The 66,853-nt window shown below is 38.2% G+C and overlaps 2 protein-coding genes across 3 annotated transcripts; both read left to right on the top strand.

Moving 5' to 3' along the window:
- Positions 1-6,526: 6,526 nt before the first annotated feature.
- Positions 6,527-57,589, top strand: LOC119695461 (leucyl and cystinyl aminopeptidase). Of its 2 annotated transcripts, XM_038124012.1 has the most exons (19): positions 6,566-6,792; positions 27,517-27,623; positions 29,694-30,534; positions 32,926-33,064; positions 35,758-35,889; positions 38,027-38,147; positions 38,815-38,969; positions 39,282-39,395; positions 42,910-43,041; positions 45,767-45,898; positions 47,037-47,197; positions 49,716-49,804; positions 50,507-50,687; positions 51,395-51,551; positions 52,927-53,111; positions 53,767-53,928; positions 54,759-54,899; positions 55,870-55,951; positions 56,931-57,589. In XM_038124012.1, exons 3-19 carry the CDS (start codon positions 29,717-29,719, stop codon positions 57,060-57,062), a joined length of 3,033 nt encoding a protein of 1,010 aa, XP_037979940.1. In that variant the 5' UTR covers positions 6,566-6,792; positions 27,517-27,623; positions 29,694-29,716; the 3' UTR covers positions 57,063-57,589. The 2 variants fall into 2 exon arrangements, with proteins under 2 accessions (XP_037979939.1, XP_037979940.1); XM_038124011.1 differs by lacking the exon at positions 27,517-27,623 and having other exon boundaries at positions 6,527-6,792.
- A 6,051-nt stretch (positions 57,590-63,640) lies between these two features.
- On the top strand, positions 63,641-65,939 carry LOC119695774 (acrosin-like). Its single transcript, XM_038124877.1, has 5 exons — positions 63,641-63,702; positions 63,982-64,194; positions 64,498-64,763; positions 65,044-65,180; positions 65,579-65,939. Exons 1-5 carry the CDS (start codon positions 63,641-63,643, stop codon positions 65,909-65,911), a joined length of 1,011 nt encoding a protein of 336 aa, XP_037980805.1. The 3' UTR covers positions 65,912-65,939.
- Positions 65,940-66,853: the final 914 nt, after the last annotated feature.

Here is a 66,853-nt window from a genome sequence, read left to right as displayed (position 1 = left end):
CAGGAAAGCTAAAGTACAAAATTACTTGGTTTTTTAGTTCAAGGGCTTGTCAATACTTGAAAAGTATTCCAGAAAAAATGTCATTATTCAGTACTACGTCTTATGCCCAGAAACAGTTCTGTACATTAATGGTGTTTTCATTTCTGGTAATTATTCCCCGCATTTGGAGCCAGAAGTGGGAGGATTATGAGTTTCTAATCCATATCAAGTTTTGCTAACTGATAGTGGTACCTGTCCAGTAAATGATGTTGGTTTTCAGCTATTTGGATTGTCTATCGGGCACTCTATATCATCTACTGGGTCAAAGTTAGCCTGACCAGATGGCCAGTTGATTTTAAATTAATGTTTTTGTACACCACCCAGAACTATCTTTCCCATCTCCCATCATCTGCAAATTTCACATACCTACTTGTGTATGTGAAGTCATATTTCTTACCCATGAGGATTCACGCCATTATTTTGTGACTCAGACTGCATTTACTTTCTATGCAGAAATCTTGTAAACATACTGCTACTCTAATAAGAAGAATCACACTAAATCAGTATTTCTTAATGTGGTTGTGGATAAAAATGTATGAACAGAGACTTTTCAAAGGACAGACGTAGACTATAATTTTAATATCAGCTACAATTCTGTAACTATTATCCCACAATAGCACGTAACTACCGTCAAGCAGCAGCACAAAAGCCCTATTAATTTCAACCTACTGCTTAGAATGGATAACAGAAATAAAAAGGAGCTAAAAGTATTAAGATTTAAGCATTAGCATTAGCATTTAGCATTAAAGCATTACCATTTAAGCATTATTCCCTAAAAGTGTTATCAAGTCATTTGCTACCTGCCTTTACCAAAGATTTGTTCTTAAAGGAATACTGCCAACATGGGGATAGACTTTCACTGAAATAAATACACCACTGAAAAATTCACCACAGGCAAACGGAAAGAACTCTAGTTTCTGAATATATACTTGAATTAGAACTCAAACACATTGGCCAGACTTCTCCTTTCTTGTTGTCTTGAGATGCTGTAAATTAGAGTACCGTGGCTTAATAGATGCCACTGGCTTGTGCACCTTGTTTAGTGTATGGTATGTTCTCTGTCTTTTAACATATACTATCTGACTGAAGGCTACATTTTTGTTGCAAGTAAAAGCTCTACAGTTTACTAAATAATTTAAGATTATGAGAGAGCATCACTACACTATTTTGCTACAGAAGTATTAGTCACGCTGTTTTTGCACAATTTCCTTTATCATTTTTTTAATGGGTGCAAGGGGTTTTGCCCTCATTGCCCTGCGTGCAAATAGAATCAAACTAGGGCTTCTGCTTTATGGAAGATCAAAAACACATCAACCAGCTTACCACCTTATGGTAGTATTCGCCGAACTCAGCGTATCAGGAGCAAAGTTACTTTGGATGGTTCATCAGTCACACATTTCTCATATTCAATACTTGCCTGTTTCACTAACTTTGTAGTACTGGACAAAGATTAACAAATACTTTAATAAAAATACATGAAATAAATAGTGCTAGTTTTTCACTGTATCTGATAAGTGGCTGATAATTTCAGATCATAGCTCTTCAGCAGCTCTCCAGTTTGAAAAGGAGAAAGTAATACTATTCATTTGCTTAATGGGGTACTTCGGATATGAGCCATGAGCACAGATGACTTCTTAAATTTCAGTGTTATTCTGGCTATAAAAAATGGGATACTTATGCTTGTATCTTATTTATTAATCATCCTGTTTATATCTTATTCATTAAGAACAGTAATTGAAGCTCTCAAAAATCAATAGCCAGTGTTGCTTTACTACTGTTGATGTCATTTAGTGTTGATTTCAAGAAGAAATAAGTCTTGTCAATACTAAGTGCTTTTAAAATGCTCAGAGTGGATTTATTCTGGGCAGATTTCCTGCTTTATGAAACTCCTGTCTTAGTAAATCAATTTACTACCATTTTTTTTCTCAGTATTTAAGAATGGTTATTTTCAATGCTATATAGCTTCAATTTATGGTGGATAAGAGGAAGTGACTGCTTCCTGAGCTGAGCTGAGAATGGAATCACTGGCAAGAGAGACAAATCTAGGGATGATCTATGGATCAGCTGAAGAACAGAACTCTAAGGGGCAGACTGGCATAGACAGTTTATTATTGGAAGCAAAGGAGAATTCTGAGCTGAGGTTGCTCAGCTGCGTATTTATGAGCCCTCCTGTTACTACTGTTATCCAGATACTTTGCAGATTCCGATAAAACCCAAAATTAAATTATCCACTATTTTGGTGAACTAGTTTTCTGCCAGATTAGGCAGCTGAAAAGTTGAAATCAGCCTGTAGAAGAATATAGCAAGCATTAGAGTTGGTGTAAGGTAAGCAGTGAAACATGAGGCAAGAACTGAGCAGGGGAAAAGGACACTGCCACTTTGGAAAGCAGCAAGCTTTAGATCTGCCTAAATCATCACACATAACTGTACCCTAATTTCTCCTGTGGAAAAAGCAACTTTTGAATCATGTCCCATAGCATTCCAGCCACAAAAACTGGCAAATTACTTCCGTGCTACCTGGTAGATATGTTTATAGTACATGATAGTTTCTAGCTAGTACATGCTTTTTTAAAGAAATGAAACACTAGATGTAGGTCTTTAGAACTGAGATATAAACATGTTAGCAATATTCCAAGAGAAAGATAAAAATACACTGGCTTAATTTTAGGACCTGAAAGTTCTTACAGTAGCTTATTTATTTTTATGACTTAATCAGCAAAGCAAGAAAAGCATTTATGGTGAAGTGACTATACTACAATAAAATGTTCCAGTGTTCTAACCCTGTTTATGACTATAAAATAGCTTGCGGGTTTTTATCGGTAATGTAACATTGAATGTACCCAAAGGCTCATTTGCCACAGGTGTTTACTTCTACATGACTGTTGAGAATGGGACTGCACCTTGGGCTGGGCACTATGTCAAATTGTTGTTCTAGGCCACAGAGAATAAAAAGCTTCCTGGATTCTAACAAAATACACAGTGGTCTTAATGTTTCTGAAAGAGACACGGTGAGAGGCAAGGTAACTGCGTGAATTTAACCACATTCTGTTAAAAATAGGAACGCGTGTCTAGGAAGTATTGCTGAAAGGTAGGTTGTAAGACAAAGCAGATAGCAATAACACTTTTGTGGCAGCAGCTGCTTCTTCTAGCAAGAATCTGCAGTGAGTTAAGATATGTGAAAACAACCATGCTCATCTAGCTCCACTGTTCACAAAATTATTTACTTTAATTATTTAACTGGTTACACCTGTAGAAATAGACACATTGATAAGGATATTTATTTTGCAAACATGGTGCTATGGATTGCTTGGGAGAGTACTGTGTGCAAAAAGTGGTTACAAGTGGCTGTAGTTCCTGCTGACAGGGGATGAGGGTGTCAGGTTTGTTCAGAATGGTGTGCACACCAAAGAAACAATTTTGGCTTTAAATACAAACCCCCCATTCAGGAAGAAGTTAACATATTAATCAGTATCATTAACCATTTCAGTCAATGAATAAAAAGAACCTCCCTGTTCTTTGTCTGTCAGCTCAAGCTGTAGGCACAAATATTTGTTGGGACAATTTTTTCATCTTATTCTGAGGTTGTCAGACAAATGATTCACCAGTTCCTCGCCTGAGTCTGGGCTACTTCTGACATGTTTTAGCAAGACTGAAGAACCCTCCTTGCCTTCCAGCCCCTGGAGGCCTGGCAACTTCTCAATTACAAAGCTTTACTCTGTGTAGCTGCTTCTTATGTGCAGATCCGGTTGAAAACTGTTGAAGACTTTCCACTGGGTCAAAAGAACCTATGTGTCTACTGACACTTGTACTGTTCATGAAATCTCTGTGCCTTTCACAAGAAAAATAAACTGCAAAAAGACAGCCTGAGTCGTATTTCCAGGTGTCTAAAAGCTGGAAGATCTAAAGCATTCTTTAGAGATGGCTTGTCTTCAAAGTTAAAATAAGTGCAAGGTTGCTGGCAAACATATTTTAACCCATAGAAAGGTCTCAATTAAGATATTGTTGAATGGAAGCTACCAAACTAAGGCACAATACAGGTTATTGCAGAGATGCTCTAAGGATATATGTAGGGCTTTGAGCAATCACAGAAATGCTTTATTCTGTGTATTAAAAAAAAAAAAAAAGAGAGAGAAATTGTGGTAATAGTTGACTTAAAATCTGAAAAAAGAAACAGTTTAAAGTTCTTCACATCTACAAATCACTCACAAGCTATAACTAAAAACTGTATATATTTTATAGTGGAAAGGACCCGTAACTTTTAGGCACTTTTAAGAAAATATTTTTGTAGAAATTCTAGCTTTTTACCAACACAAATAAAGATGGACTTTTAAATCCATTATTTTTTTTCCTAAATGATGTCTTACAAAACTACAGCAAAACCCTTATTCTTCTACTATAGTACAAACAGTGCTACTGTGAAATGAGCTCTATAGCTGACTTATTCTTTATGACTAATTCCCACTGTATTATCTTAACACTTGATGTTAATAGGAAAATCTGGATATGGAAATCTCTGCACATGTAATGGAGCATGATCTTATTTACCTTTTTAGCTTCCCAAAGATGTATTATACTAATTAAGGATTTTTGATTGTTAAAAATGAAGAATGGTGAAAGCATGTGATGAGGTGCTCAAAAAACACCATTCAGGCCTCTCTGCAGCCTCTGCATGACACTGTGTAGAATCCCAGCAAAGTTAGCTACATAGGTATTGTTTCTCTAATATATTTAAATATAGGCCAGACAGGGTTAGTGCTTTAAAAAAAAAGCCCGAGACCTGTCATCCTATTAAAATAAATGATTTTGTGATTTAATAATTTAAAGAAGTTTTTCTTTTAATGATGGGCTGTTGTGACATGTTAAGGGGTGTCTGAGAATATGTAAGTGGTTAATAAAACTCACTTAGCTCTGTGCTGACATTAAGGCCAGTGTTAAACTCTAAGGACTTAGTGTGAAACATGACTTTGACCTAGATTGTGCTACAAGGTTGTCACCACAACTAAGTCTGTGAAACATGATCGTATGTGAAAAAGGGCACTCACTTCTAGGTTTATGAAACACAGAGAAGAGGTACAGGGCTGCACAGTGCCTGGGCTCTTGTGGACCCCTGGCTCTTGTGGACCCCTGGACAACTAACATAATTTTTTTTTTTCTTTTTTAAAATAAATATGGGGCATTAAATTTGTGTTCTTTGAGAGAAATCAATTTCCATTTTCTCCTTTCCCAAAAATCAGTGTTTAAAATCTCCTGTGCTAAGAAAAAAACTTAACCAGTCAGATGATAGCAGGAGTGTAGCTGTAAGGGAGCAGGGGGCAGGCGAGTCAATAAGGAGGCTAGGTATTGACCACATATATATAATTTATGTAAGTTCCTTTTCTAGGTTAAGTATGGATGGCCTGGCCACTTTGATCAACATCAGGAAAATTTTGTCCCAAATTGATGGTATGTGACATATCACACCATGATTCCTTTGTCATCTCTACGTACAATCCCTCCCTAATGCCAAGAGGATCACAGTGGCTTTAGGTTCATGGTGTTCACCTTCAATCTCATGGCTCTTTGTTGATGTTCAGCCATAATCACAAGTTTTTGTCAATCATGTCCCAACTCCTCTGGGGGTACAGGGGCTGGCAGCAGGTGTTGCTGTCACCTATCAATATATCATGATAGGTATTAATACATATTACAATAAACACAGTAGTACAAGATGTTATGTAGATATTAAATATTACATAGATTAAGATGATACAATGCTGCGTGCTTTACCAGCAAACATGTACACAATGTCCACAGAAATAAAATGTGCCCTGAAAACCAAAGCACGAGCAGTCCTCTCTCCACAAACTCCGAAGGTTCACAGTTGCCACAAAGCCACTTCCCACGTGTGCCAAGTGGAAAACCCGTAAATGTAATAGTTGCAGCATTTTTTAGTTATTGAATTTGTTCTTGAAGATGTTTGTACTTCTCTACTTTTCCCACAGCAGCCACTTCTAATGATGTTGCAATACTTCCATATTTCATGGTGACATCCACCTTGGATGCTTGGCTCTCTTTCACAAATACCAGGTCCAGTTTGTAGAATTAATTGTTTTGATCTTTTGTGTTTGGTTCCTGGAACACTATCTAGTCTTCCTTTGTAGCATCATTTGATCACACAATCGCTTGTGCCTTTTGATTCCTCTATCTTGCACAGCAGAACACTACCGGATGATAAGGGAATTATTTGTTTAAATAAAAAAGTGAGGTTAAATTGCGACGGAAGGCGCACGGCAGGGAGATGCAGGCAAAGCCGGGCCAGCAGCACCGCCACGGCCTGCGCGACCGCTGCGCGGCGGGCCCGGTGCGGCCGCGGCCGGCTCACCCCACTCCGCCGAGCGGCCCACGGGACGCGGCGATCCGACACCCGCTCCCTCGGGGTCCGGAGCCCGCCCCGGCATTCCCGGCGTGAGGCGGACCCATGCGGGGAGGAGGCGGTGCCGCGGGGCCCAGCCAGGGGCGAGGAGGAAGCAAGCGCTGAGGCAGCGGCGGGTGGCGGTTGGCCGGAGCTGCCTCGCCTGAAAAAGCTGCCGCGCAGGGAGGGAGCCGCGGGCTGATACCGCTGCCGCCCCGGCGGGGCGGTGCTGGCAGGGGGCACGGTCTGAGCCCGTCCTGGGAGCATGCGGCGGCGGCGGGAGAAGGAGGAGTAGTAAAGAGCCTTGGCAGCGCCTCCGCCGAGAGCAGACTCCGGGAGGAAGATGGAGCCCTTTCCCAGCGGTGAGTACCCGGGAGGCCGTCGGAGCTTGGGACGGGGCCGCGGGGCCTCGCGGCCGGAGCCGCATCCAGCGGGAGCTGCTTGCTCAGAGGAAAACGAGAGGCTTCGTAGTGTTGCTGCCTTCGTGGTCCACGGCTTGAAAATTGTCTCAGGTTAATTAGGAATAGGTGTCTTGAACGACAGAGGTGAGAGGAGCTGCCCCGCTTTTTCGGCGCTGTTGCGCTTCTCACTGCCCAGCCGGGGTCTCACTGACGCTGGGAAACCGGGGCCACTTGTACACCAGGTGTACGCTCGCTGTGTGTGGCACCACCGAAGGAACCTTATAGGTGTCTCGAGTTCCAAAGCCATCATTAATCTGATGGGAAGTAGGAACCAGACCCGCTGTTAATGGCGTTTTCCTGATCGGGGCACTCTCACCCGAAGGTACCCCCCCCCCCCCCCCCGAGCGGAAGGAGAAATAAAATACAGAAGTATAAGCGGTGTACAAAATAGTGTTTCAGGGTGAAACCCAGAAAGCTTTCAGAACTGCCCCTGTATTGACAGAAGTGCCTGAAATTCCGACGTGGTTGCATATGCTCAGAAATAAGCATACGGAGCGTTTGCTGTCGTCGTGATACAGCAGTGTGTGTCCATCCTGTGCTTGCGCCTGAAATGAAGCCATGAAAAGTCCGTGTTGCTTCTGCCTGTACTAATAGTAACGCATTGTACCCGTCCAGGGCAGAGGAGGAAATGAAGCTCTCAGATTAAACTAAAACTGAAGTATGTTTGGTTAGATTCACAAGCATGGCCAAATATGGAATTAGACAGTGGGTAAAACAACAGCCTTCCTGCTGAAAACGCAGCACTTTTGTTACAGGTGGGATTTGGTCTGTTAAATGACAAGCGTGTTGGATAGCCATTGCTAAAGTACCAGGCAGAGTTTGCTGCATCATATTTTAAAAAAGCCCCATGCACTAAAAAATAAATTTTCTGTCTCATGGCAAGGGGGTTGGCAGTAAATGATCTTTAGGGTTCCTTCTAATCCATTCTATAGTTCTGTGAGCCATGTTATGAATCTATAAATATATCTTCATTGCCTTACATTTCCCTGTTTTCAAACACATGAAATAGCCCCTATCATGTGATGCTGGTGTTTAGAGTCTGAAAGAAACTGAAGGTCATGAGCTCTGGGCATATTTTGATGGCATAACTAGCAAGAGAGACCTTTTCCCTCTTTCTTTTTTTCCCTCTTTGTATTCTCATGCTAAAATTACAGTTTGTACAAGTGGTTGATGTTTTGGTTCTCTAGTTAATCCTGGCCTTAGTATAAGGTCTTTCAACTACAGCCTATTTTAGTCACAGGGTTGTATTCTGCATTCTTGTATGCATCATAAAAAGAGCTTGTCTTTAAGAGTGATGCAGTTTGGGGAAGAGTTTTATTTTAAAGTTGTCTTGTTAAGGCCATTCCTTTTGAAAGAGATGAAATGTTGTTTTAAAGGTCTGTTTGACATAACGGTATTGCTGCATGGTGCAACCAAATGTTTTAAAAATTCTGCTCTATGCAACTGGAAGAAAATGTGGGCTTTAGCATGTAGCTTAAGGTACTGAGAAGCAATATTCATGCAGTGACCTTTCTAATTTTGTTCCCTGAAATGAAAACCCTGCGGATAGTGGTAAGACTGGAAGAAAATGTGGAGCTGAAGTTGGTCAGTAAGTTTCTTCCTGAAAGCTGGCTCTGCTGGAATGGATACCACAGAGAATATGCAAATATTAGAGCAAAAATGTTGCTCCTTATTTCTGATGGTCATAGGGCATGTTTGGTGCTCAACAGCAGCTGCAAAAATCTGAAGTGAAGAGGGTGCTTACATTATTGGTTTTTTGAATAGAATTTTCATTTTCCTGCTTGGTAGTCTGGAACCTTTTGTGGGCATTAAATTTTTCAAATAAACTGGATTTTTGTTTTGTCTTATACAATACTTATGAATTCTGTTTGTGAGTCTGTGTTGACTTCCTGTGCAAAGTGCTGTTCAAATTGAGAAGAAAGCATGCCTATCACAGGAAGCTTACAATGTTATACTTGTAGATCTCTCAGTTCTTTTGGGTTTTTACCCTTGTGAAGCATGGGGGAGAGAGAACAGATTGGATCTTAATATTTTGCAAAAGCATTTTAGTTGGATTCAGAACTCTGATACCCATTGGGCAAACTAGCAATGAGACAATTTCTTGTTTTTCTTTATGGAAGTAGAGCTGTGTCTGAATGAGTATGTGTCTTAAAATAGAATTTAAGGCAGCAAATGTACTAAAGTGGATATAAATTCCAGCTTTCGTAGTTCAATATTTGATTAGATTTTTTTTTCATAAATAAAAGAAAACACACAGCCATAATGCATTTCAAAAGTCAAGGACCTTTATCCTTTCCTTGAAATCCTAGTGAGTGTGCTGAACTGTTTACTGTTTGAATAGCTTCTCCAGTGGAAATGCTCAGATAAACTAAATAAACTTAAGATTTTTTTTTTTTTTTGGTACTTCTTCCCTCATCCCTGCACTGTAAACTTAGTTTTGGACCTCTCTGAAGAGATCTAGGCTGTGTCTTCCTCCCTGCATAGGAATATAGGTGGAGATGATGTATGAGGTCTGTAGCTCTGGAAGAACAGTTAATTGCATATTTATTTTTAGTGCCTGGAAGAGCTGAGTTATTCATAGAATATCTCAAGTTGGAAGGGAACGATAAGGATCATTAAGTCCAACTCCCTGATCATCTCAGGATTACCCAAAACTAAACCATGTTACTAAGAGTGGCATCTAAACATTCCATGATCTCTGGCAGGCTTGATGCCACAACCTGTTCTAGTGACCAGCTACCCTCTCAGTGAAGAACATTTCCTGATGTCCCATCTACTCTTCTCCTTGAAAATTATGAATGCTATAAAGTAGTAAATGTTCTAGAAATGGTTACTGGTAGGATTTTTTTTTTGAGATGGAGTCCTCTATTTTGCATGACTGTCCTTAATTTGAGATTTTTCCCCAAGAATGACTAATCAAAGTTTAATTAAAAGTTCATGAAAGTTTTCCTTATTTGTTGCACAGAATTTTCCCCCCTAAGATGTATGGTCTCCCATTCCTTTGAATTCTGCTCTGAATCAATGAGCAGAATTTATTTATTTTGACTAGTCATTTGTTACCTAAACAGTTTCACTAAAATCTAAAGAAACAAAACAAGGGAAAGAAGTGAAATACAGATTAAAGGAAATATATAATGTAATTTTGGACATCTCTATCTTGGACATAAATATAAATTATTTTGCAAGTATTTTGCTTATTTTTTAGGTTGTATGTGTTTCTGAAAGGTCATTTCGTAATTTCCTGTTTAATACATTAAATATGTCACTTCTCTACTTGACACGGAAAAAAGAGGTAAAAGTGAGCTATTACAGAGGTTCTTATTTAAGACGGGTGACATGCATGAACTTGCAACTGCAGATGGGATAACTTGTGAAGATCTTAAGTGCAAATAACACTCACTTTCACTGACATTCCTGAATTATTTTTATCCTTTTCATACACAACAGATGCAATTTTTGATATTCATTACATGACTAAATTGATGAACAAAATAAAAAGACTCTCATGGGAAGAAGTGGGGTTTTTTTGGAAAGTAGAAATAAATCAAGTTAGGTAATGTTCTTTACAAAATGAAAATGTTATTTGCAAAGTCTAGTTATTTCAGGTAGTTCCTGTCAATTCTAAAATATTTTTGTTCTTCGTGTTAATTTTGTTCAGTACAGAAGTGTATTGGAGGTTGCAGGAGCATGTTCCTGTGTGCATAGCTTCAATTCTGTTGGGGACAGCAGGCACAGCCTTGACTGCCCATGTTTTACAATGTTGTGTCATGGAGCAGAAGGGTTCCTGTTTGTCTTAAAGTGTTACTCAGTCCTAAACAACAGATTGAGTAATTTTTTTTTTTGTACAATGGTAGATGGAAAACATCAAAGAGGTCTGTTCTTGATGTCTTTTTTTCTGCCCTGTGTTTTGCCTATCCCATCAGTTATTACTGGAAAAAAATACTGATTTAATCTGTTCCTGAGTATGAGTTTTACATTGTCCTAATGCATTGTGCTGGGTCGTAGTTTTCCACAAAGCCATGTTGTAGTATCTGTGCTTGTGTTCCTGTGTTAGCTCAGCTGAACAGGAACCTGTTTTTTCAATGTATTGGGTATGTGTTTGCTTTTACTGCTTCTCTGTGAACTCCCTGCCAAGCAATGGATGCTCAGAAAGGGAATTCAGTAACTCAAAGAATGTCTGAAGATGGGAGTATAGGTGCTCACTATTGATCATTTGTTGGTATTTTTCCACTTACCAGTTGGTCTTCCACTTGAAGAATGAAAACATGTAGTATCTGTGTGTTTACTTCATAAATAAAAAACAATGAAAACTTATGCTGACCTCAGTATCTACCTATAAAAGTATTCTAGGACTTTCTTGTTATCTTTTTTTGGGAAGATGATGTTAAGTTGAGCAACCACTTTTCACATTGTCGAGGCTATGTGAATGTGTGCTGCATAGAGCCCTGTAATGACTGCCATAGTACAAGCAAATGAAAGCAAGGATAAAACATCCTGTTTGTTTCACTAGTCAGAATAATTTTTTTCATATTAGATGGGCATTGGTGCAGCAATTACATAAAAAGAAGCTGAGTTTATCTATATTTAATGCATCCTCTGATTAAAGTAGTGATGAATTCAGAGAATTAAAATTTTTCATACTTTACTCCTTTAAGAAAGTTCAGTGAATTTCCAGTTCTCCTGCACAATATTTTTTTTCATTAAGTGCTAAAGCAAAGACTGTGTAGAAGAGCAAAAACATTGAGATTTCTTTATGATTGGGAGCAGTATTATTCCTTTGTCTGTCAGAGAAATATATGCATGGCAGCTGCTGCTTAGACTTCTGTCCAACAGTACCTTAAAATAAGATCATATTAACTTTTAAAATAAACCACGATCTTGTGTTATCTGTGTTTTAATTGCCAAAAGATGGATACTCCTGAAGGAAATTTGGAGTAAGGAGGGGAGGGAACATGTCTGGAAAACTCATCTGGTTGATCAAAGAGAGAGGAGTTTCAGGGTAATACGGTGTGTTGGGTTCTGCACAGTTCGTGTCCCCAGGGCACAGCTGGTCCGTTATTGCTTTATGAGTGTTGTCTCAAAATAGATGTTCAAGGAAGACCTCCGAGCCCAGTTCTTCTGGATTATTCAGGGTGTGCAGTAGACTGTTGAATCAGAGGTCTTCTTTACTACATCAGGTGGAGAGTGAAGAAGTGGAATCCTGATTCCACTGAAGCACAAGATACTTTCAGTCAGCTGTTTTGTTGGTGTGGAAATAAGGTGAATTTTGATTTTGGGATTTGTTTTTTATTCCAATCAAAACTCCCACCAAAATGTTTGGAGGAGTGTTTCAGTGTGCTTTACTAAGCATAACTGTGTGCAGAGAGCTTTCCTTTGGTTGTAATTGCTCTGACATTGAAGGAATATATTCTGTTAACTGGAGTTCTTGTGTAACAATACTTCTACCACAGTGCCATTGACTTTTATGGAGAATTGATTGTGTTCAAAACTAAGAATGTGCCTAATTCACCTACTGTTCTAGTAGAGCCTAATAGTGATTTTTATTTAAACCTTTCTTTTGTATAGAAACTGACAGTTTCTTCAGTAACAACGAGCTCGTAGCACATTAGTAGAACCACTTTTACTCTTTTTCATGCATGAAAAACAAAAGTTCTGGACTTCAGCAAGACTTGTGTTAGTGGGAGACCAAAATGCTTTGAAATGCTTTAGACGCCTCATACTTCTGACCTGTAAACCATTATCAGAGAACAACAAAGAGCAGGTTTTCAGAAAATGGGGCTGTGAATACAATATGTATAAACTGTCAGTTGCTGTGAAAACCTGTGCTTTTTATCATGGACTGAGATATTTATGAGGCTTTAGTGTCTCTTTTGGAACAAAGGAATAATCATAAGTGTGAATCAGTGAATGATTTAGTTTGCAAGGGACCTTCTGAAAAGTGTCTGGTGTCTGAGCTGCCCACACCCTCCTATGGTGATGGTTGTTCTGATGATAACTTCAAAGCTGATATATGATACCTAGATAGGGTTTTGGAGTAATCTAGATTTCAGTATGTCTTAAGCTATCAGGCAGACACACTGCCACTTCTTTCTTTATCAATATCCCTTTTTCTTGTTGTTTTGTGAGACTGAGAAAAATGTAAATAGGTGTAATTTTGCTCCGTTAAGATGATACAAAACTTACTGTGTCAGGAGTTGTAGTCAGTAACTTCTAGCCATTGGTGCATTCTTGCTTTCTGTGAACTGGACTACTATTGCCGAGGGTCTTCTGGGCAGTCAGGACTTGGTGAAGTGAAGGAGAGATCTTGACTCCATTTCAGAAGGCTGGTTTACTATATTATGATATATATTACATTAAAAAAGACCACTCTATAACTATACTACAAAGAACATAGAGAAAGATTCATCAGAAGGCAAGACAGGAATAGAAAGGAATGAATAACAAAGTTCTGTGACTCCCAGAGAGTCCGAGAGCTGCTGCCTCCTCGATTGGCCACCAAGTAGAAACATCCCACATCGACCAATCGAGAAAGCACCTGCTGCATTCCACAGCAGCAGATAACAAATTGTTTACACTTGAAGCTGAGGCCCCTCAGCTTCTCAGAAGAAGAAAATCCCAGCAAAGGTATTTTCATAAAATATCACAACCAGAGACTACCAGTTAGGGAGCAGCGAACATGTAATATGCTTGTGGCCTGCAGATGGTTTGGTATGGTTGGAGTTGTCAAGTGGATATTAAGTAACAGTAGTAATCCAGAAGGCATATTGGGTTGCCTCTGTAAAGAGTGTTCAAGCAAGATGATATGATTCTGTTAATTCATTGCTAAAAGCAAACAAGAGAACGAAAAGATTAGGGAAGCATCAGTTTGTATATAGTCATGTCAGGTCCTATACCTGTTAGATGTTTCAGCAAACTCTCAAAAATTTTTTTTTCTTCAGAATGACTGGTACCAGCAGAGAAATGTTTTGTATTCTCAGCAGTGATGAACGAGCTACTTATCAGACATGAAATTAATGGACAGGTGTTGTGAAGAGGACAGTCAGCAGTTCTGAATATGGGAGTTGAGTGGCTTGAGAAATCTGAGCCACACAACTTCCTGTATGTCTCTTAAGATTCAAGACCTTTTCATTAGACCCCTGTGGTTAAATGTTTTATGTGATTTTAATTGCAAAACATGCCTTTAGTAAGACTGGAAGCAGTAAACTAAAACAACCATATTCTATAATTAAAGCGAGAAGCTTCTTTCCTATCCAGTTTTTCGTTCAGCCAATGGCTGAGGATTGAACACTGCCTTAATAACCTTGTGGAAGGTTTTCCTTCTCAGTAGTATCCAAAGAGGAAAATGTAATTTGAAACTACTTCCTCTTTCTTCTACTTCCCCTGCATTTTCTCATAGGAAACCTGACTGATTTAAGCTTGAAAATGTATGTTCATGTGAACAGACATGATATATATCTGTTGGATATCAAAATCCAGGCTAACCTTGGTTTGATTAGCCTTAAGTTCTCCTCTTCTTTCCTCATAGCTCCAGATAAATAATTATGACAAAAATAAGTTACAAATTTTTGCCAGTTGTATTGGTGGAGTATTCAGTAAATGATCTACTCACTTTTTCCCCTTCTATGATATTTTCTTTTTGTTGATAACATACAAGTGAAGATTTGAAAAGAAGACTCCATAGTAGCCTGGCTATTTACATTTAAATGTAACTGGTAAATGATAAAATGTAATTGATCCATGTAGTTCTTCAATCTGAGGTCCTGACAAAGAAAATGCTGTGGTACGTTGCTGAAAAATCAGGAAGAGACTTTCAGAGAACCTTTTAGAAGCACCCAAGACTAATAAACACTGACTTCCTTGAAATTACACTCCTCACTTACGTTTCTTATGGCAACTTTAGATAAGAGAGGGTCTTAAAATACATAATCACACATTGTTTTAATTTCCATTATACAGTGAATTGGCAGGGTTTTGTTCCCGTCTATGTGCAGAAGCTTGTCATTGCAGTATTTATCTCACATTCATTTTTAAAACCCACATAAACAAGTAAACAGCAGAAGCAGACCTTGCAGTATAGCTTGAAGGGGTGAGTGACCTTGTAAGGCTTGGAACTTGAGTTCCCTTGTGTAGTTTGGAGTGGAGGGCAAAATTTGTCCTCCTTTGCAATACAGGAAAATCTGTTCATTTTCAAGTTAGGTGTTTTTTTTTTGTTGTTGTTGTGTTTTGTTGTTGGGTTTTTTTGGTTTTTTTTTTTTTTTTTTGAGAAAGAAGGGGTTTTTTGTGGTTTTTTTTTTTTTCCCAAACCCAGCATCTGTTTTGAAGACCTTTTGTCTTCCAGTACAAGTCATGATATATGCTTAACTATACAGATTCTTCTAAACCTCTTCCAGTTATTTCTAACTTGAAATCAAACCCTTGCAGAGTGGTATATTGGCTTCAGGTTGTGAGCAGATGTTAGGTACTGTTTGCCTTTTAAGAGTATTTCTTAAAAGAGTATTTGTTAAAGAGTGTTTATTAAAATCATACAGAGTCATCATATCTGTTCGCATGTAAATGTTGACACTACAAAAAACAACAGACCCTCTTTTGTTTTACCAGAGTCTGTGTGCCTTTTTTAAAATTTCTTTTTAAATTATTTTTTGTAGTTGCATTCAGCATATGGAAGTATATATAAGTGTATATGTGTCCAGGTTTGGTCTGTTAAAAATATACGATGCATATGTAATCTTGCTGCCTAGTGGGAATTAAGAACTTGCTCTTAGCCTACCTTTTACTTCTGTTCTATCTCTAAAAAGCAGGCAAGTCCCATGGATGATTCAGATTCTCATAGCAATGCTTCATATTGCCTAATACTTCTTAATTTGTTTTTTTTTCTTTTTCATTGGATAATTTCCTTTTTTAATATGAATTCAGTAATTTGAGAGAGAAAAAGGGTGGCATCTATCTTGTAGCAGCCTAAACTTTCTTTTCCCCCAGAAATATTGCTCTCCTGTAAAGGTTCTTAAAGTAAGGTTTAACACATTTAGAATAACTGCAGGCATGAAAGTTTTTGTTCTTAAATGCAGAGACTTCTGCTTTCCTGTAAGTGGCTATATATTAACCTTTTACACTGACTATACCAGTAAGTAAAATTTGTGCTTAAATGTTCTTGTTGTAGGTGAACCCTGATAGGCAGCTAATCCCCGTGTAGCCACATGCTTAATTCCATGCAGCAGGATGGGGGAAAGAATCACAAGGGTAAAAAAGGGGAAAGTCAGGAGATGAAGATATTTTGATAGGGAAAGCAAAAGCTGCCTACATACAAGCAAAAAGAAGCCCCAGCTCCAAAGTTGTAGGTGAAACCATGGTGAAATGAAGGCAAACGGCTTTCCAGTAGGACTTGTGATTTCTGTGACATTCCAGTGGCTTGCTTTGGCTTTGTTAGCTGGTTAAAGGTTATAACTGCTTTCTCACTGCAGATAGATGCAAGTTTGAAATTTGTGTACTGTCCTGCTTTAGTAAGAGCAAATAATTTTTCTGTGTAGAATTAAATTATTTTCTTGCTCAGAAGGAACTTATAATGTATGGAATGATTAGGGAGACATGGAGGAGAAGAGGAATGATTAGGGAGACATGGTAGAGAAGAAGGAAATCTTTAGTAAGAATCTTAGCATAACTAATGTGGTTTTGGACATGGGTTTTGTTTGCTGAACAAGCATGTTGGAGGAGATAAGATAAGCTTTTCTTCATTCCCTCCAAACACAGAATTTTTAATGGATGTGTTGGAGACAGCCCAGGGCATAACAGAGCAGGAAGTAATTTGCTTTATAGAAGGAAGAGCTAAATTGATATGACAAGGAATAATAATCATAAACAAACAAGTTCTTGAAGCACACTGAAAAGATTATAAAATTAAAAGGCAGCCTTATAAAAAAATCATTGCTTTCTTCAATTCAGTAATTTTTAATGTCTCATGTGATGTATCTACTGATACTTACCTACAAGAAGAAATAGTGTAATGCAATATTTAAGTGTTAATACAGTGACGTTAATCACTGCTTCTACAAGACACAGTTTTGCAGAAAGTTTTGAAAAATATGAAGATTTTTACTCTTTATTTATGTTTTACTTACACGCTGTCCCACTAACAAAGTACAGTATCTTTCAAAAATTAGATTTCATAAGTAGATCTTTAGAAGGTTTTTTTTTTGCCTGTAAACATGTGAACTCAAATTTGAGCATGTCTTGAATTTAAGGAGTTGTGCTTGTCTCCTATTAGATCCATACAATCTTCAGAGTTTTTATGTTGAGTTCTGGGTCCAGAAATGCCAAAGTAATTTGCTTTCATGAAGACTTTGAATAAATATAACCTTCTGCTTGATGTTCCTCCTCACACTTCCTTTCCTCTGTGGGAGGGACGATAGGACTAGAAACATCACTGCTTGCCTGATACGTGAAAGCTTGAGGTTTTAGTTAGGATTTTGGATAGGTTTTCTGATATACTCAGACATTTGCATGTGATCTCAACAGCCTGTGCCAGTACACTTACACACTTTCTGCAAGTGGATTTCTTTGTCCCAAAGAGCGAGCAGATGGCAACAGGGGTTATTTACTGACTATGCTGTAAAACAATTATCTGTGAGAAAAATTCAACAAAACTGATATAACTTCTGTGGGGTGATATTTTAGAAGAACAGAAAAGCAATTTTAAAAATTAATATTTGTTAGTTAAGTGTTTTTTCCACTTCAAAGTTTTTTTTTTAATTGCTTCCTCCAAAATTTTAAGGCATTTCTTTTCAAGCTATGACCAGACAAGAAATATACAGTGACAGAGCAGGGAGAGCTGGCAATTAGAAAAGTTATGTGAGTCTTGTATCATTGCATAGAAACTGAGGTAAGGAAGGCGGTGGTTAAGAGTTTGTGAGTGTCGCAAGGTTTCAGAATAAGGAACTACACTAATTCCTGTGTTAACTGCTCCTGGAAATATGCGTACAGTCCTACAGTGAATCAGTGAATGTAGTGCTCAGAGGAGAAGTAGGAAGGGCTTGCTCACATTTTAAATTATTTAATCTTCTGCTCAGTAGCAGCAGCTGGTTGTCCAAAACTATTATTATGAAAGGAGAAAATGAGCAAAGAGGAGGATGGAAAACAAAACAGTGTCTGCATTATCCTGATCACTGTTGTCTGAGAGAGGATGGTGGGATGTGCTGAGGGAATGATGTACCTTCTGTTAGAGGAAGTGGTGAGTTGGGTGGGGGAATAGGCCCAATAATGTTCAGAGGGATGTTCTGTCAGTTTTAACAGCCAGGAATATAGTATGGCATCAGAAAATAAATTGAGATGGTCTACAAATTGTACAATTTACTTAATTAGATCAGATTTATGGAATTTATACCTAACATTAGAAATCCCCATGCTAAGCAATTATTTTTTGAATCATAGGATCATTTAGTTTGAAAAAGACCTTTAGGATCATGGATTACAACCACTAACGTAATGCTGGCAAGTCATTCACTAAACCATGTTCCTTAGTGCCACATCCATGTGTCCTTACATACCTTCAAGGATGATGACTCTGTCACTTCCCTGGCTTGCCTGTTCCAAAGCTTGAAAACCCTTTTGGTGAAGAAATTTTTCCTGTTACCCAATCTAAACCACACTTGGTGAACTTGAGGCCATTCCCTCTTGTGCTGTCCTTTAGTACTTGAGAGAAGAGACCAACACCCACCTCACTAACCACTTTTCAGGTAGTTGGAGAGAAACTAAGTAACTTGGAAAATTCCTGTCCGGCTCAATTGTGGTTTGTGTTTTGGTGTGGTTTTTGTTTTTCTCCAGAGTGTGTAATTGCAATCTGGTGTAAAAATGGGAATTCTCTGTATTGTATGGGAACTAGTATACAGTTAAGTAACTTAACTCAGCATTTTGGCTCTAAATTTTTCCTTGTTATTTCAAGTCACTTAGATTTAGAGTAATTACTCATTGATAGAGTAAACAAAAAAGAAATATCCTAAACCAGATTTAATGAAATAAGAATTAAATTTCTGGATAGAAGACATTAAATCTCTATACTGACCTCTGTTCCTTCATCATGAGCATTCAGCAGTGGCTCTGTGAGTTGATGAGGTAATAACTTTGGTTAAAGTTCTGCTTTGTTTTTATCCATATGAAGAGAAACTGCTTACTGATCATCATTTTTTTTTCCCAGAAGTAACAGCAACTGATTGTTTAAGTTACACCTCTTTAGGTGTTTTGACCCCAAGCCCATACAGTAACTCAGACTCTCTGAGAACTGGTTATAGAAATGCAAATGGGAAAGTTGTCTCTGAATTGTGGCTTTTGTTTTTCAACAAGAAATTAATTTTAGACTCGTATTTGCCTGTTTCTTTTTTTTTTTTAATAACCTACTCTTTACCCATATTTGATGTATTTGAACTGCAGAAATCTTTATGAACACAGCCTGGGTATTTTCATGCAAGTTTTAAATTGAAAAGCTACAAAAGCAGAGCAGCTGAAAAGTGGAAATGCCAGTAGCAAATTTCTTTCTGAGTGTTTTTGTTGGTCTTAGCTGGAGTTTACATATAATTAAATTGGAAAAATGGCTCTATGGACCAGGAAGAAAAGAATCCACGCATGCAAGTCACTGCATGACTCTTTTGGGAGAAATTTGAGGACATGAAAATATCTGCGCCGCAGAGGAGAGCGCAGATGAGATGCTGTTTTCACTTGGACTGCTGAGATTCAAAGTAATTCCTCCCAGAAAAGATCATTGCTGAACTATCAAGTAACACCTTTATCTCTTTTTTAAACCTCTGTTTTATATAGAGGAGAGGGGCCTATGTCTTTAAGAGCTGGTATCATTAGACGGCTGTTGTTAAGCATAGCCTTTGATTTTATTTTTCTGTTGTCTGCATCAGCGATTTTAGAAATCAGACTGTGACACCTGTGTGAAGATAAGTTTGTGGTACTTATTCTACAACTTTAAGACCTGTTGAGCCACTAGAAACCTTTTGTGTTCAGTTAACTTCTAAGGGCTGTTTCTGACTTAACAGTTGTTACTGAAGGTATCTACTCTCACTGCAGCCTAACCTACAGGCCTACATACTAAACCTTTAGGCCAAGGGTTGCCTTGGAGCAACTTACTCTAAATGCAGCTAAAATAAGAGCAAATATCGTTAAAGGAATCACCTCAATCCTGAAATAGATTAGAGAGTCTGTAAACTAGGGAAAGCAATTTTAAATGTGTTAGATTTTCTTTTTTATAGAATGCTGCTTGCTCAGACTGTCCAGAAGACCTTATCAACAAGCAATGAAGGAAAAATTCAAAACTAAGTTCTTTCAAAAGTATATACCTCTCAGACAAAATCATATAGCGATTCTCCTAACTGTTTATAAGCACAGGTGTGATCAACTGTTACTACCATTTTCTGCTAAATGTATAAAATGTCTGCTTTTTTTTTTTTTTTTGCTTGATTTCAACACTTTTGTTCCTTTTTTTTAAATCGATCTACAGCAACCACTGTGTGCTGATTTTGACTATGCTAATGTACAAAATTCATCAAGGAAAAATAAGACACTAGACCACAGCAATTAACAGTTCATACAAAAAGCAAATTTATTCCTTAAAGAATGATTGCTAGGTAGTAGCAGGGAGCCTGCAGTATTGGGAATAATTGCATGCTGAGCATGGAATATTGCTAGCAAACAAACTACAGAAACTTTCCAAGACTGTCTGTAGCATTACTGATTCTACTGAGTGTTTATTTTTCAGTGCACCTTTTTTTTTTTAATGCAAGGGTTGTGAGATAGGGCTTCAGATATGGCTTCATAGTTTTTTGCTTTTAGGGGGAATGGAATTGCATGTAAAGTCTGTCTCATTGATCATCAGTTGTTTTGCATGTCTGTGACAACAACTGTATTGCATAGCTCCAGTGTGGGTCCAGTCAGTACTGTACTCCTACTGTTAAATTTTCTGATTGATGGGAGGCAGTTCTGCTTCAGAAGTAACTTTGGAAGTGGTCTCCTTTCAGATGTCAAAAGGTAATGCAGCTTCTATGTACTCCTACTCAGTGTTCATGTGGATTGAGAGGCTTCGACCCATACTTCTGGACTGGCCATGAACATAAAGATGACAATCACTTCTGCATATGAGTACATCTGTTTGTTTATCTGTTTGCTTAATTGTCTTTAATTGTCTTTAAAAATTTAGACTTCATATTTATACTCAATGGTGAGAAAGCCTGGCTTTCCTTTCCTAGCTGCTGATGCTTCAACAGTGAATTACAGTTTAAAAGTTAAATACCAGTATGGTTGCTTTTAGCCTGTTAAGTGTCTCTTGTATAATTGTTGTTCAGATTTTGAAGTGCTAGCCTGAGCAAGCAACCTGTCATAAGCCTTATTGCAGAGCTGAGGTTATTTCTGGTTTGACCAGTAGGTTTTGAAATTGCAGTAACAGAAAGCAGCTCTGAATCTGCATTCCAAATGTAACAGAAGGCTTTTGATAGCAGGAGGTTTTTTTGTCGTAAGCACTTATTTGTAGACTGAGCATTTACTGGCATATACTGCCAGAGATCAATCAATGCCAATTATTTGTATTCTTTGAGAATTTTGTGGTAAAAAATTAGGTGTCACCTAGTGATGGGATAATGTCATCTATGTGTTCAAATCCTGTGGCAAATATCTTATAATACAGCATATAGATAGGACATAATAAATATATATGGATTTGAATGGTGCCTAAATAAATAGGGAAGTGGGTCTCTGAAAAACAAAAAACTGTATTGCATCAGTAATCTGTTGAGATTTTTATTCTTAAAATATTTATCTTCCACAAAACTATTAATACAAAATACTGTTAGTTTTCTAAGTTGTCACCTCTGTTTCTTGATCTTTGTTTTTTTTCTCATTTCATTTCCTGTAGTAGTTAAGTAGGGTAGAATGTTGCTTCATTCTCTGCTGGTTTTTTGAAGCTCATTTCTGTCATATTAGGTTATGCAATTTATAAACAGCATTAGCTAGTTTCCAGCATTATTTCATCTTTAGGTTTAGAAGGATGACGTTTATATCTAAGAAAGTGTTAACAAGTAATGTTTTAAGTGTGCATTTTCAAAGTCTACCAATTCAGATGTTTAGCTGTCAATTAATCTTCTTATTTGCTGGCCATTTCACTCCTCATCTGTTAAAAAAAAATCTGGTCGACAATTGTGTTTTATCTATACCCCTGGCTGTTCTTATTTCAGTTTACTTAAACTCTAATGCTGATCTGCAGTAATAAAAACCCTTAACTAGTGATTTTTGGTCTCCATTGAGGAAGTGATTGCACTTTCTGAAATACTTCTCACCTTTTGGATTTCCAGTGTAGTATTTGGAACCGAATTTTCTTCAAAATGCCTTTGTTTGCCAGTTTCAGTGTCTGTGACAATGAATTTTTGGCCCTCCTCTTTGGGCTGCCCATCTCTCTTCTCTCAGACAACTTAGAAACAATAACCAGGACAATAGTTTTGGGTAAGAATAGGATATTAGATTTGGAGCAAGTCTCAAGCAACGAGTCCAGCATGAGGTGCACAAATAACAGTGCATGTTCCCTTATGCCTTCTATAAAAACATTAATATTTGGCAGTTTGAAACTGGGGTGATTGATCTGTGGCTTCCTGTAAAGTAGAATTGGTGAACTGCCATCAGTAAGAGCAGAGCCCAAGTATATTGTTTTAATTTTTACAATTCTGTTAAAATAATGTATTACTAAGTAACTCAGCATAAATAAATAGATCTACGTTATATGTGGAAGTTTGGCCTATGCCGAATTTAATTTTAAAATCCCCCAGACTTAAAAGAGGTGACTGAATACCATATGCTATGTTGCTTTTCCATGGTAGCACTTCTGAAATTTTAGATAGGACAGTTCAGAGAGATTTGATGTATTAAACGTTTCTCTGTCTCTACCCTCCTCCTGTTTGAGGTTGAAGAAGCAGATTTGCATGAGACAGTTCAGGAAGAGAAGTGTAAACCTTTAATAGTGTTTCAAAATCCTTAGTGCCCCAGATGTCCTTAAACACATTTTAGATGACTCTTCAGTGTGAAAAATCAGTTTTGTTTCTACAGTCAAGTCTAGTCTTCAGGAAAGAAAGAAGCATTGAGATTTTTTTTTTATATATAGTGACAGCCTTAGTGGTTTGTGCATTTAAAATATTGAGTTATTTTAAATTTAAATAGAAACTAGTAATAGAAACGCATAATGTTTCTGAAAGCTTGTTGAATATTTGTTCAAGTGTTCTCCTATAGCTTGTTTTGTTCCTTCTTGCATGCAAACTGTACAGTGCAAGTACATCTGGTTTTAATTGAGCCTCATATTTCATCTTGTTCTGGTCACTAGCTTGACATAACTACACACATAAGATATGTGTGAGAAATTTCATTAAGTAGGTATATTTTATGTTTCCTCTCTCATAAATATAGATGAGTACTGTGCTATGAATAATGTCTTAATCTTTTCCCTAAAATAACAGATTCTGTAAGAGGTACACCTATTATTTGCAAATTTTCTAGAGCCATGTCTGCACAAATCATGTTTCCTCTTAAAGACAGTGCAGTTATAGCAGAAAACTTCAATACATTTGTCATGGCTAATAGGTTCTTTTTAATTTGTGCTGTTTCTAGTTGGTTTTTTTTTTCAGATACAATGAGAAATTATTATTTCACTAAGCAAAATATAAAATTTAAGTTACAGTGGAAATGTTTTGTTGATATCTGTTTTTCAACCTTTGTTTTTTCTTCTTTTTCTGGGAAATATATATACTAAATTTACTGCTTTTGATATGAGAGAGGGCAGTGATTCTATATGTGTCATTATTTCTGCAGAATTCCTTCATTGGCTTTCCCAGGTGCCATACTACTAGTACTGACAAGGACTAAACAACTTAAAGAGTCGTAGCATTTGTACGGTTTTGTATCCATGGCTATGTATGAGTGACCTGCTTCAGTTGTAGCTACCACATTCCTTTCTGCTCGTCCCAAAGTAAGGGAGAGAAGGTCTGGTTCCATGTACTCTAACCAATCTTACTATTTTTACTTCTGAATTAAGCATACATAGAAGCATGCATTTCTCTGCTTGGAGCATGCTTACATGCCATAACACAAAGTATTTGCAAGTGCTCATAGGTGCTTCAGATAGTTCCTCAGAGTCCTGGAAACAGGGAATTTTATGCTATTTGCTAAACCTTAACAGTGTAGAACTAATTCTCCAATTCTTAAGTTTTAGTGAAGCCTTTGTTCTTTCAGTTTTAGACTGTGTGACACAGTATTTGTGCCCAATAGCATCTTCTCCTCAGTTTACCATCCTGGTGGCAGGCTCATTCATGTATTAGGAATAACATACTCTGATCTTAGTACCTGTGCTGAAACTTTGCAAGTGTTTCACCGCTACTTCTAGCTGAGGTGGCATTTAGACAGCTACATGAAGATAAAAACTATCTTTAAAGGGAAAAAATCCATCTTGGAGTTGCTTTTTGCCCTGCCGGATAGCCTTAGCCAAAGCAACCAGGCTTTTAACGGGAGCAAATTTATGTGGTTTGTTTATGGAATTTGCTGTTTTGTCAGCAGCTGCTTCTGCCAAAAAAAAGGGCTAATGCTTTTAAATTTGGACATAAAAGTTATGTATGCAAAACAGTATTATAGCTCTTAATAGCTAATGGCATTGTTAAACATCTTTTCCTGAAATCATTGGGCAAAATTATTCTTTGACATACTATCAGTGAGTTGCTTGATAGCAAAACAAGTACTTGGCCCACAGTTTTTTGGTGTTCTTTCCTGACCCACAAGGCATGAATGTCTTGTTTTGGGCAGGCTTAACTCTGTACCTTCTCTCCTATTATTTATATGCAGCTGAAGTAGTTTACATTCAGTGGGAATCAGTTTTTATTCCAGTTGGTTGCCACACTTTATGCCCCTTGATGAGTTTGGTCTGGCCTTGGGTTTTGCTACTTCTGCTGGTACATGCTGCCCAATAGTTATTTTGCTCCTAGGTTATTCCAGAATTGCAGAAAGGTTCTTACTTATTTTCGGTGGAAGTTTGACTGCTACAATGTGTCAGGTGTTACTGTTACTCCTCCTACATTTTTTTCAGGTAAAATATTTTATGATATCTTCTCACTATTTAAAGATCATACTGTGGTGAATTTCAGTCTCAGAAAGCAGTAACAGTCTGTCTGAATTGAATAGGATTGAATAGGATTTTTAGGTATTTTTTTAGTTTTAGCCTCTTAATCAGAATTGAGAAATTGAAAAATAAAATGCCTTTGAGCATTTTCTGCATATCTTTTAAAAAGCAATGAACTCAATTAATAGTTCAATCAATGAACTAATTAATAAATAATTAGATCCATATTAGACTTTTGACTATTGAGATTTCTGCTCTGAGGTAGAATACCCAGACATAGTAGACATAGACAAGAGACTACTGATTTTGTTTTGCAAGGGAAAAGTACATGCTTCTAGAACTAAAAAGAGGTACAAATAGCATTTCAGGAAGATACTGTCTCTGAAATATAAAGGAATAATTTCTTTCTGTGTTCTACAGCATATTTATAATAGAATCCAAAAACCAAACATAATGAGATATTTTGTTGTTGCACACACTAAAATTCAAAACATTGTGTTGTCTATTAAACTTCAGGAAAAAGCTTAGGTTCTCCTCCTTAATGAAATTGGACCTCTTGAGACAAAAGAAATACTGTGAGCAAATGCTACACTACAGTTTTACTTCAACATCTGATTGTTCTGTAGGATCATGTTTCATACTGAACATGAGTATTCTGCTGAAGTTGCTTCATCAGTTTAAAGACTAATTTGTGAGAGGTATGGAAGTGAAGAGTGTATGTTTTGTGGGAACAAGCTGTGCGCTTGCCTTTGTGTCCTTAAGTCACGCCGCTCTATACCGCCTAGGTCACATTATCAAAGCCCATGGGATTACATTGTCAAAGTCTGCAGTGCATACACTGAGGTCTTTGTACTGTTGTCATGGCGTAAACAGCATTTGAAGTTCACATCTAAGCATTTTGTCCTCTTCACAGAAAATAATAGACCCAGCTTGTTACCATCCCTGAATATTGTAGTGAGGAGGTATCTTGCAATAGATTTTTGGGAATCTGTGCTGTAGGAGGCAGCTCTAAACAAACTTTCAGAACCATCAATTTTGAGAAAAAGTCTGCCTTCCTTCATTTTTTCAGATAAGGAAGATTAGTTTTCTGGGTTTGTCAGTCATGTAGTAGTTAACCTCACATCTTTTCTCAGAATTGTTTCTAACTGTGAGTATTCATATTATTTACCATTAAATGTGATACTAGATCATGTATTGAGGAAGGTGTTTAAAATCTCTTGCTTTCAGAATAAAAATTTGTAGAAGAATTGTGTAAAATCATTTTTGTTTGGGTATATTTAAGTTTTTAGCTAATGTAGCTAAAAGCTTAAGCTTTCACCTTTAGGCTCTTAGCATTTCATTACAGCTATTTTGAGAGCTGCAAGACTCACTTCCAAGACTTTTTTCTTTTACCTCCTTGTTTACTCTCACACTAGATTTGTGTTTAGCAAAGATTTAGATTCAGGTTGCTATGCTTGATGACAGATGGCTTTTGTAACACATTTTAGCAGCTCAGATGAGTACTTCCATTTTTGTTGACTGGTGTGACCACAAATGCCTCTAGTGCACCTGCAGCCTCTGGCATGACAGTGGTAGTTCACTGGAACCATGCAAGTTCTTTCCAAGTGAATTTTCCCACTCATGAATTTATAATTTATCTTGTGTTATATTTGTAATATGAATTAATCTGCTTTGTATGTGTTTTAAAATGGGAATGTTTGCTGATTGGCCGTATATGGTATGAGAGATGACAGTGAAATGTGATGCTTGCAATCATGCTCCTCAAGCTGCTCCTTATTCCCTGTGGCATGTTTCAGTTTAAGAATATTGCGTTTTTCCCCTTCATATGGCTGTTTAGCTCATATTGTAACAGTTCATGGGTTAAAATTGAAATGTCATAAAAGTTCAGTTCACTCACGCTATCATGTTATCAATGCCAGTGAACCAACAGGAAGGAAACAGTTCAGAGGTTATCTGCATGTTAAAGTTTTAAACAAATTTTTTATGGTTCATCTCCTAAAAATGTGTTCTGTGAATAAAGAAAATTATTAAAAGACTTATGTCAGCATAAATAGCTCTAGTAACCTTTTGATACTTGATCTGTGTTCTCTCCAGTGGAGAGTGGTAGTCTGGTGATGCTTTTGATATGCAGGAAAGTCTTGATCTTAGAGGTTTTGATTGCTTCCAATTTGTGCAAATATTTCTGTAGAAATTGCCTATAACTGTTATTTTCCTAGAAATTAATGTCTCTAGGTATTAAAACTGTGTGTTGTCTTGAAGCTAACTTCTAGTTTAACTTTTCTGTTTTAGTTTCAGTTTGAGATTTTTTAGTATAATTCTTTTTGACTGAAAAAGTTGTTAGTATGTGCATGCAACTTTGAAAATACTGTCTTTAGAAGTAACTTATTAGAGAATATGTTCCTCAAAAAGCAAACTGTTCTCTAAACCTCAGAGCTGATGAAACCTACTTTCTGCTAGATTTATGCACTTTATCTTTCTCCTCCTTCCCTCTGCAGTGCCTCCCCTGTCTTCTACCTCTTTTGCTGGCCATGCAGCTGCACATGCCATGGCTGGGGTTGGAGCTGTGTACTGATTGACTGCTACCTTTTGGAGTGGTTAAGATGTGAGTCTTAATACCTGCCTTTTTTACATAGCAGATACAGATTTGGGTGTCTTCTACCAGCTGCTGATTGACAGGGGGTGGGATTTCATTGGGGCTTGAAGAAACTTGGTCTTGAGCCTGTTTTTGGATTTGATTGAAGCTAGTCAGCCGATTTCAAAAGCAGCCAGCAGAGGGGGGTAATCAAGAAATTCTGTTAAAAGTTATAGTGAATTCTTGATTAACTGTTCTTGGGCAGAGGAATTGTAAAAGAGTTTCTGCTGCACAGTACTTTCTTTCTGCATTTTTTTCCTCCACTAGTTTGCCTTTGTGTTTTCACTTCTAATTTAACTTAGCTTTCTGTCCTCTCAATTCTGCATGGCCCCCAGTTTGACATGTGAGTGCACATGCTGCAGAGTAGAGGTCATGGTGGTAGACCACTGAATGCAACCGCAGCCTGAAGGCTGGCATGTGAGCACTGTACTGGGAAATATCATAAGAATAGAAAATTCTGGAAGCTGCTTTTGCCTAGAGATTGGAGGAGATGGCTTCCTGAAGTCCCTTCCAGCCTCAGATATCTTGTGACCCTCTGATCCTGTTCCTTCTTAGAGCAGGTAGATCCAAGTTTCACCAAACTCCCTGCTTTCATACATTACTATATCTCCTGTTCAGGTTGACTAGTACCTTTCTCTTACTGAATTTTCTGGGGAAGAATTTTTTTATTTTCTTTTTACCGTATTTTAAGGCCTTTTCATTGCTACAGCTACTGACACTCCAGTTTTTCTGAGTTTGTGGCCTTGAAACAGGAAGTCTTGATACATTTAGAGTAAATGTTGAGGAACTTAGTATATTTAGTTTGAAAATATTCTTGCCATCTTTTCTTTAAAACGTTTTATTTTCACTTTTGAGAGTTTCAGCCATATGGAACTTAACTTTAATAAAATGAAAAATAAAATAAATAATACATTGGAGGAACAGTTATATTCTAGGTTGTTTATAGACAGGCAAAATGTACAGTCTTGCCACAAATTAATACAAGTTAGCCAACTTTAATTTACATCCAGAGCAAAAATCAGCTTTCTTCTTCTGGAAACAAATAACGTCGAAGATAGAGGTGTGATGGGAATATTGTTAGTTGACTGTACACAGGCATGTCCGAAAGAGATTAGGTTAATTTCTGAGCCCTTGCTGTTGAGCAAAAGTATTGTCTAGTCCCTTGGATAGAACCTGTGACTGGAGACTAATTGGCTAAAAGATAACCTTTTACATAAGCATTGGAAGATAGGATCAGAAGTTTGATCAAAATGTAACTGCATGTTATAAAAATGTGATTTTAAAATTTAGTATGAATTTCAATTCCTCATTTATATTCACTGGTCCGTTATCTATTAAGGACAAGTTTTACGGAGACAAACAGTCTGATTGACACTGATTTGACTTCTTAGATGCATGGATTGTTTCAAGGATTGTATGAGCCAGATCTTAAATGAAGATGCCAATTGGAACTATGGTTTTTATTCTGCTGTTTTTGTGTGAGAAATATTTTTATATTTTTTACAGTGTTTGTGAAAAAAATTAAGTTCAAAAATGTCTAATGAATGTTTTATTTGTATGGCTGCCATTGCATTGGCAGATTTTCTCCTCTGCTAAAGAACTCAAAAAGTAGCATATTTGAAACACTTCTAGAACTGTATTGGCTGTTGTGCTTTACTGTGCAACATAAGAAATAATCAAACTTGAAGAATTTAGTTGAGTACATATATAGTTTACTGGAGTAGAGGAAATGCAGCCAAGCGAGTGACATAAGTGAACTGGGAAAGCAGTGCAGTGGTCTAGCTGACCTCCAGTTATGCTGTAAGATGCTTTTGATTATGCCCAAGGAAAGCATCCTTTTGAAGATACTGAAGGCAAAATTAGGGTAGGCAGAAAAGCGTAGTAATATTTCCAGGAAACAAACTTAGGACAGAAAATGGAAGAGATCTTGATGGTATATACTGTGAAGACGTTTCTATTCTGTAATTTGGTGAAATATCTTTGAGGTGTTAAAATCAAGCCAGTTGTTTCTGATGTAATATATGGTCATTTATTTTTCAGATCGAATCCAGTTACCCAGGAATATGATTGAAAATAGTATGTTTGAAGAGGAGCCCGATGTGGTTGACCTGGCAAAAGAGCCTTGTTTACATCCACTAGAGCCTGATGAAGTGGAATATGAACCAAGAAGCTCTCGTCTCTTGGTGCGTGGCCTTGGAGAGCACGAAGTGGATGATGATGAAGAGGATTATGAGTCATCAGCAAAATTGCTGGGGATGTCCTTCATGAACAGAAGTTCGGGTCTGCAGAATAACATGTCTGCATATAGACAAAATCCAAATGGATCATGCTCAGTTCCCTCTACGAGGACCATGGTGGTTTGCACAGTTGTTTTTGTGATTGCATTTTCATTAATAATAGTGATTTATCTTCTTCCCAAGTGTACATTTACCAAAGAAGGCTGCCATAAAAAAAATCATACAATGGAACTAATATATCCTTTGGCAACCAATGGAAAACTATTTCCCTGGGCAAAAATTAGACTTCCTCCTGATGTTGTACCACTGCACTATGATCTTGTCTTGCAGCCAAATTTAACTACTCTGAAATTTACAGGCTCTGTGAAAATAGTGGTCAACATCCTCCATGTAACTCGGAAGATTGTTCTTCACAGCTCAGGACTTAATATCACCAAGGCAACAATTACTTCAGCACAAGGGCAGCAAGCAAAGCCAGTTGAATTCCTGGAATATCCATTGCATGACCAGATTGCACTCATGGCTCCGGAGGCTCTCCTTGCAGGACAGAATTACACTGTCAACATGGAATATTCGTCTAATTTATCAGACACCTACTATGGCTTCTACAAAATTTCTTACCAGGATGAGAACTCTAAGCAAAGGTATGCCCACTAATACAGCTTCTCTGTTCTGTCACTTCTAATTGTGCTTTGATAACAGAAGTAAAAAGGTTGCTTTTTTTTATTGGACATTTTATGCAACTTAATCCTCTTGAGAAAAATCAGTCTTTTATCTCTTAATTAATCTACCTGAAAAATGCTTTCATGGATGAGTTCCTTAAGTCAGAGTAGCCTCTCCTACTGTGAAATGTACTTCAGTGTGGAGGTTGTTGTAGGTGGTTGTAGTGTCGATTTTTTGGTTTGGTAAATTTTTAATTTCTCTCTTTGGACATTCTTCCCGCATTTCTTGAGCCCTTGAATTTCAAGGCAAGGACTGAGGAAACAAAGTCCTGCCCTCATATAAAGAGGCCAGATTCAAGACCACCAGAGGAACCCAGTGGGGCCCAAAGGGATGCATCGCACAGTCGTAAGGGAACTGAGAGATGTCATTGCCAAGACACTCTCAATCATATATAAAAAAGTCACAGCAGTCAGGCAAAGTCTCATGTGACTGGAGAAAAGGGAAACATTGCACTTATTTTTACAAAGAGTAAATTAGTGTCTTTTATCAAGAAGATTATTAAAAATTGGCCCTTCCTCCCCACTTCAGATGGGCCTCATGTTGGTCATGTACTTAAGAGCGTTCATGCCTTTGTGGGCAAGTAACTATCCATGGTCTTCTGGAAACAGTGCAGTGCAATAAAAAAGGGACAGGAAGAGCAGTGTGGGTCAGCTAAGCAATTTATTGCAAGCGTTAAAAACATGCCTTCCCATGAAGTAAGCAGATGACAGAGTGCAGTGGCAAGTATAGAAGGCAAAAACTACCTAGATGATTGAAACTCAGTGGATTTTTTTCTTACTCTGATGTAGCTGCAGCTTTCTTTTCTGATTGTATTTACCATAGTAGAAAGAGAATACTCACAGGTCATATTTTTTCCTCTGTGAACAATTAAGCAATTTTTTGAGGTTTTGTCCCCCTTCAGTCCAGTGCTACCTGCTTTTATTTAGGAACAGGGTGTTTTAACTTGTATGTTGAACATGTTTTAACCTGTAAGTTTTTCAGTAAATCCTTTCCAGATAAGTCTTTAGTGATTTCATCATTTCCATTGCCTTGCCTGCCTCTTCTTTTTGCGGGGGCATTGTCTCTGTCTGTCTGATGTCTGTAGTTTTACAAATGCAGACTGCTCTGATAACGTCTGTTGGTAATAGACGTTACTGTACTTTCTATATAAAATTCAAACTATCAATTGATTTTGGAAGAAAATATATTTTCTTTTGTTTAGTTCTAGTTTCTTTTGAATATTTTTTTTATCATCACAAAATTACAAAGTGGCAAACTCACTCAATTTGTTGCCAAAAGCAAAATAAAAAATAAATAAATTTGGCCTTACTTACATTTTTATACAGAGTGATTCTTTATTCTTCGCTTTTCTTCTGCACAATCTTGCAGTGAAACTGCATTAATTTGTCAGAGGAAATAAAAGAATATGAAGTTTAAAGCAGACATGCAGTTTAATCTTGTGAGTTGTCAGCACTGTGCCTTCTTAGAAAAGCTGTATATCCAAAAATGTTCAAATCATGGTGCAGAAAAAATAAACCACCCAAACATTTGTGGGTAGCTTGGCAGTAGGTTAAAAAAAAAAGCAAGGAAGAAAAAAACCCACAATGTGTACCATGTTCTTCTCTGTGTCGCACCAGTAAATACTTCAATTAGTAGACTTGCTGAGCTCTGTGTTGTCTGGCAGGTGTGGAAGTCAGAGATGCTCTCCATCAAAAGCTGTAATTTCCGTAGCTAGTTAGTATAAAAGTAGTGGAGAAGGAAGGTAGACTCCTGAGAAGTTTCTTGTGATATTAATAACTGTTGGATTAGAGACAAGACAGAACATGAACTTGGACAGAATCCATCTACTAGCCAGCACAGGGAGCAGGCATACAGTTAGATGAACTGTGGGAAGATCTGCAGGAAATGGCCTGGCAATTAGATGAAAAAGTTTCCTTGCAGTCCTATCTACTGCAGAGGTTTCCGAACTCTTATTTAGTAGGCATGCTTGCTAATTTTATTGTTCAATCTTCTTTTTGTTCTCCCTCTCTGGAAACTGGCTGACTTATATTTTGGCAGTTGTTTTGTAAGTGAGTTATTCCAGGTGTATTCTTCTTTGTTCAGAAAGCAAAAAATAGCCAAGAAGATTACTCCTCAAATAAGTATGTTACTGGGTTTTAAAGAAAAAATTTTGAATGAAACATTTCTTCTGACTGGCCCAGCCAGTCTTCAAAAAGTTATTCCCATAAGAAGCTCTTAGGTTGTTTGGAAAGGAAAAGACTGTTCTATCCTAAATAAACTGACATTTATGCTTTTAATAATTCTTATTTGCTCTTCTCCACTCTTCCCATTAGGTGGTTTGCAGCAACTCAGTTTGAACCTCTGGCAGCAAGGTCTGCTTTTCCATGCTTTGATGAACCAGCACTTAAAGCTACTTTTTTAATCAAGATCAAAAGGGATGAGAAACTTTCCACTCTGTCAAATATGCCAAAGGTACCTGCTTTTGTAGGGGAATTTTAGTAGACCTGCTGCCTAGGTAATCCATTTCAGTATTTGTGATTGTGTTTTTATTGCATTAATCCAGGGGATTTACCTGAATGGGTAAGATATAAACTATATTACTTTAAATTATATGACTTTATCAACTGTTTTGTTCTCAAAGACTTGAACTTTGTAGGGAAAACACCTGTTCAATGCATTGCACAGTGTAGGATGTTGCTGATAGACAGTTGAATGATTGAAGGATTCCTGTTGAAATTAAATGAACTATTATTTTGCAAAGGTTTTGTTGTTGGTGACATTGGTCTCAAGAGCCCTTAAGGTTTGCTTTTGAGTTTTCTGTTTGATGCTGCTGCACATGTGCAGAGTACTGGAGTACCTTCAGCAGTAGTTTGTGTAATTAGCACCAGTCTATGTGAAAGATAGGCCTGATCTTGAAGGATGTGCTTCTGTGGCTAAATGAGCATAGGTGTCTTACGAACACAGACAGAGTCAGCTCCAGAATGTGAATGAGGAATCTGACTTCCCTTCACCTAGAGTTTTTCAGACGAAATCTTTTAATAGCTTATCTGAATTTTATGGTGATGTTTTATGCCCTTATGCCTTTCACAAACCTTTATGGAAGCCTAATTCATTTAGACAGACAAGAAAGACTAACATCACCTAGTCTGTGTCTGAACTAGGTATTCTCTCATCAAAACATTACCACCATTTATCACCGAGCAGAAACTCAATACTGACATTGGTCTAATCTGTAATGAGAAAATTACACCTTTGGTTTTTCTGGTACATTTATGTGCGGCTTGGGTTCCAGGAAGCTGTCTGAAGCTCAGATGCTGATGCAGATGCCTTGTTTTTGAAAACCAAGCTAATAACTGCAACCTTCTGAAATAGTATCTTTTCACAGTGCATGAACATTTTTTTGGATTTGTAGTGATTCTTAGCAATACAAGAAGAAATAAACTCTGGTGGACCACTCTTCTGTTTTATGTAAAAAAGAAAGGGTGCTTACTCACTCTTCTCTGCTAGGAGCTGGACAAGTGGCTAAGGCATCTTTCAACAGCCTCCCAAATTCTTCATGTACAGAAAGTAAATGATGGTTTAGCCCTGCTGCATACACCCACAATTACTTCCATTGGTCAGAGAAAGGCGCTAATAATGCCAAGGTTGTGGGTTAGAGCCCTGTATGGGCCATTCGCTTGGACTCGGATTCCTCGGTCCTTGTAGGTTCGTTCCAACTCAGAATATTTTGTAATGTGTGCAGCAGACATTGCTGAAATAATCATCTATACCTACATGACCAAGAGATCTCAGAAGCAGGCTTTGTCAGCTAGTGTGTACATCACTAACTTGGCAACATAGAGTGTCTGACATGGGTTAAGGCTAGAAGAAAATGCGTATTTTGGGCCTGTAGAGCTACCTTTTGTGGTTTTGTTTGTCCTGATTTTGGTTTCGGTGTGTTAGTTTTTTTTTAAATGAGGATAGCTAATTTTTAAACCAGTTTATCTGCAGCTGCAGCAGATTTTCTTAAATAGACTGTCGCCTCCTTATGAAACAAAAGCTGTAATAAAGGCAGAAATTTATGAATTCACTAGACAAATTAAAAAATGGCATTCTGCTCATACATAATGGTCAGATTAAATTATTATAGTGGTTATATCTTCAGGTTTAAAAATCCATTTCTCTTTAAGGCTGATAGTTAAATTTTCAGTGACAGTTAAATATCAAAACATTGTTTGGTTTCAAATGGTCTTGTTTAGAACTAAGGTTATTGTTCTTGTTTTTTAAATGTTTGTGGGTTCTGAAAACAAAATAATATATGAAGTTTCAGAATTTATAAACTGCCATCTCTCTTTCCAAACCTTTAGTATTCTGCACTATAGTGGTTTTTAAATTTTTGCTTTGTTCTTTTTGTATTTCATGTTTGTGAAGGAATACATAGAAAAGTACTTAAAGGCATATAGCATGCTTTTCTAGGACTAGTATTAAAGAAAACTGCACAGAAAGTAAGTTGAGGTACACTACAGTATCTTACTTCTATATGGTATCTTACTGTGTGCTCAGAAAACTGGGCAGACAGTCACTTTTGTCAGTGTTTCTTTAAGCTGGGCATCTTTTTGCCTTGAAGTAACTGGCATCTTAGGTTTTCCTTTTTTAAGATGCATTCTCTTTTGGTTTTAAAAGTGCATCTGAGGAATATTTTGTTCAATTTTAAAATAGTAAGTATGTCTGGTTTACCTAGCTTTGCTGAGACTTATAGAAAGAGAGAAATACTTAACTGATGTAACACCAGTAGTTTTAGTAGGCTATGCTGAACTGTGTCCCTGGTCTAGCCTAGCGCTCCCTTGAATCAATGCTGATCTGTATGTTGACTTTGGATTATACTGGGACTTTCAATGCAATCCAAATTAGATTAGATTCTCCAGCAAGGTAGTTGTTTGGTAATACTACATAATAAGACTTGAGAAATAATTTTTGTATATTTAAGTGTAAATGTTTCATGTCTCCTTAAACTTGTTACATTGTTGTAAGTATCATCAATCCCTCTGAAATATAACAAAAATATAAAGATATTATGTAAGTGTGTCTATAAACTGTTTGTAGCATGAAATAATTATTTAAAATTGATTTATTTTATGTCTTAGTGTTCTTTTGTCTGCATTAATAATACTTCATTTCCCCTGCAGAAAGCCACTACACCTGTGACAAAGGGAATTGTTCAGGACGAGTTTTTTGTGAGTTTGAAGATGAGCACCTATCTAGTAGCTTTTGTTGTTGCAGACTTGAAAAACATCAGCAGAGAAACTAATGGAACTCTGGTATGTGTTTGTTTCACTTTAAGTTCTGCTTCACTTGTCCCAAGCTGACCAGGCTGCTAAACAAAACAAAAAGATCCCCAATCAAAAAAAAAAAAAATAAACTGTCTCTTTTAAATTTATTTATCTTCTTGGTTTCATTATGCTTATCATAGGTAGGGGACAAAAGTTATGTGCTGTAAAGTGGATGGAGGTGATACCAGACTGAATACATTTTTAGAACAAGGGACTCTGCATCAGGTCTTGTTAAAACTGGGAATTTACAAAATGTGAAATTCCTAAGAGCTTTCAGAGCTGGCAGCTTTAAACTCTCCTTTTCAGTGCTTTGTCTGTGAACAGTAATGTCACACAAAGCAGGAGTTGTTCTGAGAATGTAAAGAAATGTGACAAGTTTCTAGAAACACCTACACGTAGTTTCAAGCAGTGCCACAGAAATTTTCTGTACCTGCCAGGATAGCATATCAGAAAAACTCATGCTCTACAGTAAAGCAAATTTAGGTTGACCTCAAATCTGCATTTAGTCACTTAAATACAATTATTTAATTTTGTTTTTCCAAAGGTTCCAAACATCAAAGAGTAGGTCCTGCTTGAGCTTTGTCCTTTACAAGGATATGGCTTGTTTCTATAATGTGTGCAGTTAGAGAAACTAAAGAAAAAATGTGGTAATGTTAGTAGAGGCTCCTTAATCTTATTTTAGAAAGTGCGGAAGTTTCATGTAGGCAATGACTTTCATGACTTGTTAGCAGAAACTGCCCCTTTGTGGTGAAATGTCAGAAGTGCCTATGTACCAAGAAAAAGCCAGAGGGAATACTGCTAGTAGCATTGTAGAAGGAGAAGGCCTCTCTTTATTCCAATAAATAAACACAAGTCAAGATGCAAGACAGGCTTTGATTCTGATCTAGACAAATATTTCTAATGAAAGAGGAATAGAACAGGTTATTATGTTTCTTTTTTTTTTTTTGCCTTGCGGCTTTAATTCAGGTCTGTGTTTGAGCTGTACACTGGTAAAATTGTACAGTCAGTTCTTTGAGGCAGACAACTTTTTAACTTAATCAGAATACTTCTTATCTTTAATTATTTTTAATTTATTATTAAAAAAATACCAATATTTTAATCTTATTAAGAGTACTTGCTACCTTGAAGGGAGAAAGTATAAGAGTACCAAGTAGGGCCAGAGTTTTAGTAGGTCTAAAGTAGACTCATCAGTGTCTAGCAGGCCAAGGAGGTCAGTAAAAAGGAAGCATATATTGGCATTTCCCAGGAAATACAGACTCAGAATGCTTCCAGCTATTTGTGGTTGGGAGATCCAAAGAATTTGAGCTTCACACAAAAGTTTATTGTCATTAAAGCTTTAAGGTAATGCAGAGCTGAAGTAAAGTTGCTTCATGCTTATACTTTGGTACTCTAGGAACACTAGACTGGATTCTTTTTTATATGTGCTTCATTCAAACTCAAAAGGTGACCTTTTCCATCTGTTTGAAGCGTCATTTGTTGAACTAATTTATAGCACAGCAAGAGTGACTGCTTTTTTATAGAACTATAACATGGTTGTCCACATATTTCTTAGTGTAGGAAAAGGGTGTCCTAAATGTGAATGTAGCTGTAACCTAAACAAAGGTGTTTTCTTGATACAAACAATTTGACATAAATAGAGGGAGACTGTAACCTCCCAATTTTTATATAAATGCTTCTTACATCATGTCTAATGTGGCCATACTTTAGATAGGGATGAGGTTTATGCCATTTTTTTTTGAGACAGAATTTCTTGCATATTATACTACTGCTATCATACTAAAAATGCTATCACAGACTAAAGATGGGTTGAGGTGTACAGGGACAGTCACTCAGTAACTCATGAGGGATTTTAAAATTGTGTCATGTAGACCCTTCTTGGACACATTCCTTGAATTGTTCTGGCATACACACAGGACAGTGTCCCTGTATTTTGACCTGCTAGTAAGCTCTAGTAAGAAAAATCAGCTTTTTATTAAGCAGGTTCATAACTAGTCCATGTAATTTGTGTATGTACTTGCAAAAATGTGTCTTATCTGTTTCAGGAATTCCTGCCAGCTTCTCCTTCAATTCTTAATCTTTTGTAGCTGTAAGTTTCAAAATATTTTCTCTTGTCTGTTTGGACTAGGTATCTGTCTATGCCATACCGCAGCATCTAAACCAAGTTGGGTATGCCTTAGACACAGCAGTGAAGCTTCTGGAATTTTACCAAAAATACTTTTTTATGAAATACCCTCTTGAAAAATTAGGTAAGTTCTTTAGGGCTTTTTTTTTTTTAATTAAAAAAACAAAAACAGAAGAAGCTCTGATCTGAAAAATGCATGGGAATTTTTATTTCTTAAAAAAGTATTACATTATTAAATAAATCAAAAAATAAATATATTAATAAATATATGTTTGTCTGACTGCAAGTATTAAGTGAGTCCCAAGTTGTAAAGCTTTTGTGAGCGTTTGGAGACAGATTGCTTATATTTGTACATAAATTTACACAGAAGAATATATTTGGTGTTACTCAACTTAGTAGTGAGGAAATTCTCAGTCTGTGAACTATGTTCACAACTGCAAGATCTGCAGCCTGACTCCTCTGCATGCATTAGTTTGACTGGAAAGATAGTGAAATGCAGTCTTTTAAGACACTACTTTTCAGTAGTGTACTTTTCTGACCATCTCATTTCCATGCTGCTTTTGCTCATGCAGGATCCATAGGCAGGGTCTTGTTAAAGTTTGTTTCAGAGTACTGCTAGAGAAACATCATTATAAGTCTATGGGGCTTTTGTACTTGAGATTTGAGTGTATGTCCACACTGCAGGGTTTAAATAATTAAATTTTTAATGATTATATCATATAATAGGTAGGCTTGAAAGATAGGATTGGTTAAACTAGTAATTTTCAAAATCTTCTTTAAATCTTTTCCAGATCTGGTAGCAATTCCTGATTTTCAGTCTGGTGCAATGGAAAACTGGGGCTTGATCACCTTCCGAGAAACAGCGCTCTTATTTGACAATAATACTTCTTCAGCAAGGGATAAAAAGCTAATAACTGCAGTGATAGCACATGAGCTTGCCCATCAGGTACTAGTCTGGGAAGATTATTTTTTTTTCTTTTTTAATGTCTTTGTTTTTAAGTGCAGTTCTGTCCTTTAATTCACCTCTCCCCTCACTGTGACTGGGTAGTGCATTGTATCTGTAGGTGTATTTTCTGCAGCACAACAGGCGGAGTTCAACACTCATGCCATGCTTAAGGAGTTGTTGCTACAAAGGCTTTACTGTGGTTTTGACTGACCTTCATTTTACGTTACCTTCATTTTAGATAAGGCAGAGAATGGATGGAGTACTTCTCATTTGATTTTAATTCTAAGAAAATAATGATGTTTTTGTTCTTAGTGGTTTGGCAATCTGGTAACTATGGAATGGTGGAATGATCTCTGGCTGAATGAGGGATTTGCCACGTTCATGGAATATTTTGCCATGGAGGAGGTTTTTCCAGAATTACGTTCAGTAAGTAGTTTCTGTAGTTACATTTACAGTACCTTCACTAGTATCTGTTTTTAGTGCTGCCTATAAATGGCTGATACTTATAAACTGATAATAAAATTAATTTTGGGCACCACTGAGATCATGCTACATCTCTGCTTTGGCATTTTATTATATTGGACGTGGCTTTGAGAAGGGTCCATTGTTCCTGTGGGTTTAAATTTTTTTTTTTTTGCTTTTTTTGGTAGTAATCTACAGGCAGTCTACTGTGTTTTGTGAAGGTTAAAGTATTCTGTGCAAAATAGCAAGTGTTAAAACATGTAGATGTCTACATATCAAATTATAACTTAAAATCTTTCTAGAAGAAGCGCAGACATGTTGTTGAACAAGTTTGTCTACTTCTGCTTTTCCTAATAGACCTAGGAGGCTTTAAGTTATTAAATATGCCTGAGATTGCAAGCAAATGAAAGAAACACAGTTCCCAGTTGTGGTATAACCACATTTATTCAAAGTGTACATAGCTTTATAATATTTTCACCCTTGGGTTAGAACAGCATGAGCCTGGAAAGCCAATACTATAATTGTTAATAAACTTGCTAACCAATAATATTCGTGATCAGTTCCCTAATAGCAGCATCAGACTTTTCTCTTAAAGATAAATGATTTTATAATAGTTCTTTCTGCAAACTACTGTGTACCTCTGACTTGTTACATTTTAAAAAACGTTGTTACATCTCTGGTGACTGAATAGTCTTTTATTTCTAACTAAATGCTCTTTGTTTTCTCAAGTACAAATTCCCTTTGTTTTCTTTCCCCTTTCTTTTTTTACTCAGTATTGCAAATTACAGTATGTGTCTGCATAACCAGTACATGCTTTTATATTCTGATGGTTAGGCCGCTGAACATAAGAAAATACACATGGTAAACATAACATAATCATCAAAAGTGTTATGAGTCCTACTACAGCAAAGCCAACTTCATGTTTGACCCAAGGTCTAAAATTAAATCTTCCCAACCAGGAGAGTAGGTGAAAGGATCCCATCCCTGGTTTTGCCACAGCTCCCCAGATAGCTCCTTCAATTCAGCTCCTTCAATTCCTGGATGTTTTCCTGAATGGATTCGGAGTGGTCATACAGCAGCACATTATCTTGGAAATCTTCATGTCTGTGTCCTTGGGCTAACATTTAAAAGTCTATTGCTGCTCTATTTTGCAGTGTTGCATGACGTTCTGAGTCAACATCAGTTAACAATCCTGTTAAAGCATTACTAGTAGCATTAGTTTCTTTTGCAAGCCAACAACCTAGTTTATTAATTGTGTTTGTGGCATGTGCAGTATCAGTAGAGGCAACTAAGGAGCTGAAAAATCTCTTTGCACTATTCCAGAATTCAACCTCGGTTACAGTCAGGGTCAACTGACTCAGCATCATGTTTATTTTGCCTTGTCATAGTGTCCATTTAGTTAGAGTTTTGAGACTGGCGTGAAACACAGTCAAATGACCAAAAGTACATGGACCTCCCACTGCGTTACTTAGAATTCCTTTCCATGCTCTTTTGCCACATATTGAATATTTTACTAGGCATATTATTGGACAGGTCTCTGTTGTGATTTGTTAGGGAGTGGTAAAATTGCACCAGGCAGAAGCATTACTGTAAATGCCACTGCCACTTATATGTCAACCCTTGTGTTGTCTGCTTTTGGACCATTAGCATAATTAAGGTAAAAACACACAGGAGCTTTAATAGAGCCTAGTACATCCAGCTCTTGAGGCTGCAGGGAGACAGCAGGGAAGTTATTTACTTTTCTCATGCCTCCATTAGCAATGCCCAGGTACCATCCCGCAGACTGACCAGCATTATACCACAATGATCTATGCTTACCTGGAGTTGTACAATCATGTGGAACTGTTTGGTTGTATAATTTGTTCTGTTTGTTCTCTGACAAATGAAAGCCAACTAGACACATTTGAAATGGATCACTAGAACTGGTCATGGATATACAAAGGGGAGATTGGTTAATTGCTTTGGCTAATGTAAGGATTCTGATAGCATTGAGTTACACTTAATACAAAGCACTACTCCTACAGACACTTCTGTTTACATATGTGGCTGAAGGATAGAATCTTTCTGATACAATAATGTAGTGATTATTTACTAACTCACTCAGGTACTAAGTGACCTAGCTTTTCAGACAGTGGAAAACATGATGGATTCAAATTTGCTGTCTCTTTTCCAATGAAAGGATATCAGCTACTGCTATAAAATTTTCTTGTCATTGAGAATAACAGGCAGATAAACAATGGTTACTGGAATTAAATGTAGAGGGTAGCGAAGAGAGTAATTTTTCATTCTGGATAGAGATATCTCCAAGGAGAGGACATACCTGAGCCCTGAAGTCAATACGTAGGAGTATTTACGTGATTTGCCTTAGTCATGGGATTAAGCACCTGATTCGTACTGACTGTTTCCTGTCTGATGATAGCATTCTTCTCAGTATTCTGGAGAAGTGCGAGTTTGAGTTCTTAAATCACTCTTACTATTATTAAGAAACTTGAGTTGCTAACCTGGTCCAGTAGAATTCTTTTACAGCACTGGATGTTTTAAAACTTCTTCATTTGGCCTAGCTTGGTTGTTCATTTGGATTGTCACCAAAAGTATGTAGCCATTCTGCTTGTTGGGTGCATACATGCTGAGGGTGGGACACAAAAGTAGTGTCCTTTTTTAACAAGGATGTATCTAACATCTGTGTATTTCATTCCAAAAGCTGACCAGCTGCCTTGCTGAATATCTCATTTCATTGTTTGATGGTCCCAGAATGTGTTTTGGTGAAAATAAAAGACATTACCCAGAACTTCTCCATTCAAGAAGAATAGCCTTAACATTTGAAACTTTAAAAGTTATTTTTATTGTATTTCACAGAGGGTTTTTATGGGTTTGTTTTGTTGTTGTTGTTATTGTTGGGGTTTTTTGGGTTTTTTGCCTTGCTTGCCTTGATGAAATGAAATGGAGAAATACTGATATGATCAGCTTCTTTTCAGTGTTTGGGGTTTTCTTGTTCTGGTACCAATGTATTAAAGTCTAATATCGTCATTCTAGAAGAAAAGAAGTAAGGAGATTTTGGTATTCACTAGATAAACTGCTGTTTACATTTTCCCAAACATTACTATAATGAATAATTTCTCTAGACTTCATGACATGAAAGTAATATTTTTGTATTCCCTACCTTCTGTAAATGAACTGGAAACAGCAGTGAAGTTGAATATGAAATTTGACACTCACTTATTTAGAAGGTGAATTTTTCTCTAGTGCCATTCACACACTTGCCTGAGACAGGGGCTTAAAGGTCTGCATAATGATGCAAACTCAAAAGTGAGATTCCATTGCTAAAATGTGGCAAGGAAATAGTAGCTTTAAAAAATTATATCCTGGCAATTCTTTTACTGCCTAAAGCAATAGAGGAGCAAAGCAGAGACAACTTTTACTTTTCTGCTAAACATGTACATTTCAGCTTCCTAAACACCTAAAAATTTTTCTCTTCCAGGATGAAGATTTCCTTAATTTAATTTTCAAGGCTATGATGAAGGATGCTTTGAATTCTTCACATCCAGTCTCTTCTTCTGTTCAGTCTTCAGAGCAAATTGAAGAAATGTTTGATGCTCTTTCTTACATCAAGGTAATTGTAAAAAATATTCCAAAATATTTGGAAAGTGATACATTAGCTATTGAAAATATGAATGTGGAATCACAAGTAAATAGGCATGTATTGACAGACCTTTGGAGGTTATTTACACCCAACTCAAACAATGCAGGATTTCTCAATAATGTTTTTGAGCATCTATTTAGCATTTAATTAGGAAAATATTATGTATGTGTATTTGTTGCCTTACTTGCCATCTTGTTCAGTGCTTGAGCACAAAATATAACACTCATGAAGACGTAAGAGGGGAACCAATAGTTGAAGCAACACAACTAGTTAGGCATATATTCTTGTGGTAGCAGACTGTAACAAGTGATTAAAAAAAGAGTGAAAACAAACCACCAAAGTAATCACTCAGTCTTATACTCTCTCTGGTTTAAAAAACCTCCAGTATTTTAGAGATATCCTGAACTGGAAGCTTGCCTCTAAATGCAAATTATTTTACTGCATGTCCTGGTTGTCTGAAATATTATTATTTCTAGTGTCTAGTGAGAGTTGCGTGTGAGGCTTATGTTGTTAAAGCATCTCAGTGCCTTGATTAAAAATGCATGAGAGAAGAAATACCTGCATATGCAAAATTTCTATTCACATTGTCTCTGGTTTTAGATACCACATTTTGTTAGTGTTGGAGGAAAGCCTTTTCTTTGTTTATTTTGGATTAGCTGGCATTTTTTCCAGCACTGTATTGTACTTTCATCTAATTAGAAATCATGGGGACAGCTATTTTCTGCTAGAAAATAGTCAAATACTACATCTTCTCTGCTCAGTGGAATGCAGTTCCTATGACAGTCTTTATTTGTTTCCTTTTGCAAGTCTCAACTGGTCAACATGTCTGGCATCCTTGAATAGTCTGAGATGCCAAATAGACTTAGGGCGGTGATATGCTTCCATTTATTTTGGGCTCTGCTCTCTCACCTGCAAGAACAGAATATGTGTGATTTTCAGGTTGCCTTGGTTGCCAGATGAATTTGGATTCTCTCCTTTTATCAAAAGGCATGGCTCTTGTTTTATGCTTCAGAGGTGCTGTCTCAAGTAATTCCCTTATTGGTGAGCTTCTGGAAGCTATGCATTTGCACAATCATATCTGTAGCCAACTAACTTTAGAGATACAAATTCCGACAGTCTTTGACTGATTGAAACTTCTCTCTATAATTTTAATGGAAAAGTTTCCTAAGTGATAGGATTGGAGTTTCAGTCAATTAGTATAACATTATATTTGGAGAATTATTTTATTACTTCATTGCTACTAATAAGTATGTGCACATTTTGAATAGAATTGTACTAACCTGCACCTTTAAGAGCTGACCAAAAGAGGTTTTGCACGCTGTCAGAAATAGTGTTTTCACAGCTGCTTTCTATGTTTCAGAGGATGCCATTGCATAGCTTTTCATTCATGCATGAAGTTCTTCTATTACACTATTCTTGTCCTTATAGCTTAGATAGAGCTCTTGGTGATTCATTTGAGAAGACACTTGCAATGTAGTCCCTGACAGGCAAAGGGTAGTCTGTCACTGAATTGTACAACGTAACTTGTTCTACTGGACTACCAACTGACACAGATTAGTAGGTGACCTCTGCATTGAACTGTCTTGAACAGAAATAATGGTACAATATTATTTTTAGTCCAACTGTTTCGCAGACTGTCAGTAAACCTAGCACCCCTGTGTGGGACAAAATCCACCTGGAAGGATATGACAGTAGGAAAAACAAAGAAGCAGAGCTGTAGGTCAAGTATAGATGCATATAGGCGAGGAAATTGTGGCTGTATTATTAAAAACTATAGTAAGGGCTATTCCTGACATTTGATGAGTAGTGAATAACCAGGCAGCCTTCAGTTTCAGATAAGATGTTACTCAAATTCCAGAACTTGAGACTGGAATGTGTGAGAACAATGCATTATCTCTCTAAATCTTCTCCTTTACTTCTTGTTTCTTTCCTGGAAATTGTACCAAAAATATAAAGTGTACCTTTAAACTATTCTTGATCTATGGCTGCTTGGCTGCTCCTCTGTTTTCATTTCTACAGAGTGGAAGTCCTCAGGCAATTTACTTATTGGTGGCTTGCACATAGAAACATTCACAGCCCTTTTGATACTAAAACTATACTTTCTGGTTTTTTCTTTACAAGACATGGCTGTATTTAAGCACATCAAAATGTACTTGTTCTTCTGCAGTCAATTCCAGCCTAGGAAGTGTATCTTATATTTTTCCTGTATTTTTTGGTTTTTGATATAAGTGCACATCATATGATTGTTAAACACTGACTCACAAGTGCAATTCTGTACCATACAGATGAGTATTGGTATGAAGAATGGCAGCCAGCAGAGACATATCAATAAGAAGGCAATATTTTTCAGATTAGGATAATTGGGAAAAAATGTCAAATTCTGCTAGTCCATTTTGTAATTGTAGTTTGAGCCTTTAAAATTTTTTTTTTTTTTTTTTTTCCAAAGCAGCTGGGAAAAATTTTCAAAGTACATTAGCCTTTTCTGTAAGTGTATTTGGAGTTTATGAAATAGCAAAAGAATATTTTTCCAAGGAAGCTGAGTGTAAAGGTAATTATTTGAAGGATATTATTTGGAATTAAATATGCTAGCTTCTGACTTACTTCTGTACTGTGAAAGAGGTATAATATGCATATACTTCAAAAAGTTCTGTAACTTCAATTTACTGATTAATTTTCTTTTTCTTTCTCCCTAAAGGGAGCTTCACTTCTTTTGATGCTGAAGCATTATCTCACTAAGGACGTTTTCCAAGCTGGCATTGAGGTATACTTGCATAATCACAGCTATGGAACTGCCCAGAGTGATGACCTGTGGGACAGCATGAATGAGGTATCTGTCTTGGACACACTGTTCTTCTTTTCATTTTTTTTTTTCCCTCCACTTCTCTAAGAGTATCATAGGGGTTTTTTATTTGTTTATTTCCTTATTGATGAAAAAGATAGGATAATGGACTTCAGGTAAGTACTCTGAATTTTTTGCTCATCTTATTCCAAAGTTCTTTCATATAGATAGGGAGATTACTGAATCTTCTAGGGCTACGTTGCATACCATCCCAAAAAAGTACTGTGAGTGAGTATGTACTGCCCTGCACGTCCATCCAGAATGGACGTACCCTCTCTAGAGTTACATGGGTAGTGTGTTAAGACCAGAATGTAAGTAATAAAATTCAGGATAAAATTTACTTTCAAGGAATAGCTATATCCAGCCTCATAAAGGTCTTGGGGTACTCTCTACTTATGTAACTTTGTGATAGCTTCTGATTTAACAAATGTGATGAAATTTTAGGAAAGCAGACTGTACAGGCAGCTCTCAAATTATAAGGCAGGCATAAGGCTATGTCTGATTTTAAAACGAGTGTGAAGAGGTAATAAAGCAAGGGCTTGGGTAGAAGAGAGTGAGGACTAGAGTCAGCAGTGCTGTGGGAATCAGAGAGGCCAGGGAAAGGAGGGTGGAGAGAATGCAAGAAGGACAAGGGAAGGACTGAGGGTCCAGGGAACTACAGGCCTGTCGGCCTGAACTGAGTGCCAAGGAAGGTCATGGACTAGATCATCTTTAGTACCAATTCAGGGCACATACAGTACAGCCAGGGAATCAGGCCCAGCCAGCATGGATTCAGGAGGGACTGGTCATGCCTGACCAACCTGGTCTCCTTTTATGAGCAGGTGACCTACCTGGTGGATGAGGGAAAGGCTGTGGATGTTGTCTACCTGACCTTCAGCAAAGCCTTTATACTGTCTCCCACAGCATTTTCCTGGAAAAGCTGGCAGCTCATGGCCTGGGCAGGTGCACTCTTTGTTGGGTTAAGAACTGGCTGGATGGCCAGGGCCCACAGAGTGGAGGGAAATTTACAGGTTCTCTGTCAAAGTGATTGTTTCCAGATGCAAAATCGTGCAACCACTTATTTGGTAACTTAAGAAGAAAGTTAACTGTTCTCCATTTGCTTTTTATGTTATGATTGTTTTTACAGATTACCAATGGAACACTAGATGTAAAAAAAATGATGAAGACTTGGATTGTGCATAAAGGATTTCCTTTAGTCACTGTTGTCCGAAAGGGAAAGATTATTTCAGTACAACAAGAGAAATTTTTGTATCGTGTGGAACCAGAAAATTGGACATCAGATGCAAGGTTATTACCTTCTTAATACCTTTTATCCATTAAAAGCAAGCTGCTGTCTTAAGCTTGTACATCTTACTGACTTGTATTCAGGCCTTTTAGTGTTTCCTTTGAAGGCAGGTAGTAACAGAGAATTGAGCACAAAACTTCACTCATCTGCCTGACGGTCCATGTCTATTTCCACTGAAGCAACTGGTAAATATTGGTGACACCCTTTGTAATCTGAATTTCTTACATGCATTCTTTTCCTGAAGCTTTTAAGCTTGACATCATAAATTGGTTTTCAATACCAAAAGGCAGATCTCATAAGTAAAGGTTTCTTTACATTTGAGAAAGTTTTGTGTGTTTAACAAGACTCTAAAGAAAGGCAAGCTGCAGAAGTTACAGATGCACGTATCCTACTTTAGAGCCTCTGCTTCTGACTTCCAAAATTCAGTGGTATACCTTGGGATTTGCTACAAGAAGGTAGAGAAGCTATAATCAATGCTTTCTTGGCTTCAAAATTTTAAGATGACACTACTACATCACAACAGAATGTACAATGATAGAATGTACAACAGAAGCAATATCTATTGTACAAAAACTTAAAAGGAAATACATACACAAATAGTGAAGAAGCAAAGATGTGGCAGTTGATAGTTTTAAAATTTTGTTTACTGCAAATGTAACTTACCTTATGACCCTCAACAATGTCTTCTAACAAAAATATGTAAGTGTGAATTCTTTTGATATTTTGCTGGTTTTATTCATTTTTTTTAAAGTTTTAACAGGAGCTAAGTCCATTGCATCACCTTGCAGAGAAATAGGTCTGTGAAAGAAATTTGTCTCTTGAAATGTAGGAATATAGAGGGCTCTGTTTTATTTTGTTATGTGGAGAAAGAAAAGCAATGTGGGGTTGGAAGGTAAGGGAAGAAGAGAAGGATTTTTAAGCTAAGTAATTTCTGTTTCTAGTTGATGTAAATTTGGGGCGTGTATGAAAAGATTTAGAAAAAGGGCAGTCTATGTGAGACATACATAGAAGGGATCCCCGTCACAATCACATTAATATGTGAAGCTTCTTTTATCCCACTTAGATTTATGTTTTTCTCTAAATAGCCAAGTCCTTATCATCATTATGAGCCTCTTAGTATTTGTTCTTCCAGCTTGCAGTTCACTTAAGAAAGTCTTTGTGCTATGCAATGAATTTTGGTTTCTATGCGATGATTTGGAATTTGAGTCTTGTACTTGGATAATTTTTTAATTTTAGTTAAAACTTGTAAAAGATCATAAAAACAATGTTGGACTCAGGTAAAAATCATACTGGATGAATTTCTGATGCAGCCAGGGAGCTACTGTCTCTATGATTTTGGACTAGGTACTTAGCATGTTGGAACTGGGAAAGAAGTACTGGGAAAAATGGAGTCCATCAGGGACTAGTGCAGTTTAAGATCTTCATCAGTGATGTACACAGTGGGATCAAGTGGTCCCGCAAAGAATTTGTAGATGACACCAAGCTGAGTGGTGCAGTTGGTGTGCTGGGGGGAAGGGATACCATCCAGAGGAATCTGGACAAGCTCAAGCACTGGGTCCTTGGTCAGGCCAACCTCTGGTATTGACACAGTCTGGGGGATGAACAAATCAAGAGCAGCCTTGCAAAGGAGGACTTGAGGGAGTCGTGGTACTGGACACAGGCCAGCAGTGTGCATTCACAGCCCAGAATTCCAGTTGGATCTTGGGCTGCATCCAAAGCAGCATGAACAGCAGGGGAGGGAGGGGATTCTGCCCCTCTGCTCTGCTCTGGTGAAAGCCCACCTGGAATCCTGCATCCAGCTCTGGGGTCCCAGCACAGGCAGGTCATGGAACTGCTGGAGTCCAGAGAAGATTGTTTTTGTCAATCAGATGGACATAACACCTCTCCTGTACAAGGACAGACAGACAATTTGGGCTGTTCATCCTGGAGAACACAAGGCTCCGAGGAGACCTCACTACATTCTTTCAAGTACTTAAAGGAAAGATGGGGACAGATTTTTTAGCAGGTCGTGTCATGATAGGACAAAGAATAATGGTTTTAAAATAAAAAAGGGTAGATTTAGACTAGATATGAGGAATAGTATTTTTACAATAAGGGTGGTAAAACAGTGGCAATGGTGGCCCAGAGATGTGGTCGATGCCGCATCCCTGAAAACATTCAGGGCCAGGTTGAATGGGACTCTGAGCAACATGATCTAGTTGAATATGTTCCTGCTTATTGAAGGGGACCTGAACTAGTTTACCTTAAAAGGTCTCTTTGAATCCAGTCTCTTCTATAAAATTTACCCATTTCTCAACACGGTGGGATTTAAAAAATAATTTCTGTACATGCTGTGTATTTATTCTTTCATCATATTCTGATTATATAAGTTAGATTTATACTTTATTATTCTACTCAGCATTCAGTGATTCTAGTATTATTAGTATACAAAATTATATAAATTAAATTGCATTAAAACAAACTATTCAAGGGAGATAATGTGTATATAACATGTCAGTAAACATTTGTTTTCCTTTGCAGTTACCTGTGGCATATTCCTCTCACTTACATAACAAATAGGTGCAACTTCACCCATTGCACTAATGCATATTTACTGGATCAGAAGTCAGGTATGTGGCTAAAAGCTTTGGTAGCAAGTTACTTTAGTGTTACATGATTTTTCTGAGAGCACCCTTGAGTAAGATGTGAAGCCGAAGACATACAGGGTACAAAATAATTCCAGAGATCTGGAGCAGGAGCAGAGCACTGCTGGTGTTGTCATCATCAGAGATCTGGTTCCTTGTAGCATTGTGTGTATAAATACGTGACAGCAACTGGAATAGAATCATAGGTTTGAAAAGCCTATGCTTTTCATCACATTGCATACACACAATCTCTTAAACTGCATGTTCTTTAGAGAACAAGTTATGTGAAAGTTGATCTGCCAGTTTGCTGAAATCTTAGGAAGTAACTTTCCACTGAAATATTTATTTTATTTAACTGTGTAGGAAAATACTGTATTTGGAACTGTAGGTGGGGCTGTTTGAAAGAACAGCTGGACAAAAGGAGAAAAATTAACTCATGCAACTTGGGGCAGGCTGTGATAATGTTCATTCAGTCAGGTGTAGGAAGGATGAGGAAGTACAACCTCATTTTTGAGGAATTTTTGAGCTGTCTTTTAAAACCTTCTTACTGGCTTTTCCTTTGTCATTATAGGGAGAAATAGTGGGAAAGAATTTACTGTCTCTCTGGTACTAGTCTACTTCATAGACTTTGATTTGAACAGTTGTTAAATGTTTGTTTCGTCTGATAACATACTGTCTGTCCACTAGCTGTCATTGAGCTTCCAGAAGAGGTAGAATGGATAAAATTCAATGTGGACATGAATGGCTATTACATAGTACACTATGCTGATGACTGGAAAACGCTGATTGATCTCTTGAAAAAAAACCACACTGCTCTGAGTCCTAAAGACAGAGCAAATTTGATCAACAATATCTTCAACCTTGCACGGTAAGACTTCTTTATTGGATAAGGCATTTAATATGTGTTTCAAGTTTTTTCCAAGTTAGAGAAGATCAGGTTTAGTTTCTAGAGACAGCTGCTTTAGAGTAAGGTCAATTCAGTATTCAATAGTCTTGTTGGAACTGTTCATGGATGCTCTAGATATTATCTCCCTCTTCTTTATAACATCATCTATTTGTTTGGATCACAGAGAGCCAAATGATAATTTCCATTTCTGGAAGACACTGTTTTCTTTAGTGTCCGATAATCTGCCTGCTAACTGTTTTCCTGTACTCTAGTGCTCCACTTTGGAAAAGTAAGTTACTTCCTTCTTAAATTTTGACTGGTGCTCTCTCATGTGTTTCACCACCACTATCAGAAGCAGGCGAGGCAGAACATATTGGATCGTCTCTTTGGAAACTGCTATTCTATCTGAGTACCCTTATTTATGATAAATATTTTCAGACATCCTTGCCACACTTCCTTACCTGTTTTCAGTTTTTGTTAACTGGAGGCATGTTAGTGGCCATTGTTGCTTTGTTGTAATCTTGCTGAAGTTAAAATAGAAAAAATACTACATGTAAATTGTTTCTTATGTCACCCCCTCTATTCACTTATCTCTCTGTTAGTGTAATGGAAGGCATCACTTCTGATTTGTTTCAGAGAATGCTTTTGTTTTGTAGTCCATTTTAATGTTTGTGTTCTTTGACCCATAGTCTAGGGAGAGAGTCCTTGGAAAAGGCCTTTGAGTTGATTGATTACCTCAACAAAGAGACCAGCACTGCACCACTTACTCAAGCTTTGTTTCAGCTGAGTCTTATATACAGCCTTTTAGACAAAAAAGGTGAACAACAACTGGCAGCACGAGTCATGGTATGTCTTTGTTTTTCATAAATGATGATTCTAAATAATTAGCTATAATGTTCTTTATAGTTACATTCTCTTTTTACATGTTGACTGCTAAACATATTCATTAATTTCACTAAGTTGGATGGTGATTCTAGAGAGTTGCTAGTCTTGCCAGCTTTTTCTAATGGTCTCTTACCAAAATACTACATTTTTGGACCAGCTTCTTGCCCTCTCTTTCCCCTGTTTCAATACCATACCCATATGCCCCAAAATGTGTTATAGAGAGTGTGGTGCAGTAGTGTCTGGGGCTATCTTAAAGTGCCCATACACGGCAGTTTAGTACAAATATGTAATTAAAAAGATTCCATGTACTTTTCTTGTAGAGAAAAGTTTTTTCCAAAAGTTAGAGTAGCTAGAGATCATAGATCTTTGTAGAGAGACAAGAGAAAAAACTGGAAATGTTTTCTGTAGAAATAGAAACACAAGGATGGTTGTCATTGTCCTGTTCCAGTTGTGTAATAGCCTAAACACAATGTAGTTCTACAGACTTGACAGTGAAATCAATATTTTAAGTTCAGTTCTTGTTGAACATATGTCTTTCATTTCTCTGTTTACCTTCTTTTTATGGAGCTTCTTCTCCCTATTCACCTGCTGCTTTAAATGACCTTTGCTGCTTTGCAGTGTAAAACATCAGTAAAGGGACTTAGTCTGTAAGAAAAATTATTAAATTATTACATAAAAGAGCAGATGTTTTTTCTTTATGCTAGGAAGGGATAATTAGTGAGTACATAAGGAAACATAAGGAAAAAAAAGCAGTTAATTTACCCAAAGTTGTTACGTATCTGCTATAAACAGCCAAAGCTCTAGTTTACAATGCAGTGTCTATGCAGTTTTATTCAAGTTCAGAATTTTCAGCTGAGCTGTGGTAGCTGATCAGGCATCCAGCTGTGGTTTTGGCAGGCTACAGAACTACAAAACTGAAGGATGCTCAGCCTATAGACATACAAAAGTTGTTTCTTTATGCTGGGTGAAGGTGTATTTACTGTGACTTGGTGAAGTTAAAAGCAGTTAAACATACAGAAGTTCTAGTGCTTTGTGATTGTAAGCTGATTACAAGCAAGTCTGAGCCAAGGCTCAGAGAGGAGTCTTCAGTTTCCATGTGCAGTTTAAGATGTAACCTGGCCCATCTTTCAGATTTATGTGATATCTGATACTTATTCCTACAGTTAAGAAATAGCATGCGTAAGTTGGAATAAATAGATGAAAAACACTGTGTTTAGCATCCACAGTTTGAAAGCTGAACCTTTTTTTTTTTTTTTTTTTTTTTACTTGAAACTAATTTTATATATAGAAAATCCTCTTGGAAGGGATTAGCTATCTAACTAACTTTTTCTTCTAGCATAGGATAGAGCACTTGCTTGGAGATAAAATGGATCAACAGCACTGGACAGATGATGGGACTCTGTCTGAACGAGAGCTTCGGTCAACACTGCTGGTTTTTGCCTGCACCCATGATATAAGAAACTGTAGAACAACTGCTGCTAAGATGTTTGAGACATGGATGAAGTCTAACGGAACAGTAAGGTACCACAAAAACTGAGCTTCTACTTCTTTTACCTGTCTGCTTTCCTGTTACATTGCCACCATTATACTTGGAAAAAACACCCCAGCAGCAAACAGAACAATCAAAAAAAAACCCCACCACACCACCACCACCAACTTAGGACTGATAAAGAATGTGATTCTGTCTTTACTGTTCCATGTGTAGAAGTAATTGCTGTTTCACAATGATAGGGTGACTGTGCTAGACTTTGTCTCCAGTCTCATTTAGTTTAACTGCAAAACCAGCCATAAATTTTTCTTCATCTTTATTTCCTGAGCTGCATGCTGAAAGAAGATTACTTAGTGGCAAAGCCAAAGCATACGTTTTTATCATGCAGAATTCCTTCTGCTGTGGATTCATGTGCATTTTGAGCCATAGAAAATTCTCAATTTTGTGTACAATTTACTTTGTTTTCATATGACTAAATGATTTGCTTTTTCCCAGTGACTGAAAGTATTAGATTGACATGAATTCAGTAATGCCAAATCTTAACAATTGCTACAGAATCAAATTGCTCCAAAGAGAGGCATCTCGTTCAAGTTAATATTTTAATTTTTTGCCTTCTTTCTTTACTGAGGTGAGCATTTTTGTACCCCCTATGTTTATTTGTTTCGTTGCTTTTGTTTTTCCCTGTAGTCTGCCTAGTGATGTTATGAAAGCCATATTTGCCATTGGAGCCAAGTCTGATGATGGCTGGGAATTCCTCCTGAAGATGTACTTCTCTTCAGTTTCTGAAGCAGAGAAAAGCAAAATGATTGAAGCCTTGGCTAGCACAGACGATGCCAGAAAGCTGATCTGGTATGAAGGAACCAAGAAGTTGTATGCTGTGTAAATTACAAGTGATAAAATCTTCTTGGAAAAGTGCATTTCCTTTTTTCTATTGTTGAAAAAATTTCTGATTGCTAAAGAAAATCCATCCAAATGTTTTAAACAGGCTTCCATACACACAAAAAACCTGATATTTGTCACTTAAAACTTATGTAACAGAGCAGCACAAAAAAACCAAATTCTGAATATGCATAAAGAGAAGAGAATTGAACTTACAGGCTTTGCACTACTGGTAACACAAAATTTCAAGTTTTGCAGTGAAGGTAGCAAAATTGCAGGCTGCTCTGTAGAGCCTTAAAAGATTGATATATCTTTATAATCAAAATAATAACTAGTTGAGGTATATTTTTTGTTTGGGTTTTTTTGCTCTTCTTTTTTCCATTTCTTTCTTTGGCTGAAAATTTTGACTTTACATTATGTTCCTGTCTGTAGACTGAATCTTAATACTGCATGGACAACACAAACTTATCCTGCTAATTTAGTCTTCAGCTTCCCTCTCTTATGTCTTCAGTGTATCATTTTTCTTCTACAAGTTACTAGAATTTACTTCATCTTTTCCAACACCAATGAAAATTCAGGTACTTGGATTAGAGCTAAGATCATTCTGACTTCTGGAAATTAAAGCTAAGTAAATAGAGTTGTTGTAATAAAATGTAACATTGATTTCTTCCAGCTGCCAGAATTTGCTTGCTTGATGTATTATATCATCTTTTCCATCTAATTGAGGACTTTCAGGAAACCCATGTGAACATATGGATGATGTTTTTTTCCTGTCTCTTTGCATATGCTTTGTCTCCTAGGCTAATGCAGAACAGTCTTGAAGGAGAAATCATCAGGTCACAGGAGCTTTCACATATCATAGCAACTGTTAGCCAGAGTTTGCCTGGATATTTGCTGGCTTGGGACTTCGTCAAAGAGAACTGGGAAAAGCTTACACGAAAGTAAGGCTTTTCATCCAGCTGAAATTTTCAAACTCACAGCGGCAAACGCACCTATTTCTTTGTTTCAAACAAGACAATAAATATGAGCATTCATATTATAATTCTAAATCATGTTTTAAAATCAGAGTTATAAATATAACCTGCTATATAAAATTTGAACTCTCAAAAATCATCCTAGAGCCTCACAGTAATTCTGAACAATCTTGATCTTAATTTTTCTTGAAAGGTTGCTGTCGTTAAGATGATTGGTTCAGTTGAAAGACATTTATGTGAATCAAATGGATTCAAAAGGACATCTGGGGAAATAATTCAGCATTTATATTTTCTGAATTGCCCCAGCACTCCTAAAACCAAGTAACTGAAATATCCCACTTGCTTCAGAAGTATGTTGTCTTTTGCTGTCCTTGAAGGGTACCCAGCAGGAAAGCTGGCCCCCCAAGTCTTCAAAAAGCCAACAGTTACTAGAAACCTCTGTTTCTAAATCCCAGCTTTGATTTTAAATAGTTTCATGCTACTTGAAAAGTTTCTCCTCTGTGAAAACTTTTGCTGTCACAAGCTCTTTATAAACAATATTAAAGAGTTACCTTGCTTGAAAGAAAACCTCGTTGCAAGTTCAGTTCTGGTAGAGCTTTAGAACACATACGTACCACAAATAGAGATCTTGATATTCACTGTGTGGTGTCCTCAGTTCTTTACTATTTGATCTGTGATAGAAGTTTGAAAATTTTTCATGGTTTCTGCTCTGATGTTACATTTTAAAGGGAACAGGGAACTAGAGGCTTGGATTTCTAAGAACATATATTTCTTTTGAAAAATAAGGTATGTAATTGTAATGTAAGGTATTGCATTAAGTGCTTTTAATATTTTTGAACTACTAAATAAAAAAGTAGAAATAGTAGAAAAGAATGCATACATATACCAAAACTATATCTTAGTGTCTCCTAACTGACAATGTTTGTTTGTCCTACAGGTTTCACCTAGGCTCATATACTATCCAGAATATTATTATCTGGTCAACTTCTCAGTTTGCAACGAAGGCACATCTGCTTGAGGTTGGTGGCACAATCTACCAGAAAGGGGTATTTTCTAGTGCCAATGCTGTTTTCATTTAATTGAAGTATCAGGAAAACACATGTTCACTTGTTATTTATATTCTTGACACCCTATTGAGAGTATGTATATCAGTTGCTTTCCCTATTTCACACATGGTAAATATATGCATAGACACTGGGAGATTATATACCGAGTCTGTGATAGAGTTGCATTACAGAGTTGAACCCAGTTAGTGGTTTATACTGTTGTGATTTCCTGTACACTGGAACACACTGTCTCACAAAATAATGATTTGATCTATATGTAATTTTAGTCTAGATTTTGTGAACAAGATTTTCTTTCTGTATCTCTGAAATGTGATACTGTGCCATAAAAATTGCTTTTTGCAATAACTCCGAAGAGTTATTGTGGAAGTTGAGTATCAATCAAGAGTTGTTTAACAGCTTTCAGAAAGCTCTGTTGTCTTCCCTAACAAGGCTGAAGTTAATGTCTCAAGAATTGTTTATGGTTAGTCTAATGTTTTCATTCAGATAATTTGGTAGAGATCGGTGTTAATGGTTTGATCTATAATATTTTAAGTGTTAGCATTGACAGTTGTAATGATGATTGGATGTGGGGGCTGTTCCAGAATGCTGAGGAGGGTTTCTTGCAACAACCAATTCTTTGTCACAGAATAGCACTCCTTTTCCAGAAATCTCCATTCTTTCTGTTGGCTTTGTGATACAGTAAATTAATGTCTGTTTATTGGGGAAATGACATATTGAAACCAAATGAGTTATTGCTGCTGTATCTGTGAAAAATGCTTTCCTTGCATTTTGGGAAATCCTTTGAGAGGTTTGCTTACTGCAAAGACACAAACAATTCTCAAAAATAGATTTCCTGCAACATATGTATAGCGTTTGCTGCTGAACCTATATGTCTGGCTAATGTTGATTTTAATTAAGATTTTCTTTTTCTTTCTTTATACTTGCTATGCAGGTCAAGTCATTTTTTGAGTCAAAATCTGAAGAGAGTTCTCAACTGCACTGTGTAAAAGAGGCAATTAATACAATTCAGCTCAATATCCAGTGGATGGAGAGAAACTTGGCAAAGCTACAAGAACTGCTGTAGTGCATATAATACTGTGCTGTGTCAGCCATTTAGGAGCTCTGTGAGCAGTTAACTGTGTTTCATTTGCAAAAGCCAGGGTGAAACCAGGCATCACTGCAACATTGCACTATTAAGGAAACTAGATAGCTCAGGGCATGTCTCAGATAAATTTTTATTTTCCTTGAAGCATTTTGAGCAATATGTAAGTATTTACCCTGAAACTGTTTTCATCTATAGACCAAACATCTGCACAAATGATTAAATATAATTTTATATGTGAAACTTATGCCCTTTCCTTTGGAGTTCTGTTATAGTTTCTTGGCAGAGTGTTAATACTGACAGTCACGTAAGAAAGAGAGAGTTACCATGATTTCTTTGCAGATTGCTCATTGAGCAGTAGATTTTTTCTTAATGCAAAACTACATGTGGTTTCCACATTTGTAGATACAGAAGCTGTTGTGAAACAGAATTATATTTCAGATATGTAAGTAGTAGTGAATGTTATAAAGTTCAAGATGTGAAATAAATACAATTCCAATTCAATTTAAGTTCTGATTTTTTATTTTCATGGTGTTCTTTAGGAATTACACATTAAAAAAATACCTTATGCTAATAATATACAATTTGATGTGTAAAAGTGGCTGGATGGTAATATGGAAAAGAAGAAACATAGCAAAACCAAGCATTTTAGAGATGGGATTTCCAGAAACAGTGGTGTGGCTTTGGAATTTGTACTCTGAATTTATCAGATAGTTTTGAGAATCTCATCATTAATTGTCAAACTTTAATTGATTTTGCAGTATTGGTCTGTGACCAGTTGCACAGAATTGTATTTTTCAGGTTAGTTCATCTGTTAGACTGATACTGATTTCTGCTCTTTTGACTCCTGACTTTCAATTTCACCACTTGTTGCAAAACATTTGCAGTTGATAGATTAGTCAGTCACTTCATTTTTGTAAGCTTCTGGTCTTTCATTGCCTGATAACTTGCAAATCACAGTGTAATTTGTCGTCATTCTCTCTTCATGGCATTAGTTTTTGGAAAGCTTCTAAAGCTTTTGTGAGACAAATCCTCAAAATCTTTTGAAGAATAGGAGCTAAAACCTTAATGTGCAACACTATAAAGATGCAATGCCTGCAGTGCAATCTATGTCTTTCAGAAGTGGTGAAAAAAAGCCATTTTGGAGTTACAGTAGATATATGTATACACAATACATTCAAGAGTAAACATACCTTTTCATCTTTTCATTTCACTACCAATGTATCTTTTGTGGATTCATGCAAGCTGATTTAGAACTGTTAAATTATGGAATCAGAATTGCAATTAAGTATATTCTTGGGGGTTTTATATTGTCATGTGTTTTTACTTTGATTCCTCCTGTATTTTAAATCTTTCAAATTCTATAGAAATATTATTTCCATCTTTCAATATTTGTGTGTGTGTGTGTGTATGTATATTTACATATACACACACACACACACACACATATATATATATATGCCATCTTTTTAGTCACTTCTTAAATGAAATTAAAAGTCAATTGTAAACTTCCACTTTTCTATCTCTGCTGTCCCCTTACGTGTTTTACATCATTCCTGGCCACAGTATCGAGTCTTTAAAAATTTAAAATCCAAAGTGTGGAAGAGTATCCCATCTTCTCCTGATTTCTGCTCTGGAATTTTAAAAATTGTCACTACTCTGTAAAATGCTTTAGTGACAACTATGAAGCAATAACATGGAGCTGAGTTTTAGACAGGAAAATGTACCAAGAAAATCTGGAAAGCTGGGGAGGTTTTTTTCATTTTACCATTTGTCGCATATGCATACTTTTGTTATGTCAGTTGTAGAGGTTTTAAAAATTTTTTCTGTTAGTGATTCTCCAGCCCTGTTAATAAGTTGTATTGGAGTCAATTCCTCCTTCTATGAGAAATGCTTAAATATAATTCTCCTTTTTTGAGTGTATTGGGAATTGAAGACTGAAATGTCTAAGACCTGGTGCAAGGCAGACTGCCTTTGCTGGCAGAGTTCATGTTGGACATGGTAGGGCATGTAGGTGAGGGGTGAGGGTCAGGAAAAGGGTGAGGTGTCAGTGCAAGACAGGAAGCAGAAACCAGTGTTAGGAGGGCTGTGAAAAACCCTCCAAGGGAAGGTGTGCACTGTCACTCCACCCTGAGAGCCAGAGAGAGTTGGATGTCCTGTTAGCTGGATTCTGGTTAGAGCTAATGTGAGTGTGGCTGATAAAGCTTAGCCATAGGTGCACGACAAAAATTTGAACTGTTCAAGGTAACCCGGGTAATGCAGGATTATGGAATTCTTAGTATTAACTAAGTAGTCCTTAGTAAGTGAGAGTACCACATAGGACACCAAGTATTAGGGGCTGTACAAAATGCAGACTAATAGGCTGAAGGGTAGTAAGCAGATGTTTCCTTAGATGCCTTAGGAATTGACTTAAGGCCAGCCTTAGCAATGCTAGATGGATGACTACAGAATTTAAAGATAAAGCAGGATTCCAAAAAGAGGATGCATCATTGGGGCAGGGTTCATTTGGGAGTGAAGGGCCATGTGACAAACCAAGCTTGGCCACTCCCAGAGGGATGTGGCTCCCACATTACCATCAGTGCCTGTGATGCTATTGGCACAATTGTTCAGCAGCATCCTTTCATTGGTGGTGCAGCTTCTCAGCTCAGAGGCTGTGCAAGGACAAAGTGGCCACACAGGGCTTGATCCTGCACTTGATATTGTCTTTTACCTCCTCTTCAGTTCCAGATCTCCAACTCCATTGCTAAATTTCTGTGGTGGCAAGAGAAGAAGGCTGCTCACATCAGCACCTGCAGCTGCAGAAAGTGTTCCAGAGAGCAGAAGGCAGAACCCAAGGGTACTGCCAGTGTGGGCACTTCTCTCCCATTGCAGCCAGCAGCAGGGATTTACCTTGCTATTTCTTTCCATTCAGCATCTTCAGCCTCTCTCATACAGCTTTCGTCCAGCTCAGAGAACAAGTCATGAGGGATGTACTGCTCATCCTACTTGGTCCTGAGGATGAACTGTACCCACTGGAATGGGGTGTCTGGGGATAGAAGACAAAGCTCCATCCTGTTACTGTGGCTGTCATGCTCACATTTAAAGTGGGCATCAGATGTGCACCAGTTTAGCCATTATTATTGGGCTAGGTCCTTACCCCTAGGTCTGTGCAGGCTTGCCCAGAGCCATGGAGGAGAAACATCTATTTCACCTCTGTATAAGGATGGACTGCTTTGTTCCCCCACAATTCCATTTTAAAGGTAGGATCCATCTAAGGAAGCTGTATTTAGCTAAATTACACACTTAAACTGCCCTATATTAAAAAAAAAAGTCTGGAAAAAGGTCATCTTGCTAAACAATGCCACTTTACCTCACAAGAACAACTAACCACAAGGACCTGCCTGCAGAAGACCTTACATAGTGCCCACATAGCTCCCAGGAGATTAGTGAGTGATATGGATTGTTGCAGTAGTAATCCTGCTCTGTTGGAGCAAGGGCCTCCTCTTTCTGATGTTTCCAGCTATGGGGTTCATGATGCCAGTGGTTGTGCCTGACCAGTGGTAGCTGCACACCCTTGCACAGGATTCAGAGGTCTGAAAAAAAGTAGCATTTGCTCTTGATATTGGGGAGCCAGCTGATGCAGAAACCACAGTTAAATCAGTGCATCCATCCAAGGAGGAAATACCAACTTCTCTTGATTTCATTTTCACTGTATCCCCTAATGGTGCAGTCCTGTCCTTTCTTCGAAGTCCATTTTGCTCCAGTTTTGCAACAAGTGTTGGCAGCAAGTGTTCCTGAAATTATGAAACCTATTCTCAAATTTTAGCTTTGGCTGAACAACTCAGTTTTGTTCATGACTCATTTAAAAAAAACCCTCATTTTTTTTTTAAATCTTTGCATGGCACAAGGTGACAAGATCAAATCAGCCCCATGATAATGAACTCAAGAACAAAAAAAGAAAATCATAGACCAGTGTCTGCAGCCATCACATCATTCTTCTGACCTCTTCAAGTTAGGAGCAACCCTTGTGAGAAATCCAGCTATGAATTATCCAGCCCTGTGGTGAAGGCTCACACCAGAGCTTCTGGGGAGGTTTTCCCCCTTGGTTTAAAAGCTGTAATATTTTTTAAAGCCTGTGGAAATAACTGTATTTATTCATGTAGTGTCACAGCACATTTTGCTGCACGTGCTGTAACACTGTGCAGTAGGTGTAGCGACTTTGTGCAATAGATAAACCCACAACAGTGGTGGCCCTTCTACCTGGCTCTCAGCAGGCACCCCCTTTTGACTTGTCATACTGCATATTGAAGGCATTGCTCATCATTCCCTGGTTAGTTGCTGCCTGTTCATCTGTATAGCCGGGGGAAGGTACAAGCTGGGGTTGGGTGTGTACAGCTCTCCTACGACCTCCCAGGCATCATCCACTCCTGCCTCCATGCAAGTCCATTAACCATCACACCTTGGCATGGCTTCTCCTCCAGGCACAGTTCTAAAAGCACAGGCTTGTAGTTTTTCTCATGTCCATATAAAACACCCTATAGTATCACCTATATTGAATGCAGTGGAAATCTGAAAGTATTTATTACAGAGGGAGAGGCTGAGAGTTTCAGACCAAAAATAAATTTCCTGCCCTGTTCCTAAGGGGGGAAAAAAAGGAGGAGCCGGGGGAATGGGGAATTTCCAAACTGGGGGAAATATCAAAACAAAGCAAACCAAAAAACCTGCAGTTTTGACCACAACAACTTTCAACGTGCAGGCCTCCTTAGATCACACGTGGCCATCCTACATGGGATGAGGCCATCAACAACAAAGGCCCTCAATAATCTGTTAGGGTGAAACTTGTGAAATGCTGCCAACATGATGTTCTGGCTTCCCTTGGTGCAAACACACTTTCCAGGGAAAACCTTTATCCTATTTTTCTCTTTTTTTTTTCTCCTTTTTTCTCTTTTTTATCTTTTTTTTTCTCCCCATCTTTTTCTCTTTTTTTCCTCTTTTTCTCCTTTTCCTTTTGCAAAAGCTAAAGACCTTGAACTCATGCCCACTTCGCCTGAAATACCACTGCTGGCATGGCATGAAGAGCATTTCTGCCTTAAAAGCAAAAGAGCTACAGCAACAAACTCTCTTTTCCCCTGTAACCAAGGCAGGGGAAGGGGATTACCAAATTCACCAAATTCAAAGAAACAAAAATCCAGCCTCATCTCGCACTCTAGTCAAGCTGCAGCCTGAAGGCGGGCAGCCTGGAAAAGAAGGCATGCTAGGGAGGGATTGGTTGCCTGCAGTTCAGGCTGCAGTGGACCACAACACTTTACTTCTGGGGCCTGCTGATCAGTGCCAAAGGCCCACTCTGTCCTGCCCACACTCCTCCTCCACATGTGTGTAATGGCCAACGGTGACTTAGTTGCTGTAGAAATAAAGTGGCCTATTTTCACAGGTAGCCATGTGTGCAGTTCCACTCATTCTCCTGTGTGAGCCAAGGCCTCCCTAAGCTGGGATTTGCAAACTGCAGCTGTGGGCAGGCAAGTCAGGCCCAAAGGGAAAGGGTTCCTCCAAAGGGCTGGAACTGCCCACTCAGAGAGGAGGGCAAGGATGCAGTGTAAAAAGGGAGTGGAGGTTCTAGGGGCTTCCAGGTCTTGGGGACAGCAGCTGGAAATGCAGTGTCTTAGGCTTCTGACATCTGATCCTTCTGTGTGTGTGCTGTATGGCACACAGGGAACTTGAAACTGGACTCTGGATATCTGGACAGGAACCTTCCCTCTCCTTGGTCCTCCCTGAACTTCATCAAAGGAAAGCTAAGAAAATTGTAATTTGGTAATCAAAGAGAGGAACTTGATGGCAGTAACTGAAATGGCAGTCCAATGCACAGCCTCTGCTGTACCTCTCTAAATAAGGGTAAACTGTCCAGCAGTCCAATGGAAACAACTAAATAAACAGGCTCAACAGTAAAGGGGTATGGCTTCTTGAAGGAAAATGACTTTTAATTAGAATTCTTCATAGTTAGTTTCTAAAAATACCAAGAGAGCTTAGGCATTGAGACTTTTTTTTTCTTGAGGCTTCAAGTTACATTTGTTTAGTTGATTTTTCAGTGTCAAGCAAGGCAAATGAAAACCATTACTCAAATTGTTTTTAAAAATCAGAATGTGTGTTGCTTTTAAATGTTGCTGCAAAATTGGTAGGATTTTTGGATGACAAGTAAAATCTTGTATCATTGTCACAGTACTGGTACAGATTGCCTGCCTAAAGAAGCTGTGGATGCCCCATTCCTGTTACCATTTGAGGCCAGCTTGGATGGGACTCTGAGCAACCTGGTATAGGGGAAGGCATCCATGTACATGGCTGGGGTTTGAAACTAGTTGACCCTTAAGGTACTTTCCAATCCAGACCTTTCTATGGCTCTACATTGCCCTTCCCCCCTGCCTCCAGAGGCCAGCACCACGCCCAGAACATGGAACCAGTCCCTCTGTGACATCAGCTCCAGGGCCAAGGGCACTGTGGCAGTGCAAATTCTGTGGGCACTACGTTGGCAGCTGCACTGGAGGCGACAAGCTCTCTCTCCTTGCAGCTGGCTTGTGTCTCTGACCACAATGATTTTGCTGTGCATCCTCATCCTACTGGCCCTGTGTGGGCCTGCACATGGCATCTGTGGGTAAGTAGCCCCAGGCTTGACCTGAGGTGACCCAGGCAAAGGCTTAGGGGGTTCCCTGAGGATACCTGCTTGCCACCTGTGGCCATATTAGTTTCCAAAACCCTGGGCAGGAGCCTCATTATCACCAGCACCCAGGCTGCTGGCACTACTTGTCTACGGGGCTCAAGCAGAAACAGGCCGACATATGCACGCCCCAGGCAGTTCCCTGGCCCGGCTGGCTTTGCAACCAAAGCCTTGTGGAAGCCTTCTCACAGGACAATAATGACTTTCTGTTTACAGACAGACCTGTGGGCTCCGGCCCATGGGTACTTCCATCAGCTCAACGCGCGTTGTGGGTGGCACAGATGTCATGCCAGGAACTGGGGCCTGGGCAGGAATTGCCAGTCTCAATTGCTACTGCAGCCCTGAAGCGTGTGTGCATATCTGTGGAGGGACCCTCGTCAGCGCACAGTGGGTCCTCACAGCTGCCCACTGCTTTATCAACGTGACCAGGTAAGGGGGATCAGGGTACGGGGATATCTCCACACCACCTGTGTGTGCTATTCCCATCCCATTTCCTTGCAGTGTGCCTAGTGCCAGGACATTGCAGGGCCCAGCTGAGAGACAGCTCAGACAGAAGAGTGGGCTCCTGCCACTGCTTCCTTGCAGCCTCCAGCTTAACATATCTTGAGTTTACCTTCGCTCTCTGAAGACTTGTTTTCTTCTCTGCCTCAGGAAGCAGAAGGCAGGGAAGTGCTGGGCTGTCACAGCACATGATTCTACTCCCCCTCACCCCTCTCTCCATTTGCCTTCCAGCCCCCTCAGCGACTGGCTCATTGTGCTTGGGGCCACTTCATTGAGCCAACAAGGCCCTGATGTGGAGGTGCGCCGGATTAAGCGGCTGATCCTTCACGAAAAATACTCTCCTAATATTGAGCATCATGACATTGCCTTGCTGGAATTGGATAAGCCAGTCCGGTGCAGGTCCTCCATTCAGACGGCCTGCCTGCCTGGTCCTTCGGTGAAAGTGTCAGAGCTGAAAAACTGCTACATTGCTGGCTGGGGTGACAGAATTGTAAAATGTGAGTTCCCATAAAGGACCTGTGCCCTGAGGGCAAGGCTGGCACACCAGGGAGGGAGGGCTGGGGCTTCCTGACAGCAGAGGCCAAAATGAGAGCTGGGCTGTGGAACATATGCCTCTGGAGAGATGGGCCTGACCTGCTGCCTAACACCAGACAGCAGTGACACAGCAATCCAACAGCTCTCTGGAGGCAGAGCCGAGCCCTAGGGAAGGACTTCAACACACAGGCCAGGGGAATGGGCAAGAAGCTGCTGGGAACTCATTCCTTTCTCTGCTTACAGCATCAGGTAGAGATGTCCTGCAGCAGGCCAAGGTCCAAGTTGTTGATAACCAAATCTGCAACAGTAGCGAGTGGCTGCAAGGGTACATCCACGACTTCCAAGTGTGTGCCGGGCAGGGTGGTGTTGGCACCTGCCAGGTAGGAGCGTGAGTCCCCCAGTCCCCAGCAGTGTGGGCAGCCCCATCACACCACCCAAGCACATCCCAGTGCCTGTTTTCCCTGGCCAGTTGCTCTCCCAGACCCAGCTCTGCACCACTGCTGGAGCTTCCGCCCCCTTTCCCATCTCTGGGTCCTTGCTCAGTGAGCTCCAGATGCCAACCCTGAAAAATCCAAGCACAGGGAAGACAGAGACCCCCACCTTACAGGCCTCCATCCTGCTCCCAAGGGTGTCAAGGTTCTGCAGGTCCTAGCACTTGAATAGAATCTTGCTCTGCCAGGAATCCAGTTCTGGCAGGAGCTGGGAGAGTAAAGGAGCCAGATCTAACCACTTACAGGGGCACGCAAAAGCACCTTAATCCTCTCTTGCTCTGCTTCAGGGTGACAGTGGGGGACCTCTTGTCTGCCAAGACAAGCGTGCTGGCTTCTTCTGGCAAATTGGTGTGACCAGCTGGGGAATAGGCTGTGCCAGAGCTAAACGACCTGCAGTCTCCAGCTCCACTCAGTACTACTACAACTGGATCTGGTCCACGATGGGAAAGAAGCCAGCACCAGCAGTTACTCCAGCACCAGCACCAACCTACACCGCAGCCCCCCAGCCGACAGTAACTCCAAGACCAACGCAACCCTGTCCATTTCCACGTGAAAAGCTGCAGCAATTCTTTGATCTGCTGAAGGATATTTTGCGGTATCTAAAGGAAAAATTGTTCTGAGCTGCAGAATGGACCGCCTGCAGTTCAGGCTATAGTGGACCACAACAGTTTCCTTTGGAGTTACATTAATTTGAATTTCATTAAACAGAATTAAATTTTAAATTGTAAGCAAAAAAAAAAATTAAAAAAAATAAAAAAAAAAGATGTGTGCTTTCTGCTCTGAGAACACTCTCCATCCAAATGCTACTGGCTTGATAATTGCCCAAGCAGCCCTCAACTTAGGGAACCCTTCACCCTCATCTAGGAAGAATACAGTATCACACTCCCTTCTGTACAGATCAATGCCTTCCCTACAGATATTAATATATCTACAGTGGAAAAGTAGCATCTGCCACCTTAAGTCTGCAACAAGTGCAAGAAACACAACACTAGGAAAACAAGAGAATGGGAAAAAAAAAAAGTGCAGATGGTGCCCTGTCATTAAGAACGTGAAGCCCTTCTCTGCCCTAAGGATGATTTTTGTCCCTATCAGATGGTAACTGATATGGGTTTTTTGACCAATGTAGAAATCTAAGCAGTAAAGAGTTAATGCATTGCTATGCCCTAAACACCAACAGCCATGAAACAGGCAAGTTAGAACAGCATGTACCTGGAAAGGGGAGCCATATGAAGGTAAGGCAGCACTGATCTGGAGCTGAATTTCGTTTTCCAGTCCATGGTGAGCACACAACATAAAGAATAGCTTAAGTGCAGGAGAGGGGTCAAGGTGCAAGCAAGACCAATAGAGGGAGAATCAAAACCACCAAAAAACCCACAAAGACCCCCAGCCCATTTCCAGAAGGTCCAGAATACTGGGCTGCATGCGTTAACTCATTTGTATGAAGAGTGAGGAACCTAATCCCAGAATGGGGAAAACTTATCTATAAAAAATGTACCACCACAGAGGCTGGGTGGCATTCTCTCAGGACCCCGGACACCTGTTGGCTGGACCCAGGACTGCAA

Source organism: Motacilla alba, chromosome Z (assembly GCF_015832195.1).
Source record: "Motacilla alba alba isolate MOTALB_02 chromosome Z, Motacilla_alba_V1.0_pri, whole genome shotgun sequence".
NCBI lineage: Eukaryota > Metazoa > Chordata > Aves > Passeriformes > Motacillidae > Motacilla > Motacilla alba.
Note: the sequence above shows the minus strand (reverse complement) of the source record. Positions and strands in the feature narration are given on the sequence as shown.

Bases quoted from the DNA above. Each gene is read 5' to 3' on its own strand.
- LOC119695461 (XM_038124011.1), top strand. The intron at 38,148-38,814 runs GTAAGTTCTTTA...AATCTTTTCCAG, and splicing joins ATACCCTCTTGAAAAATTAG to ATCTGGTAGCAATTCCTGAT. The intron at 39,396-42,909 runs GTAAGTAGTTTC...TTTCTCTTCCAG, and splicing joins TTTTTCCAGAATTACGTTCA to GATGAAGATTTCCTTAATTT.
- LOC119695774 (XM_038124877.1), top strand. From the start codon at position 63,641: ATGATTTTGCTGTGCATCCTCATCCTACTGGCCCTGTGTGGGCCTGCA. The intron at 63,703-63,981 runs GTAAGTAGCCCC...TTCTGTTTACAG, and splicing joins CCTGCACATGGCATCTGTGG to ACAGACCTGTGGGCTCCGGC. The intron at 64,195-64,497 runs GTAAGGGGGATC...TTTGCCTTCCAG, and splicing joins TGCTTTATCAACGTGACCAG to CCCCCTCAGCGACTGGCTCA.